Source organism: Raphanus sativus, chromosome 2 (assembly GCF_000801105.2).
Source record: "Raphanus sativus cultivar WK10039 chromosome 2, ASM80110v3, whole genome shotgun sequence".
Taxonomy (NCBI): Eukaryota; Viridiplantae; Streptophyta; class Magnoliopsida; order Brassicales; family Brassicaceae; genus Raphanus; species Raphanus sativus.
The window spans coordinates 4,160,939-4,231,635 of NC_079512.1; the positions used below are offsets into that span (position 1 = coordinate 4,160,939).

General features: G+C 36.4%; 9 protein-coding genes across 11 annotated transcripts; 7 read left to right on the forward strand and 2 right to left on the reverse strand.

Moving 5' to 3' along the window:
• Positions 1-4,859: 4,859 nt before the first annotated feature.
• LOC130498571 (uncharacterized) lies at positions 4,860-6,312 on the forward strand. 3 transcript variants are annotated; one of them, XM_056992045.1, is made up of 3 exons: positions 5,265-5,770; positions 5,924-6,097; positions 6,182-6,312. In XM_056992045.1, the coding sequence occupies exons 1-3, from the start codon at positions 5,765-5,767 to the stop codon at positions 6,287-6,289; spliced, it is 288 nt and encodes a 95-aa protein (XP_056848025.1). In that variant the 5' UTR covers positions 5,265-5,764; the 3' UTR covers positions 6,290-6,312. The 3 variants fall into 3 exon arrangements, 2 of the variants coding, with proteins under 2 accessions (XP_056848025.1, XP_056848020.1); XM_056992040.1 differs by having other exon boundaries at positions 5,265-5,759; XR_008937462.1 differs by lacking the exon at positions 5,265-5,770 and adding an exon at positions 4,860-4,991 and having other exon boundaries at positions 5,924-6,312.
• Positions 6,313-15,810: 9,498 nt separating this feature from the next.
• Positions 15,811-16,986, forward strand: LOC108831665 (receptor-like protein 11). Its single transcript, XM_018605187.2, has one exon. It carries the CDS (start codon positions 15,811-15,813, stop codon positions 16,984-16,986), a length of 1,176 nt encoding a protein of 391 aa, XP_018460689.2.
• Positions 16,987-19,043: 2,057 nt separating this feature from the next.
• LOC108842263 (receptor-like protein 12) lies at positions 19,044-21,778 on the forward strand. Its single transcript, XM_018615126.2, is given in 2 exon segments — positions 19,044-20,956; positions 20,958-21,778. Coding segments are annotated over 2 exon segments (2,436 nt in total). The 5' UTR covers positions 19,044-19,099; the 3' UTR covers positions 21,537-21,778.
• A 141-nt stretch (positions 21,779-21,919) lies between these two features.
• Positions 21,920-27,024, reverse strand: LOC108842261 (SCY1-like protein 2 B). Its single transcript, XM_018615124.2, has 14 exons — positions 26,345-27,024; positions 25,823-25,927; positions 25,629-25,736; positions 25,346-25,528; positions 25,127-25,253; positions 24,979-25,040; positions 24,797-24,883; positions 24,621-24,707; positions 24,250-24,363; positions 23,676-23,804; positions 23,452-23,514; positions 23,203-23,364; positions 23,003-23,121; positions 21,920-22,923 (listed from the first exon to the last, which is right to left on the reverse strand). The coding sequence occupies exons 1-14, from the start codon at positions 26,834-26,836 to the stop codon at positions 22,083-22,085; spliced, it is 2,679 nt and encodes an 892-aa protein (XP_018470626.2). The 5' UTR covers positions 26,837-27,024; the 3' UTR covers positions 21,920-22,082.
• A 2,427-nt stretch (positions 27,025-29,451) lies between these two features.
• Positions 29,452-30,207, forward strand: LOC108837001 (uncharacterized). The gene has a single exon (XM_018610085.2). The coding sequence runs from the start codon at positions 29,572-29,574 to the stop codon at positions 30,091-30,093; it is 522 nt and encodes a 173-aa protein (XP_018465587.1). The 5' UTR covers positions 29,452-29,571; the 3' UTR covers positions 30,094-30,207.
• Positions 30,208-46,920: 16,713 nt separating this feature from the next.
• Positions 46,921-47,845, forward strand: LOC108841232 (ethylene-responsive transcription factor ERF021-like). The gene has a single exon (XM_018614012.2). It carries the CDS (start codon positions 46,960-46,962, stop codon positions 47,509-47,511), a length of 552 nt encoding a protein of 183 aa, XP_018469514.1. The 5' UTR covers positions 46,921-46,959; the 3' UTR covers positions 47,512-47,845.
• A 1,915-nt stretch (positions 47,846-49,760) lies between these two features.
• Positions 49,761-50,514, forward strand: LOC108841278 (ethylene-responsive transcription factor ERF020-like). The gene has a single exon (XM_018614048.2). It carries the CDS (start codon positions 49,968-49,970, stop codon positions 50,409-50,411), a length of 444 nt encoding a protein of 147 aa, XP_018469550.1. The 5' UTR covers positions 49,761-49,967; the 3' UTR covers positions 50,412-50,514.
• A 1,489-nt stretch (positions 50,515-52,003) lies between these two features.
• LOC108840314 (probable serine/threonine-protein kinase At1g09600) lies at positions 52,004-56,086 on the forward strand. The gene is made up of 8 exons (XM_056992182.1): positions 52,004-52,560; positions 52,705-52,989; positions 53,285-53,602; positions 53,993-54,149; positions 54,855-54,931; positions 55,018-55,118; positions 55,194-55,569; positions 55,641-56,086. The coding sequence occupies exons 1-8, from the start codon at positions 52,108-52,110 to the stop codon at positions 55,833-55,835; spliced, it is 1,962 nt and encodes a 653-aa protein (XP_056848162.1). The 5' UTR covers positions 52,004-52,107; the 3' UTR covers positions 55,836-56,086.
• Positions 56,087-58,069: 1,983 nt separating this feature from the next.
• Positions 58,070-61,167, reverse strand: LOC108840568 (agamous-like MADS-box protein AGL12). The gene is made up of 7 exons (XM_018613406.2): positions 60,831-61,167; positions 60,628-60,733; positions 59,112-59,173; positions 58,893-58,992; positions 58,727-58,768; positions 58,554-58,595; positions 58,070-58,436 (listed from the first exon to the last, which is right to left on the reverse strand). The coding sequence occupies exons 1-7, from the start codon at positions 61,010-61,012 to the stop codon at positions 58,335-58,337; spliced, it is 636 nt and encodes a 211-aa protein (XP_018468908.1). The 5' UTR covers positions 61,013-61,167; the 3' UTR covers positions 58,070-58,334.
• Between the last annotated feature and the right edge of the window lie 9,530 nt (positions 61,168-70,697).

Consider the following 70,697-nt stretch of genomic DNA (forward strand, 5'->3'; position numbering starts at 1 on the left):
GTGTCATGACGAAGAACACCATTGTCTAAAAACGCCATTACTTTAGTCGACATTTCACTCTCACGTTTTGTAAGTATCATAAGTGGTCTCCCGAATAACACCCACACGATAAACGCACACCCACACAATAACACCCAGTCATTTAGTTTCTCTTCAAGCTTAGAGAATTAGATATTACTGATCCAAAGGTGGTCTCTTCTGTTCCTTGAAGACAAAGGTTCTCACGTCCGACGTATAATATTATGGGATAGAAGAACACACACATAAGAACCCGCGCCTTACATACATTCATACGTTCGAGCTCACCAACAACATGTATTTCAGATCTTGGTACTTGCGAGCTCAGCAACAAAACGCAAGAGACTGACAATCATCCTTCTCCATCGACGTAATGGCTCTCATGCCTCTGCATTGCTCCATTCGTAATGGCTCTGACGCCTCGTCCTTGCTCCATTCATTAACCTTCTTCCTTGTGCAATTCGTAATGTGTCTCATGCCTCGACCTCACCAACAAAACGTCTTTCAGAGCTTCATACTTTAGAGAACACCATTAGTGCAACGTAAGAGACTTACAATGCTCTTTCTCCACCGCTGTAATGGCTTTGATGCTCTGCATTGCTCCATTCGTAATGGTTGACATGCCTCTCCCTTGCTCCATTTGTTAAATTTCTCCTCATCCATCCGTAATGGCTCTCATGCTCTGAAACACTCCATCCGTTAACATATGCCATGCTCCATTTGTTAATATTACCCTCCGTTAACCTCACGTGAGTCACGACTCACATTGTTTTGTTCGTGTAATCAAAGTTTCTTTCTGTCCCGATAAACACATAATGTCAATGCAAATTAGGAAAGTAGTGCTCGTTTTTTTGTGAGAAACTCTACTTGCTTGACACGTCATCCCTTTCTTCTCAAACTCTCCTCAACCTTCCATATATAAATTTTACAATGTGAATGCATTTAATGCAAAATGCTTCTCTTTTAATAATAAGGAAATTACTAGCTGTGTTTCACTTGTACTACAGCATATTTAATGTTTTTTGTAGTAAACCTATTTAATGTTTGTTGTATATCTTATCATGAAATGTAATACGGGTACTTTCTCCTCAAATCTTGAACTTGTAGCTTTGTGAAAAGTCTTCCTTCTATTATATACATAAATTACTAGATGTGTTTCACTTGTACTACAGCATATTTTCTCTTCTTCTTTTCACACTTTCCCAACACTCTTCCTTCTCCCACAGGTCAATTATGCCATCCCTGCCCGTCACGTTACGATGTTGAATAGTGAGGCATGTCATTTGCGAACAATTAAATTATCAATTTTAAATCTGATTAAAACAAAAAACTAACTTTTCGGTAAATTGTTAACAAGCTATTTTAATCTTAAATTTTCATCGACCATATCATTATTTGGATTGTGTTTTATAATTTTACTGTCAAAAATTTGTAAATATTTATATAATCTTATTTGTAACTATTTTTGTAACTATTTATATAATCGTATTTGGATTATGTTTTATAATTTTACTGTCAAAAAACTTGTTACATATCATTAATTGAGTATTTAACTATAAAATAATTATGAAAAAGTTTATAATTACTTACGTTCAATTTTTGTAACTATTTATACAATATTATTTGGATTATGTTTTATAATTTTATCTCAAACGTTTTTTAGTAAGATGTTACTTCAACTGGTAAGATCCAAAATATTACTAATGATATATGTTAACTAATTATTTTAGAATATATATTTAAAATTTTTTAAATTTTATTTTGAATAAAACAATGAAATAATTAATATTTGTTCAATATTTATATTTATAAAATATTATTGTTACTAAATAATTTACTCTAAAGTTAATGTCCATATTTTTTTAAAAGAATATTGATTTATATTTTTACCAAAAATTCATCAACTTTAAAAACTAATTTAGGCGTACTGTTATTAATATATATCTGTTGACTAACGATAATAACTAATATGATACGGTAAATGAAAGATTATTATTAAAATGATTTATCAACAAAAATTTAGTGTTTTTTTCTGTTTACAAAAAATTGATGTTTTATTTTAGCCAAAGTTAAAAATTGATAATTTAAATGACATTTTCATTTGTCATTTGCAATTCTTGAAGAGTTTACCATCATAATTTTTTGGGTCAAATTAATGTGATAAGATTTGGGCTGTTGTATGTCACGAGGTTAACCGACTAATCCCACGAAACCCACGACACTCTACGTATTCGTGCGATTTAACGTTAGTCCGGATGGCCACACAGAGTTTCTAAACCGGGTCGATATTGAGATCGTAACTCCCTCAAAACCACTAACCCACCACCATGTGGTTTGGGTTTAGTATGTTAGCGTGATATTATTACACAAGAATTTATAACAATATATACTTTGAACCTTTTTATTATGCTTCAAGTCAAAAAAATTTCTGAATCCGCCAATAATTCAAACACATCTGAAGATCGAAACTAATGTCAACTACTCATCGAAATAAGTTTTAGGAGTAAAGTCGGACTTTGGTATTTGTAGTCTATATACTGTATTTGATAACTCTTTGGTTAAGTTTGTTTAAAATGAGCTGGGTTATCTTGTTGTTAACTATACGATTCATCAATACTTTTATAAACCAGTTGAAGTAAACCAAAATAATGTGTAACTAGATCTGAATCCGCACAATTGTGCGGGTATTTGTTTCATATAATTAATATATATTTTTAAGATACTTATATATTTTAAATGTGTATATCTTTTAAATACAATAATTTTATATTTTTCATACTGCAAATTAAGTAATTATTTCAAATCATCACATATATATTATTTTTAGAATATATTTGTCATATTGAATTTTGCATTTGATAATAAAACCATTTTTTTAAAAAAAATTACACATGAAATAAATCATGATTTATATTTTAATATATAAAATAATAAATAAAATATTAATTTGTTAAGAGATCTGGTTTTATAAGAGGAAAAAAATTACACATGAAATAAATCATGATTTATATTTTAATATATAAAATAATAAATAAAATATTAATGTGTTAAGAGATCTGGTTTTATAAGAGGAATCTATTTAAAAAAAAGTCACACATAAATCAAGATTGTTCTGTTTTAATCTATACTATTATTTATGAAGTGATTTTGCTTAGTTGTCATATTCTCCATGATTTTAGCTAATTTTGCTTATTTGTCATATTTTTATTAAGTTTAAGCTAAATTATCATTGATGTATTATTTGTTTTGAGCTGAGTCACTAAATCATATTATTTATGAAGTGATTTTGCTTACTTGTCATGTTCTCCATGATTTTAGCTAATTTTGCTTATTTATCATATTTTTATTAAATTTAAGCTAAATTATCATTGATGCATTATTTGTTTTGAGCTGAGTCACTAAATCATTAATTTAAAATAATAGCATTGATGAATATTCTATATAAATAAAAACGAATTTATTTTATTAATATTAAATTTATATGTTATATTAGCTTTTCTTATTTGTCATATTTTTATTAGGTTTTAGACTTTTAGATAGGTTATTAATTTATTCTTAGTTTCTAACTATTCACTAGTTTATTTTAATGATATAAAGTTTACATGTTATATGCTATATTAAATAATTGATTACAAAATAATATTTTAGAATTATCAAAAAAAAAAATTCTTCTATATATATTCTTTTTTTGTGTCTATCTGAAAACAATATTTTTATTATAAAATTTTTAAAAAAATTAAGATACAAAACAATTTATTATTAAATATTAGTCAACCAAAAAATATAAATATATTTTCTAAACTATCTCTAAGATATGAGTGTTTTAAAAAAACTTAACACAATAATAAGTATATATTTTGATTAAAAGTATTTGACATATATAAATATTTTGATATTTGATTTAACCATTTAAAAACATAAATAATAATTTATTATGTTGATTTTAGATTAATAAGACATAAACTAATAAGTATTTATAAGAAATTTATGCCCGCATGTGCGGACAAAACACCTAGTACATAAATAAAATAAAATTACCGATGCATAGATTTGTATATCGAGCTTTGACTATAAAATCATGTAAATTTAAATTAGCAAAGGAGCATGTGATCCAATCGTGGTAATGAGGCCTTAACATGCTATAGATTGGAGTAATGGGCCTTCAGTCGCGTCTCTCACTAAACAATTTACGTAAGATGCGACGAGTGCCGACGGTCACCATCACTGTCTCAGTGTCTTGTGCCGGAGTTGTTCCCTACTTCTGGATAATTAATAGCTGATTTAGATTTTTTTATTTGTCCAACCGTTTTCCACATATGGACAGAGATACTTGTGGTAAATAAAGTGAATATTTTTTGGGCTTATTGCAAAAGTGACTCAAAACTTGAATTCAAACAGAAAACTAACCTTTTCTTTTGACTCATTTTTTTTTGAGTTTTTAACCCCACATCTGCATTTTATCTACGAAAATGCCATTAACCCATTTTTTTTCTTTTCGAAAATGACTTCTTTACTGTCTCAACCTCTTTTTCTTCAAGTATTTACAATATTGCCACTACCATGAATAGTGGGAACAACCTTGTACGAACTGTTTGGAGCTTTTAATGCTTTTTAATGCACGTAAATCTCTTTACACTCTCTCTGTTTCAATTGTTATTAACTAAAAACAACATTTCTTTCACTTTCTCTCCATATTCATCCAAACAACTGAAGCTTTTGATGCAAAATGCAAAGTCGAAAAGTTTGTGATTCTTTTGTTTTTTTTTTTCATTTTCTTTTGTTGGATTTCTTTTGAACGCCTACATAACATTAGTGCAAAATATTTGTGAGCTCAGCCGCCAGATACATCTTCAGACTCCAATATCTTCGTCCCTTAAACATTATTTACTGTAATCTTCAAGAAGAGATTCTTTCTTCGATAGGAAATCTTTCTCGTCTTACACTAGTTGATCCTTTTCAGAATAATTTGACAGGTAAAATTCCTACATCACGAGAAGTTCTAAAGCGGCTAACACTCTTATAGGAGAAATTCCAACTTTAATAGGCAATCTAAATCATCAAAAATATCTTTGCCTTGAGCTTAACAAGCTCACATGAAAAAATCCTTCTTCAATACGAAACCTTTCTAGTTTCTTAAAGCATCTCCAACGTGAAATTTTAAAAAGAAATTAATATTAAAAGGTAGTTGAAAACCTGATCAAAAATATGCTGAGAGCAGCATTAACGGGAGTGTTTAAGTGGGGAGCTTAGGCTGTCTCTCTTTCTGGAAAAACAAATCCGACCAAGTTCCAGTCATGGAGAAACAAATCGATTTCACCCACTCATACCTTTTTTCTCTTTCAATACTGAATTAACCTCGGCGTCGCCGCGAGAGACAGCCAGAGAGAGATAACGACGAGCGCATGTGAGATTCAAATCGGCGACGAGCTTACACGTAGAGTCCAAAGAGCCAACGCCTCCTAAGTCATCGACGCATGAAAGCGACGGTTCATCGCCCGGCGACGGAGAAGGTGTCGGCGGATTGTAGACTCCATCGATTAATTTCGAATTTGTGGAAACGATGTTGGGGAGGATGATGATGAAGGAGAAACAGAGATGTGATGCTCTGTGTCGAGGAGGGAGATAGAAGAAGGTAGCTTTGCTTTGTGTAGATAGAGAGAGCGAAGAGGTTGAAGGAAGGAAGCGAGAGGCGCGCTTTGTTTGATAAAATGGTGGAGAGATTTTTAGAAAGCTTTCACATGGTAACATGCAAGTTTAGTGCTTTTGCTTCTAACTGTTATCAGTTAGAATTTCATTATGTGTCTGTGAGAAACTAAAAGGATATATAGACTGTAATACACACTTTAGTTGTATAAGAATGATTTTGTTTGGGAGCTGAACTTATTGATTGTGTGGTGTTGGTTAGGTGAATAACAGGGAAAATGTTGGTGGTGATCAGTTGCGTGTTAGAGAGAAGCCTCTGGAGAAGCAGAGGTTGTTCCAGAGCATCCAGAGGCACACTTACTTGAAGGGACCAATGGACAAGGTCACCTCCGTTGCCATTCCTCTTGCCTTGGCTGCATCTTCTCTCTACTTGATTGTAAGTTTACATCTGTTTCATTTCCTTGTTTGTTGTTTCTAGTTCTCTCCATTGCCCTCTTTGTATAAATTTTGTTGTAAATAGGGCTGTAAAGATCGAAGTCTTTGTGGTATAACAACAAAAAAACACTATTGTTCTGAGTCGGGTCTCAAATTGCAGGCCAGTTGCTCCTTGTGTATTGCGTATCTATAAACATCGACATGCTTGCGTCCATTCTTCATGAACAATATACATGTTTGAGCAATGTTTTTTTTATAAGAATCTCTAAATAAGAACTCCCATTGGAGCACAAAATCAAAGTATTTCTTAACTAAGGTTCTTGACACACATTTATTACTAAAAAAAATGATTAAGCACCCATTACCATTAGGGGTGCTAGGGATAATGATGCTCAGACAAAGATAGTTTTAGAACCTCTGCTCATTACTATTTGCTTGTGTGTCTATTTTCTATTGGTGCTATTTTTTAAAAAAAAAAAAAAATTTTAATTATTTAATGAAACAATTATGATTTAGCATTGGGATACTCAATTTAAGAACTCAAACATTAAGGCTGCTCTTATATCTCCAACTTTGACTTAATCATTTGGTAGATGAAGTTCCATATTCCAGTGGAAATCTTAACGAACTAAAGAGTCATTTCACTTGGTCAAAACTAAAGTGTAAATATTCCTATTTCATTCACCAAGCTTAATCATATTAACCGCTACTTTAATAGCTTCACATCCACGCTTCACAATTTGGTGCATTTTGATGTTACTGGTTACTCATTTCATCGGTCTTTCCATAAATTTTTGTTTATGATTTCCTCCTTACAAGTGGTTAGTTTGGAAAACAGCAAAATTCACAGGACCTAGATGGCAGATCTCATCAATTATTCTATTTATTACCGAAACTCGATGGAAAGGAGTAATATGAGTTTTGAGCGGATTGCCACCACTTCAGACCCATTGACTTTTCTGGAAACAGATTTTATGGGAAAAACCCTGAGTCTGTTAGCCTCTTGAAGGAACTGCATCTTCTCAACTTGTCAGGTAACACCTTCACAAACGACATCCCACGATCCTTGGCAAAACTGACAAGTAGACGTTGGACTCCTCACGTAATAAGCTATCTGGTCAAATCCCTCAAGATTTTGGTGAATTCTCCTCTCTATCATAAAAAAACCCTGAGTCTGTTAGCCTCTTGAAGGAACTGCATCTTCTCAACTTGTCAGGTAACACCTTCACAAACGACATCCCACGATCCTTGGCAAAACTGACAAGTAGACGTTGGACTCCTCACGTAATAAGCTATCTGGTCAAATCCCTCAAGATTTTGGTGAATTCTCCTCTCTATCATAAAAAAACTTCTCCAATAATCTTCTCCGAGGTCCAGTGCCACGAGGCATACAGTTTCAGAGGCAAGCATTGTTGGAATCTCATCTATGATTAATCTTGCTAATGACAGAAAAAAAAAGTGGGAAACAAGAAGAGCAACAAGTTAGTGAAAGCTGTTGTTTGGTATATAAAAGTCTTTGAGTTTGTTTGTTTGTTGTATTAGTACTCCTAAGCCTAGGTCAAAAAAGTGTGGGTGAAGAGTGGAGAAAACAGAGATTGCTAATCATGTTTTCTTGTATAAATATGTGTGTGCAATGTTGTGTAAAAAACATGGAAAATTACCTATAGATCCTGTTCAAAAGATGTCAAAAAAAAAGAAGATCCTGTTCAAATTGAAGATCCACTTGAACATCCTAAAATACAGCCCCGGCTAAAAAAAAATCCTTGATACTTTTTTTTTTGAAACACATTTCTATTAGTTAAGCGGGTGAAAATTAGGTGGGAGCTATAACAGCCTCACCAACCATTTCCTGTTCTGCTACATTTAAGGCAGCTTTTGCTAAGCTATCAGCAATGGAGTTCCTCTCCCGAGGTATCCAAGCAAAAGAAACATAATCGAAAACTGATACAAAAGCAGAAACATCAGCAATAATACTATAGAGCTCTTTGGAAGGAGTCCCCAAGTTGATGGCCTTCACGAGCTGAGCAGAGGCAGATTCGAAGGCTGCCATCTTCAAGTTTTCACCGCTACACAGTCGCACAGCTTCCCGCAGAGCGAGGCCTTCAGCAGCTAGAGGAGATTGGACACGTTTCGCCGTCGCCGTAAAGGTCTGAGTCCCTTCCATTTCCATGATAACCCAGCCGAATCCAGCCTTCTTCGAAACAGGGGACCAAGCAGCGTCCGAACGGATCACCACAGTTCCCGGGGGATAAGGCGTGTCTTGGAGGGGAGATCCATATCTTGTGGTGCTCTCCTTCTTGACTTCGAGACTCCATTCGCGCGCTAGTGCTATAGCAGAGGACAGAGTTTCTTCCGGTGACGCACAGTGACCCTCAAACACAAATTTGTTACGTGCTTTCCAAATTGCCCAAAGAACCCACGGGAAGAGGGGGCTTGACACGATACCTGATGGTGGGAGACACTTTAGAGCACATAAGGATTCCCAGCTAGCCATTAAATCTACTATTCCGCTCACATCCAACTCAGTCACGAAGGGGGCTAGATTCCAGACCCGTTGAGCAAACTGGCATTGAAAGAGGAGATGAATAATAGATTCGGAGCAGCCGCATCGCTTGCAGCGTGGGTCCGCTGGAACATGTCTTTCCACGAGTCTTTCTCCAACAGGGATGGCTCCTTTAAGTAACTTCCAAGAGAATAGCTTGACCTTTGGTGCACAAGATAGCTTCCATACACTAGATTTCCATTTAAATTGCTGTTCGCTCTGCAAGTTCATTCTGTCTTCATCACTTGTAACTGCAGAAAAATAGCCAGACTTGGTGGAGTACTCTCCCGTTCTAGTTCCCAGCCAAAGAAGCTTATCCGGAGCTCCGGTTTGACTTGGGGAGATGGCAAGAATCTTCTCTTCATAAGCGGGGAGGGAGTGCCTGATTTTTGGAATATCCCATTCCTTAGTATCAGCTAAAATGAAGTCGGACACCCTAAGCTCCAATTGCGCCTCGCTTGGAGGTCCCATCGAAAGTAGTTGGGTATCCAAACTTAACCAGGGGTCTGTCCATATATTGACTGAGGTTCCATCTCCAATTACCCATCCAAGATTTTTAATCAGAAGATCCCTTCCAAGGAGTATACTCCGCCATCCGTGGGAGCAGGAGGTCGTCACAGAGACATTGAGTAGGTCATCATCTAGGCAGTACTTCCCGAAAAGTACCTTACCAAGCAAACAGGTTGGATTTTGAAGGAGTCTCCAGCCTATTTTCGCTAGCAAAGCCACATTAAAGTCTTGAAAATCACGCAAGCCTAGTCCACCAGTGTCTTTTGGCTTGGCCATGCTCTCCCACGAGACCCACGCCATCTTCCTTGTCTCTTCATTAGCATCCCACCAGTATCTTGTCACTGCCGATTGTATCTTTTTACAGAGCGTGACAGGCAAGCTAAAGCAAGACATGGGATAAGTTGGGATGGCCGAGAGGACGCTTTGTAGGAGCACCAATTTTCCGGCTGCTGAGAGGTATTTAGTTGACCTTCCCCTTGCTTTCTGTTTTATCCGGTCAACGATAGATGAGAAGAGATCTTTTTTCTTCCGGCCGAAGTGCTCGGGAAGCCCCAAGTACTTTCCCGCACCACCTTCCTTTTCGATTTGTAACTCAGACTTGATCATGGTCTTTAACGATGGTGGAGCTTTCCGGGAGAAAGTAATTGCAGATTTTTCTTTGCTTATTGACTGTCCCGATGCTTGCTCATACTGGTTCAGAATGGTTCTGAGAGATGCACAATTCTCCTTGTTTGCTTGGAGGAAGAACATTGTATCGTCCGCAAAGAAGAGATGAGTAATCCGAGGGCATCCTCGTGCTACTTGCAGGCCTTGGAGGAGGCCTTCTTCCTGCGCTCTGTTGCATAATCCCGAGAGGACCTCGCTACACATGATGAATATGTAGGGAGAAAGAGGGTCTCCTTGACGGATACCTCTACTCGGTACTGCCTTCCCTCTAGGCAAGCCGTTAATGAGGAAGGAGTATGAAACAGAAGTGATACATTGCATTATGCATCGAACCAGATCCCGGTGGAATCCCAACCGGGTCAAGACGAGGGAGATGAACTCCCATTCAAGGCGGTCATATGCCTTGCTCATGTCGGTTTTAACCGCCATCGCACACCGCTGTTCCACTTTGGACGTCTTGAGATAGTGCAAAACTTCGTGCGTGATGAGGACATTGTCCCCAATCGCCCGGCCCGGAACGAACGCCGACTGATTCTCCGAGATCAGTTTCTCCATCAATGGTTGGAAGCGTCTAGTGAGAATCTTGGAATAGATTTTGTAATAGACGTTACAAAGTGCTATCGGCCTGTAGTCGGAGACTTTCTGTGGCTGTGTAATTTTCGGGATAAGCCGGATGTGGGTATCATTGATCCCATCCGGTAATGGAGCTCCGCCGAAGAAATCTTGCACTTCTCTCACGATGTCATCACCAATATCGCCCCAATGAGTGTGAAAAAACCCCGCGGAGAACCCATCAGGCCCCGGGGCCTTATCTGCGTGGATAGAGAAAGCTGCTTCCCTTATCTCGGTTGCTGACGGTATAGCTGTAAGGCTCTGGTTCTCCTCGTCAGACACAATGGGGTGGAGCGCTCTCCGAACAGTTTCTGCTCTGTCGCCAGGAAGTGAAGTGAACAAGGACTGGAAATAGTTTCCAATGACCGCTACGATCTCTTCTTCTTTATGCACCATTTGTCCATCTTTGTTCTCTATCACCGAAAAGCTATTTGCCCGTTTCCGCGATTTCGTTATAGCGTGGAAGTAGCCTGTATTTCGGTCTCCCAGCTTGAGCCACAGCAACCTACTTCTCTGTTTCCAGTAATCTTCCTCCGCAAGGTAAGCCGCATTAAGAGCCTCCGATATGTTCTGGATCAGAGTTGTATCATTTAGCGGGCTTGAGAGAGCCTTGTCGAGTTCCCATTTCCTTTGCTCAATTGCTTGTTGGCTGTTGCGTTGTTTGGTCTTATTCCACGCAGATATGGCGGATCTTGCTGAGCTGAGTTTTGCGCTAACGGAATCCTCCGGAGCTGCCAGCCATGACTCAGAGATGATATGTTTTGCTTCATCATTTTTACACAGCCTTCTATCATACCGAAATACACCTCGTCGCCTTCGTCTACCCTGATCAAAGAAAGAGATAAGAGGTTTGTGATCGGAACTTTCAAAGCCCAGATATTCGCACCGAGCAGTCGGGAAGCATTCAGCCCAGTGTGTATTAGCAACCGCTCTGTCCAATCGGCATCGCACAAGATGGTTCCCTCTTTTTCCTCTCCAAGATAGGAAATCTCCCGAGTGCTGTAGGTCAAAGAGGTCGCCTTCCGAGAAGAAAGTACGGAGAGCAGAGAAGGAGCCTTCTGCTCTGTCGGGACCTCCATCTTTCTCTTCTTCGCTGATGAGATCGTTGAAATCTCCGGTAACAAACCATGGTTCCTCTCGGGCTGCTGCTTTTGCTAGAAGATTTTCCCCTAAAAGGTTTCTTTGGTTATGATCAGTACTAGCATGCACAAAGGAAGAGAAAAAGCTTTTTCCTTCAAAGGACACAATCGTGTCTATTACATGAGCATTCGCTTCTAAAATTTCAACATTGACTTCCTGTTTCCAGAAAAGTCCAAGTCCTCCGGCTCCGTGGCCTGTGGGCGAAACCAAGTAGTGGCTGTCGTATCGTGATCTCAGATGTTCAAGCTTCTTGAGCACAACATCATCGGGATTTTTGGATTCCATTATGAAGATGATATCAGGATCATATTTCTTTGATATCTCTCCTAGTCGTCGAACTGTCCGGGGATTCCCTAACCCCTGACAGTTCCAACTTGCGATTGCTAAGGAGCGGGGAGGGATGGAGTCCGAAAATCCATCCTTCTTCGAGTAGTACGTGGGATCATGTTAATAATCGGTGCATTATCCGACGTCGTGCTATCGGGACCTTGGCGTTGTGAATCTCTGTTGGTCTCCCCTTTCTTTGGTCTTCCAGTCTTTGAAGTTTTGTTTGTTTCAGTTCGCAAGGCGGAATCCTTTCTTCGCACTGGAGACGGCTTTGATCGCGAGACTTTTCTCCTGGTTGGAGCAGCAGACAAAGGGCCTTTAGCTCTCTCTTGAGTCGTTTTTCTCCCCGGCGGGCGTCCTGGTTTGCGTTTCCCTATCCCCAGCTTGTTTGAGTCCTCTGCACGTGCTGGATCAAAGGCCGGGCCCAAGCGTTGGGGAGCTGGGAGACGTTCTGAGCTCTGCACTATTGGTGAAGTCTCCTGGTCCTCAACCATCATGTTATTACTTTGAGGAGGGCCTAGTCTTAGAGAGGCATGGATTCGGTTCCGGTTCTCAGATGATTGATCATTCCCAATTTCCCCTGCAATTTCAGGTTGGGGAGAGGGGCCTAGTCGTAGTGCTAGTGCACGACGTTCTGGAGTGTTATGTTGAGGTTCAGATTGGTGGCTCTCCCTACTGGTTCTGGAGGTTCGACGAGCGATGCGGATCGCTGTTTCTTCCAGCTGGCCTCGTTCCTCTGCTTGTTTCGCTCTTTCCAGTCGTACTTCCCTTTCAAAAGGGTCCACACATTTTGTATATTGCAGCAAGGCTTCTCTCGCTTCTCCTCTAGCCTCCTCCATAACCTCCTTGGAGATTTCGTCAGGGTTCGTGTTTGTGTCCCGGGGAATCCCCCTAGCTGAACCCCCGTGAGGGTGATTGGAGGAGGAAGAATTAACTTCTTTTGCGGCCTCTATTACAGTATTACCCTTTGGGATTTCCCGATAGTAACCTTTGCTTGGAGGACCAGGGAGATAGTGAGTTTTAGAGTTCCCTCGGTGGTGACGTGGAGGATGATCATGGTAGCTTCTTGATCGTTCATCAGCTTGGTAGTGCCTTCGCTGCTGTGATCTTTCCTCCCATACTTTGGAATGAGATTTGTGCTCTCTCTGTTCCTGAGAAATTCTCCTCTCTCTTGTTGTTTTTTGACCACACTCCTCTCTGTTGTTTGCTGCAGAGAACTGGAAAGGAATCGAGTCACGATGGTCATTGTGAGGTGAGGAAGCAGAGATTCCTCTAGCTAGATTAGCATTTTGTTCTGTCTGGCTCTTGGATTTATCACGGCCTTCGTCCCAGTTGGTTTGTGTGGCTCTCTTTTCTGCTCTAGCCACCAGACATTCCTTAAGTTCATGGTCAAGCCTAAGACACTTAGTACAGTGCTTATCAAGTCGTTCGTAGACCAAGGTAGTGGTAACCTCATCGCCATTTGGAAACTCAACAACCGAAGTTTTAATCAGGGGGAGCAAGCCATCGATATGCACTCTCATTCTAGCAGTTAAGGAGGTAATTTCAGCCTTCTCGTATAGCCCAATGTCCTTACCAATCACTTTGATAATATCCTCTGTCCAAAGATGTACAGGAAGCCCTTGAACTTTGATCCAAAAAGGAATTAGCGATGGAAAAGATGGGGAGATGGTAGGCTCCCAACGTTGGAGAATGATCACCAACGCGCGTAGTGGTAGGGTCTTTGTTCCAGTACCGCCAGTAGATCTGATTCTCGCTCAAACTGGAACTGAAAGAGCCCATTGCCCAAGTATGAGCCCACCGGCTTGAACTCTGACTTCCAATGTTCTGTAAAGAAAGGTATTAGGGACCAAACTTTTTGAACAGATTTGTTAGTTACTCTCCCAATAAGCGTTAGAGAGTGTTTGCGCATTAGCTCTGCATTGTCAGGTTGTGGCGCTTTGACGCGAGCTAAGCGAGGTGGCTGTTGGGAATCTAGGTCAATGCCTTTCCCTTTCTCAGCAGATGAAATCCTTCTGTGCGCCATGAGACACTGCTAGCGAGAGGAGTTGAGTTCGTGGTTAACGTTTCTATTGACTGGTTCTGAGTTTTACACACACACCAGGGATTCCCCTAGTTCCAATCAGATATCCAGCGATTTGTGAGTTGGTACAGCTAGTTACTTCAGTTGGAAAGAGGCTGTTTCTGCGGTTTGAGAGTCTGAGAACAGAATACCGTATATCAGTAGTTAGGATTCCCCAAATACCAGTTGTGGGCTTTAACTTCTAAGAAACTACAGAGATTCCTCTGTGAGATTCTTAAGGGTGGAGAAAGCTTTGCAGGGTAAAGGAGGAGGGAGATCCCATATAATTTTTGTTCGCCGGTTGAGGTAGCTCCAGCGGTTGTCGTCAGACCTGTCGACCGGAGTCGCAGGCGGAGCCCGGTGAAAAATCACCAAGAACTTCCTTTGGTCTGTTGGATAATTCCCAAAAGGGGAACAATTTGAAATGGCAGAAAGGTATCAGGAGTTCTGCACCAATCAGAAGAAAGAGACCGAAGGGCAAAAGGCAGGTGGAACAGTGGGACCGCGAGGTAGAGACCTAACTCGAAGAAAGTGCCTGGGAGCTTTTTAGAGAGAGAAAGTTCTTCATAAGCCTTCACAAAAAAAAAAATCCTTGAGACTAATGTAAGAAATGTAGACAAACAAAGAGTTCTCTCTTCTCTCTACAAAAACAAACAAACATGAGAGAGTAAATAGAGAGAGTAAGCTTGTGTACAATGAAACACAAGTGAAAAACAGAGTGTTGTATGAAACAAAAACAGAGTAATAGTGAGAGAAGCTCACCAAGTGTGAACAATAGAAACAAAGAGGAAGCTGGCAGAGACTGAAGGCCACACCAAAATGTCAACAAGCATGTTCTTCATTCCTGGACAGCCCTGGACTCTTTGACCTCGAAGAAATCTGTCGAGAAAGCAATGTCCCCATTCCCCAATCCTGCAGCACTGCAAACCGAGGAATTGCCAGAGACGGATGAACAAATATTTAACTGGGTTGCAGTTGCAATAGCCTTTGGAACTGGTGTATTTTGTGGACTGTTAGTTGGACATATCTTCACTTCACATTATCGTTCACATGGAAGTTGGTCGAAAGAAACTCAGAATCACCACGAGTGATCATTATCTTATCTCTTGCAGTTGCTCTATGAATATGTGAAGCGTAGTTCTTGTTTGTATTTGTTCTATGAATTTGCGAGGTGTCTTCTCCAAAATCCTCGTTTGTGTTTTGTTTGTACTGTTCTATTTTATGTTTTGTAATTATCGTTTTGTAATGGTATTTTAATATATATTGTCATTTGCAATAATCCTCACAAGAGTGTGCTATAAAATACAGATCCTCTGATTCTTTGAGGAGTTTACGATATACAAATAGTTGTAAATGGGAATGGTCGCTCCTGGTTTTATATGAGTACAAACTGGTTATTGAAATATCTGAAAGAAAATAAAGTTGATCATTTTGGTAAATATTTTTTTAGTGTCATATATGCGGTAGAGAGGTGTTCTAACAAAGTCAATCATATTTTTGTTTATTTTGCTTTGTTGGTAAAAGTTATCCATATGACATAGCCAAGTAGCCAACGATACTATATAACGAAAAAGAAGAACTTTAGATAAAGCGTTGAGAGATATTATTATCGAATGAAAATGAACGTAAATAAAACGTTGAGAGATAAGTGGTCCAATTCATTGGCGAGAGGAAGCGGAATCATCAACCTAACTCTACGCGTTGACGCAAAAGACTTTCTCAGTCACAGCCCAATTTCATTGGCGAGAGGAAGGGATTTCTACTTTTTCTTCTTCTTCTTCTTAAAGAGAGCGAATGAACCAAACAACATAACGATCCAATACTTACGACATATACTCAAAACACAAAGATAGAGATGATCCAAAACCATTGTTATTGCTTTTCTGGTATTATTATTACTATCTACTGCTGCCTCCTAATCCACGCTCTTGCTTCTCCTGCACTCCACTTTTGCCGCCACGACCAGAGGAAGGCTCTTTTAGAATTCATAGACGAGTTTCCGACTAATGAGTTTAACGCAAGTCTGTGGAATAAGAGCAGTGATTGCTGTTTTTGGGAGGGTGTCAAATGCGATTATGATAGATATGGCCAGGTGATATCGAGTGATACATATGGCCAGGTGATGTCACTCGACCTTTCTGAGGTGTTTCTCAACGGTCCTTTGAAAACTAATAGTAGCCTTTTTAGACTCCATTATCTTAGTTACCCAAAGCTTAGCCTGTGTGATCTCCAAGGAGAGATTCCTTCTTCACTAGGAAACCTTTCTCGTCTCACATTTGTTAACCTTTCTGGTAATAATTTGATCGGTGAGATTCCAGCATCTATAGGCTATCTAAACAATCTGAGTGAGCTTTCCTTTGAGGATAACAATCTTACAGGAGAGATTCCTTCTTGGATAGGAAATCTGTCTAGTCTTACAAACATTAACCTCGGATCAAACGAGTTATGTGGGACATTGTATCATCATCACAAGCCCATTGTGTTTCAGAGTTTAATAGCCTTGGATTTATCTGGAAACAGAATTTATGGCAACATCCCTGTATCCATTGGCTTCTTGAAGAAATTGTCTCTCCTCAACTTGTCACACAACGCATTCACAGACGTTATACCACGGAGCTTGGCAGATTTAACAAACCTCGAGACGTTGGATCTCTCGAGTAATATGCTGTCAGGTGAAATCCCTCAATATCTTACTAGCCTCTCTTCTATTTCATACATGAACTTCTCCCATAACCGTCTCACGGGTCCAGTACCACGAGGCACACAGTTTCAAAGTCAGAATTGTTCGTCATTCATGGACAACCCTGGACTCTACGACCTCCAAGAAATCTGTGGAGAACTACATGTCCCGGAGCCTACATCACAACAACACGAGGAAAAAATATTCAACTGGGTTGCAGCTGCAATAGCATATGGACCTGGTGTATTCTTCGGATTTGTGGTCGGATATGTTTTCACTTCAGACAAACAAGAATGGTTCACAGAAAGGTTTGGTCGACGAAAACTCAGAGTGACCAGAATTGCCCGTTAAGGCCATTTCTTACAGTCTTTCTAATAAGCATTTCTAAAGATATCTTGTCCTACGTATTGTTCGTATTTGTACTGATCTAAGTTCCAATTTCTTGCAGTCTTTCTAATAAGCATTTCTAAAGCATATCTTGTCACACGTATTGTTCGTATTTGTACTGATCCAAGTTCCAAGTGTGTTTTTTTTTTCCAAAAGATTCGTTTGTGTTTTTTTTTTGTAATTTCTGTGTTTTGTAATAAAAGTATTTGATGGTATTCAATATATGTATCTTGGCTTGAAAATATAATACGTGAACGTGGTGCTACTCATCAAGTCTTAAACTTGCGGTGGCCTAATGAGAAGTAGTCCTTCTCTTATATACACAACTCTATGTTCCTCTCGTGCGTCATCACTTGTATCACTCATAACTTCTCTTCTTCGTTTCACATCCCCAACACCCTTGCTTCTCCCACACGTCAGTCATACTATCTATTTAGAATAGGCGGCTGCAACGGATCGTATAAACACCGTTCCCATTTACGGTGTCGCCAAGCGACCGTGGGTCTTTTTGTTATTTGCAATATTCTCACAAGTGTGCTATAAACACACAGATCGTTAGATTCTTGGAGTAGTTTACGATCTAACTATATAAACAATGGACACACATGAGTATTGTTTAGGTTCGCAGGTCCATATGTAAATGGGAACGGTCGCTTGGCGACACCGTCAACTTAGCAAGTATTGAAACCCACTCAAAGACCCAACTCTTTCACACAATATATGCTCTCATAACCCATGAAATTAGGGTTTCTTAGCAAGTTTAGTCTTAAAGAGCCTTGTGTAAGCAATTTTTGGGTGTTGCCTCAAAGCAACTCTCTTCTTATCATTTATAAAATCAAAGAATTTTAATTTTTATTGGTGACCATCTTAGTTCTTCCTTTTCTTTATCCTGTTTATGAATAAAGCTCTATGAAAATAGCATAACCGTCGTAATAAATAAAGAATAATATTAAAAGAGAATATTTGAGAATATTATGTTTTTTTATTTATTAATAAAAATCAATTTTTTTAGAAAAAAGAAAAAAAAATTTAAAATAAAAAAAATATTTTAGTAAAAAAATCTCTAAAAAAAATCTTTTAATAAAAATATACTTTTATCTTTAAAAAAAAATCTGTAAAAAAAGGAAATTCGTTTTTTGGGCTAAAAATTAATTGAGATTTTTAATTTTTATTTTTTAACTTTTTAGTAAAAATTATATTTTAATATTCAAAATTAGTTTTTTAATTGTAATTTCGAATTGCCATTTAAAAAAAATTAAAACCAACAGCAGCCTTTTCAAAAACATTAGCTTAATATGACATAAAATAAGAAAAATTAGACTAAGATTGACATAGTTGTTGTTTTTTTGGTTTGATTCTTATGGTAAATTAAAAACTAAATGAATGCGAACTGTTTGTAATATCTCTGCCACCGACAGCACATCTAAATGAAATGTATAGATTTTGTTCTTCTGCTCAAAAGCAGACTACTAAGAGCATGTCCAAAAATTCTATTATTTTAAGGTTTGGCAAAATTTCATAAATAAAATTTGAAATATGTTAACACAAAACCTTATATAAAACTTTAAAACTTTTATATTTTACATAATAGTCTTTATGTTTAATAAAACTTAGCTAAAATCATAAATATTTTACAATAACTATAATATATCCAACAAAATTATTATAAAAATAAAAATATTATATTCTCGTAATTTTTTTTATTATATATGTAAATTTATATTAATTTTATTATACTATAATATTGTATGTTGTATAATATATTAAAAGTATATTTTATAATAAAACAATTTACGATAATATAATATTTGTGTGTGTAGTTAACATGCATGTTTTGTTGGTAGGTTATTAATGCGACCAAGTTCGTGTTGCACAATGAATAACTCAATAATAATGTAGAAAATTTCATGGCAAGTGGCATAATTCATTTATGATGGGGGGATGGGAACGTGAACCAACAGAATTAAATAACAAAACTTGCCAAGTCAAGCAAGACCAAACAGTTTCTTCTACAAAAAGAGATCGAGTGAAGCATACAACATAACACTTTACTTACAGTTACAACACAAACATAAACATGATGACTGGAAGCCATTGTTATTGCTTTTTTGGTATCATTTCCATCTTTTTCGCCCTCATAATCCACACTCTTTCTTCTACTACACCACCCCACTTTTGCCTCCACCACCAGAGAGAGGCTCTTTTGGAATTCAGAGATGAGTTTCCCATTGATGAGTTTGATCCTAATCCGTGGAATAAGAGCAGCCCTGATTGCTGTTTATGGAAGGGTGTCACGTGCGATGATAGGTCCGGTCAGGTGATATCACTCAACCTTGCTGATACCTCTCTAAACGGCTCTTTCAAAACCAACAGCAGCCTTTTCAGACTCCAATATCTTCGTCACCTAAAACTTAGTTACTGTGACATTCAAGGGGAGATCCCTTCTTCACTAGGAAACCTTTCTCGTCTCACACTTATTGACCTTTCTCATAATTTTCTGGTAGGTGAGATTCCAGCTTCAATAGGCAATCTAAAGCGGCTAAGACATGTTGAACTTGGGGCTAACACTCTCATAGGAGCAATCCCAAGTTCATTAGGCAAACTGAACCAGCTTAGATACCTTAGCCTTGCGGCAAACGAGCTCACAGGAGATATTCCTTCTTCACTAGGAAACCTTTCTAGCCTCTTAGAACTTAGGCTCTCGATTAATCATTTGGTAGGTCAAGTTCCGGCTTCCATTGGAAACCTTAACGAGCTACAAGCCATATCACTTAGCCAAAACAATTTAAATGGTACTATTCCTATTTCATTCTCCAATTTAACTAAGCTTTATCATATTAGTCTCCGCTCTAATAACTTCACATCCACGCTCCCATCTGACATGAGTGTATTCCATAATTTGGAGCATTTTGATGTTGCTGCAAACTCATTTCTAGGGTCTTTTCCTAAATCCTTGTTTACAATTCCATCATTACAAGTTGTTTATTTGGATGATAACCAATTCATAGGACCCATAGAGTTTGTGAATACATCTTCTTCTTCTTCTTCTTCTTCATCATCTCCTAAGCTAGAAATTCTATCTCTTGCTAGTAACAAATTCATAGGCTTAGTCCCAGAATCCATATCTAAATTTCTCAACCTCGGAGAGATAAATCTTTCCGGAAACAATTTCAATGGACCAATCCCTAGATCTATATCAAAGTTAGCCAATCTCCAAACTCTTAATCTCGCCAACAACAACTTAAAAGGCCAAGTACCAGCTTACTTATTGAGAGTGACAACGGTGACACTTTCTAACAACTTCTTCAGCAGCTATGAAAACCCTTCAGAAGAAACACTTATTGAAGCGTTGGATCTGAATTCAAACTCATTCCAAGAACCATTCCCTCGCTGGATTTGCAATACCAAAGGGCTGAGGTTCTTAGATTTGTCCAACAATCTCTTCAACGGCTCCATTCCTCCATGCTTGGAGGATTCCATTGCTTCTTTTAGTGACCTGATTCTCCGCAACAACAGTTTCAGTGGACCTCTTCCAGATATATTTGCCAGTGCTACAGAGTTAAGATCACTAGACGTCAGCCGCAACCACCTCGAGGGAAGTCTTCCAAAGTCTTTGGTCAACTGCAAAGCTTTGCAACTTGTGAACATGGAAAGCAACAGAATCAAGGACGTGTTTCCATCATGGTTGGGATCACTGCCGTCACTGCATGTTCTCATCCTCAGATCAAATGAGTTTCATGGGACGTTGCATGTGTTCATTGGGTTTCGGAGTTTAAGAATCATCGATATTTCACGTAATGACTTCACCGGAACCCTCCCACCTCACTGTTTCTCCAGCTGGCGTGGAATGACCGTATTGAGGGAAGAAGATGACCCGTACATGGCAGATATCATCAACGAGTCTGTGTTTTATCGTAACTCGATGGTGATTGGTGGTTAAAGGAGTGGAGCTGAGCTTTGAGCGGATCCAACAAGACTTCAGAGCCATTGATATCTCTGGAAACAGAATTCATGGCAAGATCCCTGAATCTTTGTCTTTCTTGAAAGAGCTGCATCTTCTCAACTTGTCAGGTAATGTCTTCACAAGCCATATCCCACGGTCCTTGGCGAATCTGACAAAGCTGGAGACACTAGACTTATCGCGTAATAAGCTGTCTGGTCAAATCCCTCAAGATCTTGGTCAACTCTCTTCTTTGTCATACATGAACTTCTCCAGTAACCTTCTCAAAGGTCTAGTGCCACGGGGCACACAGTTTCAAAGTCAAAACTGTTCTTCCTTCTCGGACAACGATAGACTCTTCGGCCTGGAAGAAATCTGTGGAAAAATCCAAGTTTCGAATCCTACATCACAGCAACCTGAGCAACTGTCAGAGCCGGAGGAAGAACTGTTCAGCTGGACAGCAGCTGCAATAGCCTACGGGCCTGGTGTGTTTTGTGGATTGGTGATCGGACATATCTTCACTTCATACTATCATAAAATTTGGTCCAAGAAAAACACCATAAGTGGTCGTTAATCTCATCTGTTGCAGTTGCTCTAAGCATTTGTAATTTGTCTTGGCTGATAGTACATATAAATCCTGGCTGCACAGCGCAATAAAATGTCTTCTTTTCTTAAATACAAAACTTACTATATCCAGTTCTGTTTAACTGGTGCGCAACTGCGTACAAACTAATTTTTCTTCTTTTCACACTTCCCCCAACACTTCCTTTCACACACGTCAATCAGACTGACATTTACCCATAAGTCCATAACGATTTAAATTCTTATAAGAGAAGGAGATTCATTCCGTATACACCACTCATTTGTATATTTAACTGTCGCCAGAATAGAAAACCCGTATACATGAACATATGTAAAAGCAGTATGACCAATGAAGCAACGGTGCGAGCGAGAAAATAAACAGAACAAAACTTATACAGTTAGAGAGAGACGCAAAAACAACCTGAAGTTGTAGTACAGTTTATACGTGGAATAACTAATCTCGAAAGATGTTTACATAACATCTCCATGTGTATGTGCTTCTCTTCACTATAAACGACCAAACCTATAGAGTCTTTGGTCATAGTAGATCCAGTAAAGATGGTTGTGAACCATTGGACTTTGCGGTAGAGGAGCCGGTTCCACCTCGACCTCTTCCCCTTCCTCTTCCCATCGCTGTCGAAGGTGGTGGTGCGAGTTTCATCGCAGGCTGTCCGGTTCTGGTTGAACTGAATATGGAGCTGATGTCTGCTGGCTTTTGGTTATTATAAGAACCACTGTTGAAAGATGACACTCCTTGGCTCTGTTTAGGTAACCCGTAAGAGTTAATTGGATCCTGATTACTTGCAGAACTCCCTTGCTGAGGTGGTTTCAGGGAAGAAGACAATGAGGCACTGCTGAATGCCCAATTACCACTGCCAGCTGTCTGAAAGGAAGTGACATTGTTGAGACCGGTAGAAGCAACAGAAACATTGTTGTTGGGACGTGGAGGCCAGTTAGCAAAAGGATCTAACTCATCAAAACCCGGAGTAGATGATGCTCCTGTGTTTAGCTGTATCTCATCAGCTATTGATGGAGCAGTGAGGGTTGACGATTGTCTTGGAGGCCACTCAATGTCCACTGGAGGACATGTGGTTGCCTTGTTTGGCAATGTAGACATGGTCGACGGCTGTGACTGGTTTGAGGATTTGTTAAACTGGTTGTTTGTGACGTGTTGAGAAGACGCGGAGTTTGGCAGAGCAGAATCTTTGCTCGGAGAAGCCCAATCTTCATCCCAAGCTGGACTGCTCTTGGCTGCAGAAGCAACTTTCTCTGGTGTTTGGGCTGATGATTGAAACTGGACTCCATGGAAAACAGAATGGGGCTTCACCTCTGGGGTTCCAGAATCATTCACTGTAACTCCTCTTTTCTCCTCTATTTTCCTGTTTCAAGAAACACAAGTAAGACAACAACACTATGCAGTGGTAAGGACGTGAACACTATTGCTGACGTCCTGCATACCTGAGAATATCCTTGACAAAGAGCATATATTTGGCAAACTGCTGGACGTTAAGTTGTTGGGCAGTGAGAAGCGGCATCATCAGCGTAAGCACATGTTCTGCTGTGAATTCAACTCCATACTAGAGAACAATAACAGAGAAAGAGTGATGCTACCGCAGATATAGAAGAGGGAAGTCAAGAGGTTCAACTTTGTTCCCTACCTGTTTCAGAATTGCGTTTGCGACAGCAAGGGTACACATGAGGGTAGGTGCAGAACGATCAACAGCAGTACACCGATGAATTGTTTGGAGAATTTCAAGAACAGCTGGTTTATCAAGCGTTTGAACCAGCTCTGCTAAGCAAAGCAAAGCATTTACTCTGACCTGTGCAATAAGTACACTCCAATCAATTTTTTTTTTTAATGTTATAAGAAAACCGGGATGAGATAATCAAACTAGTCAACAACATACCGCAGCAACTGTAGTTTTGAGAGCCAAGCCATGAACGCGAGGCAAAATAGCTTGCCTCACAACCTGCAAAACAAGAGAGAATTAGAAAGATATAATAACTAAAAGACTAAACATGTGTGACACGACACTATTTATGTGCAAAAGCCACAGACTGAAATTGAATTTACCCTTCTGGACAGAAATATTCTTCTAAATAAACATAAGAAGAAAGCATTGAGCATCACCTGACCATCGAGTTGCTTAGCGACAGATGTTGATCTTTTAAGAACTTCCTCCTGTATGCGGACATCGTTATCATTGTAGGCTCGGAGAAGCAAAGGGAGAACATGCGATACAAGATGCTCGCTATCACTCTGAAAAATTACACAAATTATAAGCCAATCAAGGATATCAGTATGCAATAGAAAGAGAAAAAAAAGGAAATAGTGATTTCAATGCATATTTACAACTGGTATTCAGAAACATAGAGAAGCTAATCTAACATCAATATGGAAGCTTTGAACCAGATTACAATACATAAAAGACAATTCAAAAATAGATGTATAAGAAGATGAGTCTAACTAGAGAAACTGATGACCTGTATCTGTATGTATCAGTTTATGACAGAACAAAAGATGATATGTGGATTTTCTGCGCAGTCATTTACTGTCATAGGGAACCATACTTTAAATAGAAATCCCCTAAGCTGATTATAGCTTCCTACTGTACCCAATTAGACGAACTTAAGCAGAAATAAACCTGTGTAGAGTAAGAAAAAAAAGCATAATGCAGTGACGCATGCACATTGATCAGCATTACCTTGTTAATAATAAGCTCTGCATGCTTTACAAGCAACAGTAATGTATCTCCAGAAGCAGTGCTCAGAATAGGAACAAGAGCGGGCAGTGTTATCAACTCGAAGTCATTCCTATCCTGCAAATGTAATTATCAGGTTGGTACATTCAATCATTCAGTCAAACACCACTGCTGACAGATATACAATGAAAAACCATAGCTAATGAAACTTCGAACTTTTGTACAAAATTAGAGGTTGTGAAATAAATTATCTAACAAGAACCTTTGCTCGGATACAAGTACAGTAAGTGATAAGGAAAACTTGTTTAATCTAGAAACCACTGAGATCAACATTAAGGAAACAAATGGGACTATGATTATCGAATTAAAATTACCTGAGACTGTGCTATAGTTAGAACCATCGGCAAGATGATTGGTTGCAAAACCAAATTCCGAAGTTCAGCACAAAGAGGTGGAAGCACCTGCAATGCATGATAAACTCTGCTTCGCTTAGTTGCTGCATCAAATATATTTCTATAAAGTCAGCAAAGTAAGTCAGTGAAGTGACTACCTTATACCGCAATACACGGGAATCAAAATCCTTCCACATATCTGATAATGCTTTTAAGAACTCGGACTTCTGCATGTTGTCTCTTTCCTGATATAAAAGAAAAAAGTGTTTCAAAACAAGGTTAACAGATGTGAAGATACATAAAGCCTATTGAAGCAAAGATGGAAAGTGTATACACGTACAAGCATATGATCAAGGAAACGAAGAGCACGTAACCTAGCATCACTTCGGAAAAAACTAGATCCTGCAGAGAGTGAGACAGTTCAAGGCAAATATGTAAGTAAGAAGCTGAAGAAATCAGGAAACCTCATCAAGATTATGTCCTCTTACCTGTGAAATCTATTGCTGTTGGTCTAAAGGTCTCGTTCATTGATAGCATTCTTTGCAAATCAGATACCAAGTCCGAAGGTATAGATGAGAAAGATTCATTTGTTATATAGTTCAACGTGTTCAGGTACTGCAAGAAATTTCAAGAAACATTTACTGCTCTACTGGATGACTAAAACAACTACTAAGATACAAAGCACGAGACAATAGGTCAAAATTTACCATTTTGACATTGTTATTGCAATCTAACAAAGGTTTCCGAGCAACCAAATGATAGGCAAGGCATCCAAAACTGAAAATGTCTGAAGAAGCTCCAGCTGAAGGACTTTTGCTGCGTACAAGTTCAGGTGCAGTGTAATTTAACGATGGTTGGACCGGTAGTATTGAATCCTCGACATCATACTCCTGCACGGTCCACAAGAAAAGAAAAACAATCATATCTCGCTTGTTACATTTGAATAAAGGAAAGCAGTTTAGTAATAATATTTAAAAGTTAAAAACTCACAGAATAGTGGAATGATTGCATGTTATCTAAATTCCCAGCTTGTGCTGTAGAAATAGCAAAGCCGAACCCAGCAAGCTTCCAGGAACCAGATGAAGTAATAAGAACATTCTGCAAAATAAGTTACACAATCCAACATGTTAACTAAATACACACAACTTATAAGAAGACAAACAAGTAAAAACTGAAAACTTGACCTCGGGAGATATAGCTCGGTGGATGAGATGGGCGTTACTGTGGAGAAAGTTTAGTGTCTCGGAAATCTGGAGAAGACCATGCTTCACCTCTAACAAGCTCATCTCCTGACAACAATTGTAGCAAAATAATAAACAAATCACTGAGCTGAAACAAAGAAAACAACATGATAACAAATAGAACTGTTGATTCTAGAAATGACTTAAATCTCGTAACACCAGCAAAAAGCCACATTCGTTTGTATATAAGGTAGTTGAATATCCAGTTTTGAAGCGTATAAATATGAAATAAAAAAAAGAAATTTTTATTCACAATGATTTTTTTTTTTTTGATATACGCTTCCTGATTCGGTTTGGAGAGACCACACTTAGTACTACAGGAGTGGATTAGCTCCTGGTCCGATTTTAAAATATCTTCTAACTAATGCCAGAGGATTGACTGGACCAATACCATAAGGTAATCAAACCACGCCCCAAAAATTAACAAGAAAATATATATGCTAAGAGAGTACAAAAAAAGCTCACCATGGACTTGAGATCATTGGGCACATCAACCACATTCTCCACATTCCCAAGCACATTAGCCACAGAAGCAAACAACGGCTCAGTAACCAAAGCCAACGCGTTCTTATTCTCATCGATCCCCTGCACCACGTGCACCACACCCGGATGCCTCAACCTCACCATCTTCCCCGCATCCCCTCGTATCAAATCAAGAAACGCCTCCTCCGCCGCCTTGGACATCCCCGCTCGGGCGCGAGCCTCCGACAAAGCGCGCTTGTCGAGCATCCAGACGCAGACCGTAGGGTACTGCTGCGATCGCGTGGCGTCACGCGCCTTGGCGGAGTAGAGCTTCCAGGCGAGTCCCGGGCCCGCGGAGCCGATCTGGTGGAGGAGCTCGTAGTCTTGGAGAGGTTTGGGGCCTGTGACTTCTTGGACTGTGGTGTGGACGGTTTTCTCGATCACGGCGGCGGTTCTGGCGAGGGCTTCGGTGAATGTTTTCATGTTGATAGACATGTTGTCGGTGATCCGATGAGAGATGTACGGAGAAAGCAGGTTGTAGATTCTGAATCTAATCGGGATCCGAGGAGGAAGACGATGAATGAAGGATAGAAGAAGAAGAAGTCTTGATCGAAGATCAGATCGTCTCCTTCCTTCCTTGTCTTTTTTTTCCCTTAATTGGAGAACAACAACAATAGTCTTTTTTTTTTCTTTTCATATCAGAAGATAATATATTAAAAAGAGCCCAAGCCCATAGAAATTACAAAGTCTGCTATAAGTCGAATCCAATACAAACAACTCAAATGGGCTTACAGTCCAAACTTTAGAAATCCTAGCGATTACTGGACAAATAACGGTAGCCGCCGCACCGATCGGGAAATGAAGCAAACCGGACACGTGTTATCATCCTTTACACCGAGAAACACGCGCCGCGCGGACCATCACGTCTCCACTGTAACTCGCTACCTCCGGAGAACCCACACTCGGTTCACCGGACCACACCAGAACTCAAAACCTTCAAACATCTTCAATCGCGAAACACTTTCGCTATCATGAGTGACTATTATCGGATAGATCCAATCACCGTGGCGAGATCTTATCCGTCATCAATCACCGCATCAACCCATGAGAAAGGTGCATGCCTTTTCCGCCTGATAACATCATCCTCTTCCGACGAGAACTCGAACTCAGACCAACCAACCGAAAATTAGCAAAAACATAAATAAAAACAAAGACGATGAAATAAATCCTAAGAGACTAGGAGCTAAAAGCCGACGATGCGAGGCTGCGGAAACCCTCACCCCCCGGAGACTAGATCCGGCGACAACAGAACTGGGTAAGTTTCTCCGACCCGGTGACAAAAACCGGCGGCGACGGAGCTATGAAGATCTCCATCTCCCGAAATGGAATCACAACTACAAACATCTCCACAGCGCCGACAATCCTGCGACCGCGTCTTCACTCCAAGAACAAGAACACCACGGGTGATGGGTAACCAGAGGTCAGACAAAGTGGAAACCGGAAGCGACGTAGAAGAGACAAACCTTGGTAACTTTAACACAAAGAAAAAACAGACTCCGGCGGCGGTACGGACGCTCACGCGCCGACCGACCGCCAGAATTTCGATCTATTTTCTCTCACTTGTTTTCTCTCTCTCTCTCTCTCTCTCTCTCTCTCTCTCTCTCTCTCAAGTTATGATAGTCTTTTTTTACTATTATTTTCTCTCTCATTTTCTTAATAATTTTATTTAATTGGCTAAACCAGTACTTGTCTTTTTTTAAGATTTTCTTTTTTTTCTAAAGATTTTCTTTTAAAAGATTTTTTTACTAAAGATTTTTTTTTTTAAGATTTTTTGAAAATTAAAAATCTCAATTATTTTTTTAGCCCAAAAAAACAAATTTCCTTTTTTAAAAAAGATTTTTTTACTAAAAGATTTTTTAATTCTTTTTTTTTAATTATTTTTATTAATAAATAAAAAAACATAATACTCTCAAATATTCTCTTCTAGTATTATCCTTGTCCGTAGAACATGTATTCCAAAATATGTAGAATATAGTAAACATGTTAGAAATTGATTTCTACTATTTTTAGATTTATAGTAATATGTAGATTCTGATTTCTACAGGTTTTAGATTTATAGTAATGCGTAGATTTCTACAGATTTTAGAATTATAGGTTTAGCGTAGAATGTGTTTTCCAAATATTTTTAGATTACTATTATTTACGTAGAACACATATTTTAAACATAGTAGACTCAATGAAAAAAGTAGATTACATTTTCTACTATGTAGAATGTTAATTCTACATTTTTTAGAACAAAATATAAAATTATAATTTAAATACATTTTGAACTGAAAAATATATCAATAAGCTGATATAGATATTTCATCAGTATTTATAATTTTTTCGATTTTTTTTGTTTGTAAAACTATATATTTAATTTATTTTAGAAAACACTAAAAGGTATTAGAAAGAAAAAATGGTACAAAAACAAATTAGACTAATAGAACATAGTTGTTGTTTTTTGGCCAAAAAAAACAATTTTCCTTTAAAAACATTTTCTAATCTCAGGAAGTATAGCTCCGTAGCCCCTAGTAGTCATTACAGAGCAACAAATCTTTGCTATTCGAGAGACTCTTTCCCTCAAAAGCTTTCACGAAGTTTTTTTTCTTTTCTTTTTTTTTTAGGAAGAGATCTTTATGCATCTAAAATATAACACACCAATGGCCTGTTTCCCAAGGTTTGCAGCACCAGCACTGAAAAGTGAAAGCATTGAGTTCAAAAGCGACCAGATTCTTAAACTCCATCCATGGCCTCAAAACAGAGTCCAAGCCTCATAAGCAGGCAGCACAATCACGCCCTACCATACTCCGTACATAGATATAATAAGTGCATTAACCACACAAATCGAACAATGTAGACCCAGTTCAAAGCAAGTCCATGTGCCTACTTGACAGGCTCATGCCGGCATCAATTCAACACGCATGCAAACTCGTTAGCGCAGCTACATAGTGTAGTTTCCTTTTAAATTATCAGAATTAAAAAATATATATTTTTATTTTACCGTTATAGATTTTTTCCTTTTAAATTGTTTGATACTACTAAACTTTTAATATAAAGCGATAGCGAGTAGTACCAAAACCCTACAAAACCCTAAAGCCGTAGCGGCGACATCAAAGCTTCACCGATCGCAAACTCTTTTATATAGGTCAATCTCAAAGTTCTCTTTCTTCTCCAAAATTTCGAACATCATGGAAGGCAAGGGAGCTAGCCGAGACCTACTTGAATTAGAACACAAGAATCCTTCTTCTCTTTCCTCCTCTGCTATTGATTCAGCGCTTTTGATCCGTAAGGAGAAGAAAAAGAAGAAGAGGGAGGAGGCTCCTCCATCGAAGCCAACAATAGCTCCAGTTCCCAAAAGCGAGTTTCTAGACAAAGCCAAAGGCTTCTTGGGGGTCATGGCGGAAGCTAACAAAAAGCTGGAGCAAGAAACAGAGGAAGGAAACTCTGAGGCTTTTGATATCGAAGCGCTTACTGGGAACGAATCTCAAGTCATTGAGATGGATTTGATGCTTGGTGTCGCTGATCTCAACACACCTGAAGCTGTTAAAGCTGCAGAAGCAGCTGTTGCTGGTAATTGTGTGGTTAATGTAAGTGGAGGAGATTCAAGCAGCGATGAGAGTGATGGTGACGACGAAGATGATGATGTTAAGATGAGCTCTTTGGATGAAGAAGGTGGCAGAAAACAAACCAAGATCGTTGAGCTCTCTTAGATTTTATGTTTTCTCAAGTTCAGTACTTAATACTATGATTTTTTGTCGTTTGTTCTCATATAAAAAAAATACTACATTTAACCAAAAAAAAGAAAAGAATACTTGTCCTAATAATAATTAGGACAAACTCTCAGGAGTGTGTATCTTAACTCTCTTCGTCAACAAGTTCTCACATATATATAAATACCTTTTAGCTTTGCTAATCATAAACCCTTTAGGTTTCACGCATTTGAGAGTAATGGCCGTACATAAGAATCCTTTAGTAAACGACATACAGATGAGTCCAGATGCTATATTCTTCGGGCGGATGTTCTCAGCTGATGATTTTTCATCATCAAGTCCATGAATGATACAAGCCTAAGCTATCAAAGGCTGTATAACTCTTAGTACAAGAGAGAATCGATTTAGCACAAGGGATGATCTGGCTGGACTGATCTAATCAACCAAAAGGATCTGGACAGGAAAGGCTGGATGGATTGAAGAGCACCACAAAGGTTGCGGATGGCCTTTGATACAACTCACAAGCTACGGTCTCAGTGATTCCACACAAAGACAGAGACTAACACGTTCACTAAGCAATGGAATCCACCTAACTACTTAGAGAAACATAAGAACAAAGCAAAAGCTTTAAAGAGAAAATTCTCGGTTTATTATAAAAATGATCAAAGGTGAAAAACAATGATGAATGGTCTTGAGCTTATATAGGCTCGACCTTGACTCAAGTACAACGTTCTAATACTCTAGAAAGGAAAGAAATACACGAAAATAAAGTAGAGAAATAATAAGTTTGGTTCCTTGAAGAAAACTAGCCGTTAGGCTGATTTCTTGCATTTGAAGAGATGTGATCTTGTATCTGGATATCTTGGTGAAGTATCCACGAAATAATAGTCTCTGGCTGCTGAATAATCTCATAAGGGTCTTGGTTTCTTCTGGTTCAAAGGAATAGAGCCGTTGGTCCTTGCTCATCAAGTGGTGGGAACTTTCCTTGAATGCATTTGGTGTGTCCAGATATGGGAAGTTGTTGTCCATGAAGATTCGCCTGTTCCTCTGCATGCTGGCACATGGAATGAAGATGTAAGCAGCTTCTGTTTGGTCAGTAATCTCTCCTGGTCTCCAAGTCTTGATTTGATACTGATTGAACCGGTTAGCTTCCAATTGAAGCAAGTGCAGAACTGGTTTAGCCGGTTTTGATGAATGGATCATAACTTCATAATTACGTGGGCTTTTCTCCTCATTCTTGGCTTGTTGAAAAGCTAAGAGATCCATCTTGAATTCCCTAGCTGAATTTGGCTCGGGTCGCTTCTTGGTTAATTTGAAATTCTCTTCTAAATGCCGGTACTCGCAAACGGATGGACTGGAAAACCTCCAACTTGGAAAATTCATAACTTTCTGCTCCGTGAATATTTTCTTTAAATTCCAATTGGGCTTGACTCGTTCTTGAGTGTAGAATCCATGAAAATTGTCCTCGTGATAAAAACCCTCCTGGTTTGAAAGATATGGCATTTTGAATGCACCTATGTCGCTGCTGGCTCCAATGTAGCTTGTATGGTTGGTCTCATGAGTTGGTGATTCGGCTACTGACTTGAGGTCCTCATCATTCCCTCCCTCTTCAAAAGGTTTTGTCCTCAAAACCAATTTATCTGCACCAAGATAGAGCAAATCAGGTTTCATCCTTTTTTGAGATTCTAGGGTCTTACCTTGGTATTGTATTGGTTTGAACTTTGATGGCACGTCTGGTGGTTCTTCTTTGGAAAAATAGGATAGGATCACTCCTCTGGTCCAGTCTGGTGTGATCTTGGCTTTGGGTAGATCTCCTCTGGAATTTTCAGCATTGGTTCCTGTCATAGACTCAACATCTTTGGCTAAAGACAAGTGTGTTATAGAAGTCATGGAATAATCAGCATATAAATCGTTTTGAAAAATTCCATTTTCAGTAGATGCTAAAATCTCTTGCTTCCTCTCTAACTGTGATCTAAGAAAGGAAGTATAATCTACATACTTATCTAAACTGCCTGGTTTTTCCTCATATTTATCAGTACCTAATAAATCAGTGTTCACATTATCCAAGTTTTCAGTAAGCAAACAAGGGATATGATCACTTACCTGAAGTGGATCTGGTTCAAGGATGATTTCCTTTTGTTCTAATCTCTCAGGCATGTTCTCTTGGCCTTCACTGAGACCTGCATCAACATTCTGGAAAGAGTGCAAGTGCATCATACCAGTTTTTGGATAAGTAGGATTATTCACAGTAAGTTCAAAAATCACCTCATCATTAGTTGGGACTTGAAAACTTCCAAGTCTTGGACTTGCTTGCGCAGCAAGGTTGGGTTCTTGTTCCTTGATTTCCATGTTAGTACCTGAAATATTTTCAACCTCTTGGGCACTAGACAAGTGTGTTAAGACAGTCATGGAATTACTAGAAACAGAATTATATTTAGCTTTCATCAAGTTGAGAAGTTCTTCAAACTTTTTATCTATCATATCAAAAGAATCATCCAAGCTAGTAAAGGAATCACTTACCTCCAAGTTAGTTTCTTTTGCTAACTTCACAGCTCGTTTTGTGGGACAATCTTTTGCAAGATGACCATGGCCTTGACACCTATAACAAATAACTTCAGCTGGTTCTAAAGATTTAAAGTATTCACCTTGGTTTTGTTTGACTTGAGGTGTATGCACTGGTTTTGAGCTTTGCCTTTTGTTTGCCGGCTGAAAGACTTGGGGTTGTACCACTCTGTTTGTAGACACCTTCTGATTGTGCTGTGCTCTTTCCACAAACTGCCTATACATGAGCCTCTTCAACTCTGCCCAAGTAAAAGGTGGATCATTGTAATAGATCCGATCAGTATCTACTTGGTTCCACCATTTGTATGCTTCTCCAACTAAGGTATCTCTTGCATAAGATGGTTGTAACTTCTCTGGAATTCTCCAAGCTATAAACCATTGCTCCATGTCGTCCTCCCACCTTAGGTATGCACTTGGTCCTTCCTTATGACCTGAAAATTGTATAGTTGTTGTACCCAAGCGGCTCTGATAAAAGTGATCACCATTGTGGCTCCATGGTTTGCTTTGAGCAAGTCTTGACCGAGTCCCATGGTAAGGTATTGCTGGTGTAGTCGTTGTGATTTTCACTCGCCTTGGATAAGCTTGAACATAGAATCCCCCCTCAGAACTATCTCCATAGGTGACATGGGATTTGGGACCATAGCAAGTTGAATAATGGTCCATTGGTTCTCGTTCCACCTCCTGGTACTCTTGTTCATCATTTAGAGTATACTCTGGAACAGAGTTCACGCACCAAGAACTATCAGTATGAACATCTCCATCACTCCAACAATCTGGACCAGCTTCTTCTTCCCAATCTACTCCTGAAGTGTTGTATTCTTCAGCTTCTTCTTCACTCTCCATGGTTGCAATGCTTTAGAACAATGCCTCACAAGAAGAAAAGAAAATATTCAGAATCAAGTGATCAAAGAAGAAAACGTGACAACTAAAAATAAAAGAAAGAAGAAAAAAGAAGTCTACAAAACTATGGAAGTTTTCTGATTTTTTTTTCTTTTTTTTAACTGTAAAAGAAATAATAAAACTACTTCAAACTTCTTTTTTTTATAATGGTTGAAATAAAACAAAAAGGAAAAGAAAAGTTGCAAGCAAAAATTTTAGGAAAGAATTAAAACAGGGCAACCAAGTTTGGGAAATTTGTTTTGAAAACTCTTCCAAAAAGGAAAACTCGGATTGCAAGCTTGATAACACTTTTTCTTTTGATTTTTTTTTTTAATGAGAAAGATCTAAACACAAACTAATCTCGACAGGAATAAGAACAAGATGAACAAAACTTTTTTTTTTTGAAAGAAATGAACAACTAAGTGCAACAAGAAACAAAACTATTTCTTTTATGGGTTTTATGATTTTATGAAAACAGAAAAATATAAACTAGATGCAACAGAAACAAATGTAACTTTTTATGGTTTTTTTTTTATGATTATGCAAATAAAAACTAAATGAAACAAGAAGAACAAACGATAAATATATTTTTTTGACTTTTTGATTTATAAAAGCAAAACTAGTGAAACTAAAAATGAATGCAAATGAAAAGAGACAAGGATAGATATAACCTGATGCTGAAGGAACTTCAGCTCTGATACCAGAAATGATACAAGCCTAAGCTATCAAAGGCTGTATAACTCTTAGTACAAGAGAGAATCGATCTAGCACAAGGGGTGATCCGGCTGGACTGATCTAATCAACCAAAAGGATCTGGACAGGAAAGGCTGGATGGATTGAAGAGCACCACAAAGGTTGCGGATGGCCTTTGATACAACTCACAAGCCACGGTCTCAGTGATTCCACACAAATACAGAGACTAACACGTTCACTAAGCAATGGAATCCACCTAACTACTTATAGAAACATAAGAACAAAGCAAAAGCTTTAAAGAGAAAATTCTCGGTTTATTATAAAAATGATCAAAGGTGAAAAACAATGATGAATGGTCTTGAGCTTATATAGGCTCGACCTTGACTCAACTACAACGTTCTAATACTCTAGAAAGGAAAGAAATACACGAAAATAAAGTAGAGAAATAATAAGTTTGGCTCCTTGAAGAAAACTAGCCGTTAGGCTGATTTCTTGCATTTGAAGAGATGTGATCTTGTATCTGGATATCTTGGTGAAGTATCCACGAAATAATAGTCTCTGGCTGCTCAATAATCTCATAAGGGTCTTGGTTTCTTCTGGTTCAAAGGAATAGAGCCGTTGGTCCTTGCTCATCAAGTGGTGGAAACTTTCCTTGAATGCATTTGGTGTGTCCGGATATGGAAAGTTGTTGTCCATGAAGATTCGCCTGTTCCTCTACATGCTGGCACATGGAATGAAGATGTAAGCAGATTCTGGTTGGTCAGTAATCTCTCCTGGTCTCCAAGTCTTGATTTGATACTGATTGAACCGGTTAGCTTCCAATTGAAGCAAGTGCAGAACTGGTTTAGCCGGTTTTGATGAATGGATCATAACTTCATAATTACGTGGGCTTTTCTCCTCATTCTTGGCTTGTTGGAAAGCTAAGAGATCCATCTTGAATTCCCTATCTGGATTTGGCTCGGGTCGCTTCTTGGTTAATTTAAAATTCTCTTCTAAATGCCGGTACTCGCAAACGGATGGATTGGAAAACCTCCAACTTGGAAAATTCATAACTTCCTGCTCCGTGAAGCTTTTCTTTAAATTCCAATTGGGCTTGACTCCTTCTTGAGTGTATAATCCATGAAAATTGTCCTCGTGATAAAAACCCTCCTGGTTTGAAAGATATGGCATTTGGAATGCACCTATGTCGCTGCTGGCTCCAATGTAGCTTGTATGGTTGGTCTCATGAGTTGGTGATTCGGCTACTGACTTGAGGTCCTCATCAATGAAGTTTCTTGAGTTCGTTAAACCTGTAATCACTAGCAGGGGAAACTTTCTTATATCCAAAGAGAAACACCCGCAAAGTGGTGGGCTAGTGGTAGGACGTCTCTTGGCTAAGGGTGCAACTCCCACGTCATGGGTTCGATTCTCTTCCTTTGATGTTAACAACATTTTGTTGGGAAGTCTGTCAATTGGGCTTTGGCCCAATTGGTTTACCTGGTAGACAGAAATGCAGGCGGCCTGTCTACCCCTGGCATTAGTCGGAATGCATTCCAAACTCGGGACAGGCAGTGTGGTAGCCCAACTTGGATCTCATGGATCTCATGGCCCGTTCGACCCGAGTCCGCTCGGAGCTCATGGTGTCCGTTGAACCGTTGAACCGCGGGAGTTAATCCACAATGTAGCACTTCGGTGCATTCCTACCGGGGCCGACCAGATCAGCCGATAGGGTTTATCAAAAAAAATATCTAAAGAGAAACAGGATTCAGAAACAGAAACAGGAATAATACCCTTTGCTATTGTGTTTATGTAGATTAGATTAAAGAAGATATATAATTTTGCAAAGCGCTCCTAGGGTGGAGCAGCTCAATCCCCTCAGTTTTATGTTTAGGTCAGAGCTCGTGAATAATTAACGCTTATGCCTGATCTATTAGAGTATTACAGAACAGAAGATCAATACCACCGACTTAGGAAACACATTCAGTGCGTCTATAGAGGTCAGATCGCCAATTTTGTTAGCTCCTGAAAAAAAAATGCAATGGGGTGAGACAAATGGCCAAGTTTCCTAAAAGGGGACATATTACTTGAAGTGATTACCTAGAAGAAGACAAAGTAAACAATGCAAAATTTGGAAACGTACGTGTGGCTGCTTTTCTTTGGTGATTCATTATCATCCACTGAGTTAAAGATGCGTGACAGCTTATTCTTGTTCAAGTAAAGATGCTGTAAAAGTAACTCTCTCTTTGTATCGATCTGATCTCGCTCGTTTGTGCACAGGTTCGCGACTTCCGTAACACAAGCAAGCTAGATACGAACGATTGAGCAAACAGAGTAAAGAGACGCGGAAGCTTTTAGAGTTCCCTGTCAAACGACGAGGTACATCTCCTTCAGGATCGGGACCTGGTAATCTACTATCTCAGTGTTTACAAAGATTCTCTTTGATACAACAATGGCGATCCCCTTCTCTCTCTACTGTATTTTCAGGATAAGAAGAAAGAGACGATGCTGTTAGACTGTTATATCCGGTGTGATCCTCTTCTCCGCGACCACACCAACAACACGTGCGCTTCATGGGCTTCTCATTTAATCACGCGCCCATGGCCCACGAAGAGAACTTCTACCACCTTAGATTACTCAGCTGATGGGCCTCTTTGACGGTTGGCCCAGTACGCTCAGCTTATCTTGTATCACTTCTCACAATCTCCACCTTGATGCGACGATGAAGCTGCCGCCGTAATCCCGGCTCCGGAACTCCGATGACCTCTGTTGCTTCTTCACCGAGGTCATCTCACCTGTTCCCTATCCCGACCCTGGTATCTCCGGTTCGTTTGTCCTCACTTTGAACCACTCCTTCTTCAACTCTGCATCTCCTGACTCTCGAGATCAACCCCCCTTCATCAGTCGTCTTCTCAGTTCCAAAGACGACCTCTCTCCTTCTCTGACTAGGCTTCAGTGATGCTCAGCTTCGCCAAGCAACCTCCAAACTTTTCTCCAGGTAACTGATGTTAGGACTTTTCAAGGGTCCCTATCAAATGATGTAGTATAAAAGATTGTCGAATCAATCCTAAGTGATTCTAATGCAAAGAGAATGCAAGTCTATGCTTAATCTAAGTGCAACCAATTGAGTGAAGTGAAGTGAACTAAAACTAGACGAGAAATGCAATAAAAGAGTGAACTTTCTTTCTCAATATGAAGCAAGTGGACTCATGGGGCTAGGCATTTGATCTTGGGTGATGTAGATCTAATCTAAAGGTGACAAGCTATCAATCAAGCACTTTCCTTATGCCTAGACACAATACTAAACAAGCTCTATCCCTAGATGAATGTTCATTTGCTAAAACAACTCAAGCATCAAATCCCTTTGGTTGAATGTTACTAAAGCAATCATGGAGAACAAGTCTAATAGCAATCTTAACACCTTTAACAACAAATCTCTTTGGCAAAGTGCATTAAAAGCATTGAAGAGTTGGTTCAGACATTTCATCATACACCTTTCGGGCAGGAAATGTCTAAGGATCTATTTTAGTATGATCAAGACCAAAATAGCATTGAGAACCCTCAACAAGCAAGGAAAGAAGTAGATTTAACACTAAACACCCTAGATCTTCACTAATCACCCTTAATCACCCTAGCCCATGAATCCTAGATAGATCTACTCACTAATAGACATGATTAACCCAAAAACCAAAGATGATTCAAGGTTAAACATGCTAGTGAACAAGATAATCCAACAAACACAAGGAAAATAAGATGAAAAAGGATCAAAGATCCAAGCTTTCTTCAAGGTTTACAAATGTGTTTTTGAGAAAAAGAGTTCATTCCCCAATTTGGGATTACAAGAGTATTTATATGGTCTTTAGAAACCTAATGGTACCAATAGAAAAGTCTAAAAAACCCCTTAAAAATCATAAAAACGACCAAGTGATAACACACAGCGGGGTCTCCGTACCCGGGTCACAACCCCGCTCCAGCCGTTTTTCCTCCATTTCTGTGTAAACCCGAGCGGGGGTCGTAACCCCGCTCCGTCACCCCGCTCTGGATACACAGCGGGGTCGTAACACCGCTCCGTCACCCCGCTCCAGGCGTACTGTGTTCGAGTATTGATATGCCTCCAGTAGATTGATCATAACTCCACCAATACAGCTCCAAATGACTTGAGACCACTTCCATTAGAAAGCTATCTCAATTTCCAATGTTCTCCCAGAAGATGGGCTTCAAAAGATATCTTTAAGGTCTCCATCCATGTTCATCTTTCAACCTTTTACACCACAAATGCCTCCAAACACTTCCAAAAACTCCATAGCACACTCCAACACCTAATAAAGACTCATGTATGCAAAATGTAACCTAAAGATGACTAAATCCTCATATATATGATCAAAATGTACAAGAATGAATGGTTAAAACAATGTAAATATGCAAGATATCAGTAACGTCTTCGTCAACATATCTGCAGGATTCACCAAAGTGTTTATCTTTATCACCCTCACTACTCCATCTGCTATGACATCCCCGATGAAGTTGTACTTTGTAGCTATATGCTTCGTCTTAGCTCTGTAAACAAATTTCTTAGCTAGATAGATTGCACTTTGTGAATCGCAATGAACTTCGAACTCCCCACTGTTTAGCTTTAGCTCCTCACAGATGCCTCTTAACCATATTCCTTCTCTGACTGCATCTGATAACGCCATGTACTCTGCTTCTGTTGTTGACAGAGCAACCACCTTCTGAAGTGACGAACTCCAGCTCAGAGTGTTTCCTCCAATCGTGTAGACGTAGCCAGTGATTGATCTGCTTCGGTCAAGGTCTGAAGCATAATCTGAATCACAGTAACCTCTGATCTTGAAGTCTTCTCCACGCGTGAAAGTTAAGTTTACTTTCAACGCCCCTTTTATATACCTCATGATCCATTTAACCGCTAACCAGTGGCTTCTTGCAGGTTTACTCATGTACCTACACACCAATCCTACTGCATAGGCTAGGTCTGGTCTCGAGCCCACCATGGCATACATCAAGCTTCCTACTGCGCTTGAATAAGGTATATCTTCCATCTCTTTTGCTTCCTCTAGCTCCAACTCTTTCGGTATAGCGTGTAGTTTGAACTGAGACCCAAGCGGTGTACTTACCGCTTTACAATCATCCGTGCCAAATGTCTTCAGGACCTTAGCAAGGTAGTCGCTCTGGGATAGAACTAGCGTTCCTTTAGCTCGGTTTCTTAAGATATCCATGCCTAGGATCCTTCGAGCTGCTCCTAGGTCCTTCATTTCAAATTCTGAGCTTAACTGATCCTTTAGCCTCTGAATCGTTTCCATCTGCTTAGACGCAATTAGCATATCGTCAATGTATAGTAGAAGATAAACCATATCTTCTACTCTCGATCCCTTTAGGTATACACACGGGTCGTATTCACTCCTCAAGTATCCTTGCTTGATCATGAATGTGTGGAACCTGTAGTTCCATTCCCTAGGTGACTGCTTTAGGCCGTATAAAGATTTTCTAAGCAGGCACACCTTATCTTCTTCTCCCTTCTTTACGTACCCCTCCGGTTGCTCCATGTGCACCCTTTCCTTCAGAACTCCGTGTAGAAATGCCGTCTTCACGTCTAGTTGCTCCAACTCCAAGTCGTATTGAACCACAGCAGACAGAAGAAGCCTTATCGAAACGTGTTTCACCACTGGTGCAAACACTTCGTTGTAGTCGATCCCTTCCTTTTGAGCATATCCTTTAGCTACCAACCTTGACTTGTGTCTCGGTTCCTCGACTCCTGGGATGCCTGGTTTGTACTTGTACAACCACTTACACCCAATCACTTTGTGATTCTTTGGCCTCTCTGTGTAATCCCATGTATGATTCTTTTCTAACGAGTGCATCTCATCATCTGATGCATCGTTCCATTTCTTCCAATTCTTGCTCTGAGTTGCCTCCTTGTAGCTCTTAGGTTCATCTTCCTCTAGATTTTCTGCACTTGCTAGAGCATATGCCAGAAAATCTGCATCCTCAAACTTTGATGGAGGCCGAATCGTCCTGCGCTCTCTGTCCCTTGCCAGTACATAAGTGTTCAAGTCGACGTTCTCTGAACTCTCCCCTTCTGTCTCTGATCCTGATGCTGCCTCTGGTTCATCCTCAGTCTGACCCTCTGACTGATTCTCTGCTTCTTGGTTTCCAGTCTTCAATGTCGATTTCTCTCCAACTGCTCCACCTGTAGCTGAAGTCTCCCCTACGTAGAACTCTTCCAGGTTACTCTTGAATGTCACCTTCTTCGTTGCCTTAGGTACTGAAACTGGTTCAGTCATCGTAGCTTGAGTTGTTTCCTTCTTTTCAATGTCTTTGAACATTTGTTCTTCGTTAAAGACAACGTCTTTGCTGATCACCACCCGCTCTTCATCTAGTAACCACACTCTGTAGCCCTTAGTTCCTTGACCATAGCCAACGAAGATTCCTTTGGCTGCTCTCGAGCTTGTCTTCTCCTTCACTTGATGGACGTACGCTACACATCCAAAACTCCTTAGATGACTGTAGTTCGGTTTGGAACCACTCCATCGCTCCTCAGGTATCTCAAACCCAATAGATGAGTTTGGAGATCTGTTGATTATGTAGACTGCAGTTGATGCCGCCTCAGCCCAGAAGCTTGCCTCTAACCCTGTCTCCACCAACATCGCTCTGACCTTGTCCATTATTGTGCAGTTCATCCGCTCTGAGATGTTGTTTTGCTGCGGAGTGTAGGAGCATGTTTTATGCCTCTTGATCCCTGACTCTTTGCACAAGTTGTCCATCTTCTTGTTGCAAAACTCCAATCCGTTGTCGGATCGTAGACACTTCTCTCTTTTCCCTGTCTGATTTTCCACCATGCGTTTCCATTCTGCAAAACAAGAAAACACCTCATCTTTAGTTTTCAGAAAGTATATCCAAACCCTTTTAGAGTAATCATCAGTGAAAGTTAGGAAGTATTGAGCCCCTGATAAGCTCATGACTGTGTTTGGTGATCCCCAAAGATCAGTGTGAATGTATTCAAGCACTCCTTTGGTCGTGTGAACCCCCTTAGAGAATTTTTGCTTGTGAGATTTCCCCATGGCACATGCTTCACAGAATCCTAGAGCCTTCACTTCTTCTCTGCTTAGGTATCCTTTCCTTGCTAGTGTCTCCATGGACCTTATGTTCATGCGAGCTAGACGCTTGTGCCATTTCTTTGTGTGATCAACTGTGTCTTTTGCTACGTTTGCTTATGCCTTCCTTACTGAGCCTTGTAGGTAGTACAGCCCGTTTGTGTACTTTCCAGTCAAGACTCTTTTCCCTCCTCTGTAGAACTCTACTCCGTAGTCCTTTCCAGTGTAAACACAGCCAGACTGTTCTAGCTGCCCGTAAGATATCAGGTTCCTTCCCATCTCTGGGATGTATCTTACGTTGCTTAGAGACACAGTTGTTCCATCACTGTTGTCTATCGTGATTGTCCCCGTGCCACGAACTGTGCAGTAAGTGTTGTTCCCCATCATGACTTTATTCCCATCAAACTCTTTGAAGTTCGTTAATAGCTCTCTTTGTGGAGTGATATGAAAGGTGCATCCTGAATCCAGCACCCATTCCTCCTCCGATACAACCAGGCTTGCAGTTAGGACGAGTGGACCTGGTAGCTTAGCTGCTACATTCGCTGAGCTACTTGCCTTGTCGTTGAACGATCCTTTTCTTCTATCTGGACAATCTCTTTTCCAGTGTGAGTCACTACCACAGATCCAACAAGTTTTATCTTGCCTTCCTGTTGACTTTCCTCGTGACTTTGATCGTTGCTTTCCTTTGTACTTGTTTGACCACGGCTTGCTTCCTCCCGTGTCACTCCTAGTTGATGATCTTCCTCTTGATTCTGTGTACAGTCCCTCTGATGGTTTACTTTTGCTGTTCAATCCCTTCTGAGCTAGCTCCACCTCTTTGGAGTAAGTAGCAGTCATGACCTCATTCACAGTGAGCATATCTCTCCCTGTCCCGTACTGAAGCGTGTGAACTAGAGGCTCATACGCTGGTGGGAGTCCTGAGAGAAGTTGTATCGCTTGGTCTTCATCTGTGATTTCGATCTTGATGCTAGCTAGATCAGCAACTAGCTTTAGGAACGAGTCAAAGTTCTCCTCCATTGCCTTATCTTCATCCATCTTAAAGCACGAGAACTTCTTCTTAAGATAGATTCGGTTTGGCAATGATTTGGTTTGATAGTATCGCTCCAGTGCCTTCCACATCCCCAGTGCTGAAGTCTCGTTCATGATCTTCCTCAAGATCACGTCGCTGAGACTGATACTGAACAGGCTTCTCACACGAAGATCTTTCTCTGCCTTCTTTACATCTTTCTTGGTGTCTTCGCTATCATCCGACTTGCCTCCGTCGGAAGTTAAATCTTCTCTATCCTGTAGCACTGATAGTAGTCCCTGAATCTCCAGTTGCGCCATCATCTTGAACTTCCATAATCCGAAATCTCCTTTCCCATCGAACTTTTCGATCTGAAACTTCCCTGGTGTTGGATCCATCTTGATGCGGATCGAGATTTGCTTGTTAGTGTTACCTGCAGATAACACAGGCAAAGCTCAACAGCCACTCAAGAAGTTACGGAACAATCCTATACACCACAGTATCAGTTAGGAGAATTAGATCTAGAAAACTCCCTTTCGATCTATTGATCTGTAGATCGTCGTCCTGCGCGTATCTCTATATATAGAATGAGCCTGTTCTATCTTCGTCTTTCTCAATCCAACCGTGCTCTGATACCACTTGTAAAAGTAACTCTCTCTTTGTATCGATCTGATCTCACTCGTTTGTGCGCAGGTTCGCGACTTCCGTAACACAAGCAAGCTAGATACGAACGATTGAGCAAACAGAGTAAAGAGACGCGGAAGCTTTTAGAGTTCCCTGTCAAACGACGAGGTACATCTCCTTCAGGATCGGGACCTGGTAATCTACTATATCAGTGTTTACCAAGATTCTCTTTGATACAACAATGGCGATCCCCTTCTCTCTCTACTGTAATTTTCAGGATAAGAAGAAAGAGACGATGCCGTTAGACTGTTATATCCGGTATGATCCTCTGCTCCGTGACCACACCAACAACACGTGCGCTTCATGGACTTCTCATTTAATCACGTGCCCATGACCCATGAAGAGAACTTCTACCGCCTTGGATTACTCAGCTGATGGGACTCTTTGACGGTTGGCCCAGTACGCTCAGCTCATCGCGTATCACTTCTCACAGATGCTCCAAGCTGAGTAGACAACATTTTAGATGATCAATTTTGACAAGGATAAACAGGACAATTGTATGTTAACTGACCATGGAAGTTGAGTGGACTTGAGCAATCAAGGAGTGTTCGGACAGCGGACGCTAGCTTTCTCACGGGCATGATGGTGGGCTTGAGACAAAGATTGGGTTGACACTTATTGGGCTTAATGTATCCTTAATAACAACAAATCCATTAGTCATGGGCAAGTTCTCAATGTTGGGGGAAGCAGCCCATATGATAAAGGAGTCAAACGATTCTCACGCCGACATTATGGTCAAAGGAGCTCAGATCACAAGTCATAACTTCTGGCCTTCTTTCGGACAAAAGGAGTGTACTTATGTTTTTGGATTAAACTAATAATTTTGACCAAAAAAAAAGAAGGATTAAACTAATAATTAGGACTAATTACGTACACCCGAAAATAGGAATCCAGCTGCAACTCACCAGCATTTGTATTAATAAGACACCAAAATAGGAATCCAGCTGCAATTCACCACCACTTCTTTCACATTCACGCACACACTCATCTCTCTTTCCCTCCATGTTCATCACCAATAGGAGAAGGCCCAATTAACATCTTGTATTGTTGAGAATGAACCACACTTTTATCTTAATTTAGTTCAACTTAATTAGCACCTTGATAATATCTCTTAACACTAGTTATTTGAATATTAATGTATATGCTTAATGAATCACGCATTGGTTTATGCACACATCATTGTAGCTTTTACTAGGGAATGTTTTTTGGGTTGTTTTGTAAACGCGTAAGACCCATGTGTTAGTGCTTACACTGAAGAAACCCAAATTACAAAATACTACTCCCTCTGTTTTATAATAAGTGTCACTCTGAACTCATTTTCTTGTTATACAAAGAGTGTCACTTTGCAATTCCAATGTAAATTATACTAACTTTCAGCTGAAAATTAATTGCAAACTGTATTGATTTTATAAATAATTTTATTTATCTAAAATACTATTGGTCAAAGAGGTATAATTAATTACAACTTACATATATTTCAACACTTTCTTAATCTGTGTGAAAAATGTCACAACGACACTCTTTAAGAAACGGAGGGAGTAGTAACAAACAACAAGAGGCAAAAAGAAGAGATTTGTATTCTTTTTTTTTCGTCTCATTCTTACTCTTACGTACGTTGAGTTAGAAGTACGAATGATTTTGTATATTACATGCTTGTCATGTCAGAAAATATGACAAATGAAGGCGGTGGTCTAAAAGAAACTTTTTTGTTTTCTTCTGGTTGTAACTTTCTAAAACTCACAGACACACATGTACCTTTACAAAGTTGGAAGTAAATTTTTTTCTTTTTGATAAAGATCAAAGTCACACATGTCTCAACAGCATTAGTTCTAACCTTTTTATATACAGATTTATCTGTTTCTGTCTCCGTTCATATTAACTTTTTATCTGCTGTCTTTCCCGACAAAGAAAACAAAAACATTTCTCCTTTTTCAAGCCAAGACCATTCTCTCCAACGCTCTTGTAAAGCAAATAGATATTTCACTTTATTATATACTTCCTCTATTCATAATAAATATCATTCTAACTTTTTTACACAAAAAATCACTTTACAATTCCAATATAAATTATATTTTCTTTTATTTGAAAATTAATTGTAAACTACATTTATTTTATAAATAATTTTATTTATCTCAAATGCTATTGGTTAGAAATGTATAATTAATAATAATTTATATATATCTCTGTTACTTTTTAATATGTGTGAAAAATATTAAAATAACACTTATTAGAAACGGAAGAATAAGATTTGTGATTTTTTTATTGTATACATTTGTGATTAAACATTAACCCTTATTCCCTCCGTTCCTAAAACTAAGATTTTCTAGAGTTTTCACGTTTATTAGGACTATAATAATATTTGCCAATTTTAGTTTATTATTTATGTTTTATACAATTTCCCATAACTATCTACCAATAAAATTTAATCAATTCAAATATTCACAATTAATGAACCTTAAAAGTATAGAAAAATATCTTAAAAATATAGAAAATCTATCTTTGTAGAACAAAAATAAAATCCAGAAAATCCTACTTTGAGGAACGGAGGGAGTATTAAACAAGGAAACAGAAGTCCTAAACTTTTGCAAACCATAAAGTAAACACCAATTCGTTACAAAAAACATAAAGTGTCAAGTTAGATGTTAAATGGTTAGAACGACGTAAATTTGATTTTTGATCATAGATGGTTAGGCAATAACTCTTATGTTTTTCCAGTCTGAACTTTTTTTAAACAACGATAGAACTTTCAATAGATAAAAGTGGTTTCAGTACAAGATAGGAGAGCTAACCGACATGGCAGCTTTAGCTAGTGAATCCGCAGCCATATTGTTCTCTCGTCAAATAAAATAAAATGCGGACATAAGTAATAAACAATTAGTCTCAACAATATTCAGTTTTGGGAACTTATATTTTCATAAAACTCTACGAGATAATGTTCTATATATACAATTAATCTCGACAATATTCTAGTTTATGATTCAATTCGCACCAAAACGGCCAGACGAATTAGGTCATGCAGACATGCCGGTTTAAGATCGTTGGAGCCTTTTTTATGGGTTGAATCAATTTCAATTCGGTTGGACAGCTTGTATTCCGGCTTGATACCATATTAAGTCATATGAGTTTCCAACTTAAAATCAATTAGCAATAAGTGAATCGACCCAAATCTCTTATATTGATCCAAAACTTGTCCCATCAAAATTTCCTGATATGGGGACTGCTATTCTTATAGACCGAACTGATACACATGGTTCTCGTTATGAAATCTATTGGATACAAACACTATTTCTGAATCAAATCTAAACCGATTAATTTTGAGTCGGTTTTAGTTTGGGTATTAGGATCTAGTTTTAGGCCGATTTTGTAATTATTTATTACCACACAAAAATACTAATGTTTATTTTTGTAAATGACTTGGAAGAGTTTGATCCAATTATCTTTGACATGTGTCTGAGGTATCCACTTTTTCCACCAACCGTTAGCATCAAAAAGTTATAGAATAGATCATCAGAGGGTCCACATGTGATACAAGAAAACCGCGTCTACTATAGCAAAATCCAAATTCATCCACTCTCTGTTTCTCTCTGCTCATCTCTACTAGTCCCATTTCTTCACTACACTTCTTTAAAATTTTTAAACAAAATCCAGATTCTGCCTCCTTCCTTTAGATACTCCTTATTTTAATCACATAATACTATTTTAGTGAATCTACAGTTCTCCATTGAGATATAACACTTGTTAAACCCACAAACAACCTGTGAAGTTTCCTGGAAGCTACACTTTTAAACCTTTGAGATATTATTAAACGTGTAAATGCTTTTATGTGCTGTTTAAGATACTAATCCACACTTATAAATAACTGCTGGCAATTGTTAACATTCCAACATCAGAATCCAAGCAGACAAAATACAAAACTAGCAACCATTTTGTGAAAAACCTTACTTATCTGTGTGTTTGTTCATGTCTGGTTATAGTAATTCCACTAACAATGAGCGAAGTGATGGACAAGCTGGTATACCCTCTGCCTACAGAGGAGTCCGGAAGAGAAAATGGGGAAAATGGGTGTCTGAAATCCGTGAACCAGGGACCAAGAACCGTATCTGGCTAGGAAGTTTCGAGACCCCTGAAATGGCTGCAACCGCCTATGACGTGGCAGCATTCCATTTCAGGGGACGAGAGGCTCGTCTCAACTTCCCTGAGCTCGTCAGCAGCCTGCCACGTCCTGTAGACTCTAGCTCAGACAGCATTCGCATGGCAGCTCATGAAGCAGCACTCTGCCTCAGAACCGAACCAGTAGAGTCAGCTATGCAAGTGGACACAACAAGCTCATTAAATGAAGGTCCAACGATGGTCAGACTCTCCCCCGGAGAAATCCAAGCGATCAACGAGTCAACTCTTGGATCTCCTACCATGCTGATGCATTCAACATATGATTCAATGGGGTTTGCCAATGATGTGGGGATGAATGTTTGGGATACATACCAGATGGACTACTCTCTTTGGGACCTTTAATCCCAATCTCATGAAGAGTTTCTACATCTTAACAATACTAGGTCAATACCAGGTTAAGTCATAATGGCCTAAAATGCTTAATTATTAGGGTTAGTTTCCAGAGTCTAGCACAAGGGTTGCTGATTCTGACGTTATAGCAAGGAATAAACCTCATCTGAGTTTTGGAGGGAAGGGGCACACTTGTATTCTTCTAAAGGAACAGAAGAGCTTGATGGGTCCCAGGCATGATCTCTCCACCAATATTTTGAAATTTATTTGTGACTAGTATAGATACACATAGCTTCTATTTCATAAGCTGTGATAGAGATTGTGAGGTTTGACTTATTTTTTATTATTTTCCCCAATTGTTTGTTAACCTATATGCTTATGTAATTCGATATGAATTGTCTTTCAGTAACTTTGATTTAATTTGGTATTATGTTGTAGGTCTTCTATTTTCTGAAACCAAAGCTGACTCTACTGGTTCATAACCAAACTCAAAATATTATTAAGTGAAACTGAAATGAGTTCATATCCAAAATGAATCTTGGATAGAGACTACAAGAAAACAATTTGTTTCTTAAGGTTGATTTTATCGGAAATATGTTGTAATAAGCAATTTCCGACGAATTTTCAATGAAAATAGTCGTCGATTTTATTAAGTTTTCAGACGAAATTCTAGCGAACAGATTTTCGACGAAATTCTATCGGACAAATATTTTGACGAAATTCAGAGGAATACTATCGGTCAAAAAATTATTTTTAAATATTAAATATTTTAATTTATCTTTTGTCTATAGATTTGTATGAGTTAAAAATATTATTTTTATATTCCTTTCTGTAATTTTTAATTAATCCACACTTTTTTTTTCTGTTTGATTCTCAAAAAAATATGTTATAAAAAATCTCACTGAAGTATATTTATATATTTAAGAGAATAACTAACCTAAATGTAAAATAAAAAATATCGATATATTAATATAATTAGAGAAACAAGGAGATGTGATCTAATATATTCAAATGGTAAATAAACCGATTAAATGTTACATATACAAAATCACATGTCTAATCCAAAAAATAATAATATTAATATAAAACTTAAATATAATTATTTAAATTGAAAGTAAAAAACAGTTATTATAATATATATTTTAAAATATATTTATATTTGTGTATGAGCACGGAAAAATCACCTAGTATTAACAATATAACAATTAATAGTTTATAAATGTTGTCATGGAGTTTATATAAAAATTCGTAAAATTTCAAGACATTATTTTTATCCACATGTTGTTCATGCAATAATCATAATTATTTTTTCCTGATTTTAAACATCTCAATATATTTTTGCCAAAAAAATATCTCAATATATATACTCAATATGATGGACCTGCTTAGCATAATATTGGGGAAAATGTTTTGTATGTGGCATGAACGCGAACTCGACTACGAAAAAGAAGAAAGGGTCTTTGTAGATAGTGAAGATAGGATTTGATTGCATTCAAAATGGGTTGCTCCAAAGAGCGAGATTCCGTGCGTGAGGAATCTTTGCAGTTCGTGTTTAATTTGTGTACGAATAAGTAAGATCAACCACAAAAACCCGTCCATATCTATATCCTTTTGTTCGTTCAGTGTGCAGAACGTGACACAGACGAAAAAAAAACCCAACTCTCTGTGTTTTAGTCAAACTCAGAAGGATTATGAAAGAAAGGCTCACCATATAAAAGACTATATGATGAACGTCATCCGTGATGAATGGTAACACAACCCCAAAATAAAAAGAAATAGAGGCAAGTCTCATGTGTTTTCACCACGTGCTGTCGTGATATACATGTAGGTCATCAGCCGTAATATCAGTCTTTCGTTACGTGCATGTTACACCTAGTACTGTTTGCTGCGAATATATTTGGTTTTGATATGATCATGTAAAATGGTAAAATCAATTCATGATTCTGACAAGCAGAAAGTGTAATTCAAAGAGATAATTCATTCACACATCGATCTAAGCGCTAAATATATTTATGATGAATTTCGCGCCAATTTTTGTCACAGTTTTATTAAGGTTTTCTTCCCTTTATTATTACTTTTAATATATTAAACTATAGTTGATCTCGCAGTTTTAGACCGGCTACTAGAATCAATCAATCACGCATTATCTCGAATGATCCATCTTTATCCACTTCTTATGTTGAAATTTCAAATGTTTATCAAACTAGCTATATTAATTGATATAAACTTAAAAATGTTGAGAAACGCCCATAGCATCGGACCATAGTTGGAAAGAAAACATCAACTGTGTCAGCCACATGTCAATATCACATATGATTCATTCAAAAAAAAAAAATCACATATCTCCCTGGTCGTACCTTTGGCTATTATTAGTTTCCCCTCTAACCAATAATAATAATATGATATAACTTTCTTCCCCTCCAACGTATATAAATTCAACACTTTCTCTTGACATCATCAACTCAAAAATGGATTCGAGAGACGCTGGAGAAACTCATCAGGCCAAGTACAAAGGTATCCGTCGACGGAAATGGGGAAAATGGGTGTCGGAGATTAGGGTTCCGGGAACTCGTGAACGCCTCTGGTTAGGCTCTTTCTCCACCGCTGAAGGCGCCGCCGTAGCCCACGACGTCGCTTTTTTCTGCTTGCACCGACCATCTTCCCTGGACGAAGAAGTTTTTAACTTCCCTCACTTGCTCCAACCTTCCCTCGCATCTTACACGTCTCCTAAGTCCATCCAAAAAGCTGCCTCTGACGCCGGTATGGCCATCGACGCTGGATTCGCCGCTAACAAAGACGGTGTGTATGGTGGCGGCGAATATAGATCGTCAACGGCGAACATGGCGGAATACAGCGAAAGGGAAACGTTGAGCATCTCCGTGTATGATTATCTAGATGACGATCGTATTTAAGCACCTTATGTTAGCAATTAATGTCGGATGTGAATAGAATTTTTTTTTTTACTTCCAAATTATTTCGCAACGTGAATTTTGATAATCGCATGTTTTTTTTTTTCATGATGTAGTTTTCATCAATAAAGACGAATTCTTTTATGCATGAACACGGTTGATTCATAATGCCCGTTATTAGTTTATTTGGTAATGTGCAAATTTGAATTCAGGTTTCTCTGTATTGAATGGGAGATCCAAGATATTAAAGCCAACAGGCTCCATACTCATGGAGTCGAGATTAGATGATAAAACTTTAGGTTGTGAACCCATTATTAATAACCCGGGTTTATTAATTCTTTCATGTCAACCGGGCTTCGTAGCCTGGTGGTAATGGAACCTCGGCTGAGGTGCCCGCCACCCAGCTTCGAAACCCGGCCACAGCGATTTAACATCCTTACTGCTGGGGCGCTGGACCCCTTCGGGAGATATTTGGGAAAGTGGCTGCCCAGACACCAGAGATATCAAAAATTCTTTCATGTCATTTGTTTACTAAAAAAATTAGAACAGTAAATGGTAAACATAAGAGAGAATAAATAGGATAAGATGAATAAGATTATAGATCTGATATCATTAAGCATGATAATTATGTCATATGTGATCCAACACTTTCATTTTATTCATATTTATATTCTAGTATCTATCATATTTTTTTTTTGTAAATAGTATCTATCATATCTTATTTAGTATATATAAATAATTTTGGTTCTAGAATTTTTTTTCTTATAACTAAGTTGTTTGAAAATGAAGATATAAATGTATTATTCTTGGAAATATTTAAACATGGGTTAATAAATAAATATTTAAGTCCTCCACTATAGTAAATCATAACATGCCTTAAATCATTAAAATTCAAAAATTTCCAATTTTTATATTGAATGTGGCAACTTAGATATTGTTAGTGAATCGAGATTCTCGTAATCATTTTTACTATTTTTTTTATATATATATATATATATATATATATGCAATTTATTACGAAACCCATACTAAATAAAAAAAATAATAGTCTGATCAGATTTGAAACTCATGTCCTACCTTTGACCACATAAAATTATAGCTCCAAATATTTGAAAAGTTTTAAACTAAGATTCTGAAATGTCTGGTATGAAATATCTAAATTGCAAGATCTAATATTAATAATGATGTCATTCTAGTACTTGAAAGGCTGAAATCCAAAACACTTGTATACGCAAATCCAAAGTTTAGAACAAATCACGACAAAAGATTATGATTGTTTTCTGTTTGCCTTGTCTAAGTAATAAGGCAGACGGCAGCCATACAGCGATATTTCATAGGACTTGCTCATGTTATATTCTGGTTGACACTTGACACCGGAGAACAAGGCGACGAAAAATGTGATTTGACACGGCAGGAATAGTTGTCGGGCTTTGCAAATGAAAATGGGCCCATTGGACAAAATTAATGAGATTCAGGGACAACATGACGTGTCAGGCTATTGAGTTGACAAAAATGACATACAGTAGAGTGGAATGCACGTTCCACTTTTCTGTCACAACAAAACGTGAGAGAGACAACAGGAAAAAGAGTTTTGGTCGCCGACGATTAGAGAAGTAGACAAAGAAAAATCGGCAAAACTAACTTTGTTTTTTGTTTCCTTAACTTCGGATCATCAGTTTGAATGATTGTTTGTTTGTAAATGGGTTGCATTTGCGCCACCGCGCGTTCTCAGAACGCCGCCGTCGCCAACAATGAGTTACTGGATTCAAGCAATTCCATCATGCATCTTACCCCTCACATTCCGTCTTCCACGTCCTCTTTATCCAAAAAGGAAGGATCTTTCAGACGTCGGACCTCTGCAGCTTCCATCACCGTCGTGCCTTATGATTATCCAGTGGTGCGTCGTCCCTCCACTTCATCTGATCGGAGAAGCATCAAGAAGGAGATCACTGTTGGAGATCCGACTAGGAACCCCACTAGAAGAGTCACGGCTATGCCCGTAGTGCAGCCTATGCAGCAGCCAGGACGTTTGACCGGAAACAAGACGGACACCACTAGCGGAGAATGGCCTTCTTGGTTGGCTTCTGTTGCTGGAGAAGCTATCAAAGGATGGGTTCCTCGCTGTGCAGATTCTTATGAGAAGTTAGACAAAGTAAGTTTATCAGAGTTATCATAAAAAAAAAAAAAAGTTTATCATTTTTCCTGGTTCCTTGTAATGCAAGAAATGATATTTTTGGCTATTTGAATCTCTTCTTGTGACCTAAAACAGCAGTTTATGTTGTGTATATTGTTATAGATCGGACAGGGGACTTACAGCAGCGTGTATAAAGCCAGAGACCTTGAAACGGGAAAGATTGTGGCCATGAAGAAAGTCCGGTTTGTGAATATGGACCCAGAGAGTGTCCGGTTTATGGCTAGGGAGATTCTCATTCTTCGTAAGCTTGATCACCCTAATGTTATGAAGCTTGAAGGTCTAGTCACCTCTAGACTCTCAAGTAGTCTCTACCTTGTTTTTGAGTACATGGAACACGATCTAGCAGGTCTAGCCGCAACTCCTGGAATCAAATTCTCAGAATCTCAGGTATATCACATACTTTGTTTTGCTATAGACTTGAAAGTTTTGAACATTCAAGTAAGAAAAGAATACTAAGATTACTAGAGATCAATGGGTTATGAACCTTAATCTATAAAGAATGTGTAAGAATATAAATTCTCACATAGAGAGTTTCAATTGGACTTGGTTCAAAAAAAAGTTTTAATGGGACATTAGTAATATACAAAAGATTTGGGTCAATGCTCTTACCATCAATTAGTTCTAAATTGGAAATATATGAAACTTAACATAAAGTGTTACTTAAGTCTTACTTTGTTTTCAGATCAAGTGCTACATGCAACAGCTGTTTCGTGGTCTTGAACATTGCCACAGACGAGGTATCCTCCACCGTGATATCAAAGGATCTAATCTCTTGATAAATAATGAAGGTGTTTTGAAGATTGGTGACTTCGGACTGGCAAATTTTTACCGCGGTGATGGATATATGCAGCTGACAAGCCGCGTTGTAACCTTATGGTACAGAGCCCCTGAGCTGTTGCTTGGTGCCACTCAGTATGGACCAGCCATAGACCTGTGGAGTGCCGGCTGCATTCTCGCTGAGCTCTTTGCTGGAAAGCCTATTATGCCAGGACGCACAGAAGTATAATCCAACTCTCTAAAATATGCTTTAGCTCCTTAAAGAACGTTATTTTATTGACTAGGAGGTTTTGGACTCGTAAGCCCTAGTATGTAAAGCAGACCTCTCATAACTTTGAACCTTTGACCGCTTAGATCCCTTTAGGAACATAATTATTTTTTAAAGAATGTTAAATTTATTGGAACAGATTTTTTTTGTTCTTTTTCTTTTACAATGAATGTGACTTTGGTACTTAGAGTTTAGATTTAGCTAAAATGTTGCTCTATTGGAAAACTATTTTAAGCTTATCTAGGAACATATTTTTAGCACTGACTATAATCCAGAACACTCTCTATTCAGATTTATTCAGAGCGTCTATATTAATTGTAGATACTTATCTTCATTGCTTCTCAGGTGGAGCAGATGCACAAGATCTTTAAGCTATGTGGTTCACCCTCAGAAGATTACTGGAGAAGAGCAACTCTGCCACTTGCAACAATCTTTAAACCGAGTCACCCTTACAAACCTGTTCTTTCTGAAACCTTTAGTCATTTACCTGCATCAGCTATGAGCCTCATCACTGGACTGAGGCATTCTAAGGGAGAGGTTTACTGATCACTGGACTGAGATTCTTGAGGTAATATCTCATGCAGGAAGAGACCGAACAGAAGTGTTTATCATTCGATATGCATTTCAAACGTTAGCACACAGTATTTGGAGAGAACGAAATGCTCGAAAGCATGGGGAGAAGCCTATTGATGAGAAGACATTTTCAAAGTTGGTAGACAAGATGATCCGTCTAAAGCTCCTACTTGTAAAGGGTACAGGCAAGAAATATTTGGAAGATGCTTTGATAAAATGGATGGCTACAAGGCTATGAACCGGTGGGATATCTTGAAGAGATTTTTTGGAAGTGATTTTGCAATAACAGTGTGCAGGGGAAGTAATTCTTTGTTTTATCTCTGTCCCCTAGCTATGAGTTTCTTACTCTTTTTCCCCCATTAGAGTTTTGTCCCAATAGGGTTTTCTCTAATGAGGGTTTTAATGAGGAGAACCTCATAGCATTTCCAAATTGACTTGTTTCACATGGTCAGTTTGAGGGGGGTTTGGAGAGTGAAGTGGGTGTTGAAAGGGATTAGCTTCTTGAGTAGAGCTTGTTTTAGATTTAAAGTCTTTTTGGGGTTTGCTTTGTTTTTTTTCAAACTTGCTGCACTAGTTGTAAAAAAGGTTTTGATTGAATAAATTTTACATTCATTCAAAAAAAAAAAAAAAAAAGCTATGAGCCTCATCAATAAGCTACTGGCTATAGAACCTGAGAAACGTGGATCATCTGTTTCTTCCTTGAGGAGCCAAGTAATCTATTGATCCTTAACCAAACGAGCATGTTTCTTTAACAAGTTATTATATTCATTCTAGTGATCAGTTTTTATTCTCTTCAGTTCTTCACAACAGAGCCACTTCCTGCTAATCCATCAAGCTTGCCTAGATACCCACCAAGCAAGGAACTTGACGCTAAGCTTCGCAACGAAGAAGCAAGAAAGTAATGCATCTTTTGATCCACTGTTCCTTCCCTCTTTAGGGTTTAGGGTTTTACTCATGAATCTTTTTGTGGCAGACTAAAGGTAGAGGATAACAAGAGAAGAGGGGGAGAGACAGTGACAAGAGGAAGAACAAAAGATGCTAAAAGTACTCAGACACCTGAGTTTATGGCCGCAGGGAAGTCTAAGGTCACATGCATCAGCCATAAGTTTAAAACAGATGAGGAAGGTGGCACCGGGTTTAGGATAGAACCACCAAGAAGAGGGATCCAGCAGAATGGTTACGGTCATGCTTCTTCAATGGTTCATCCAAGTGTTGCAAATACAGAATGGAACAGAGGTGGTGGGAGCATCAAAAGGCAGACCAATGCAGAGCTGAAGTCTAGGATATCTCAAACAGGAGCTTCGTCTGGTGATTCTTGTAGGAGAGTTTCAAATAGAGATTACTCAACCGTACGTCTCTTTCTTTCTTGTTTAACCCACTTTAGTTATGTTGTGTACCTTAACCTTTTCGTGTGTGCCAGGGAAACGGACCAAGAAAAAACAGAATCCATTACTCAGGACCATTGTTGCCTCCTGGTGGAAATCTTGAAGAAATGCTCAAAGAGCACGAGAGGCAGATCCAACAAGCTGTCCGCAAAGCCCGTGTCGAAAAGTCTGCATCTAATAAAACAAGGCAACAGCAGCAGCAGCGTTACACAGGAAGAGATGCTCGGTAGCTAAAAAGAGAGAGAGAGAAAACAAGAAGAAAGTTTAAACAACGTAGCACATGTTCTGAGGTTTCCATCAAGCCATAGAAAACTCATTAGCGTTTTTGTTTTGCTCCTTCTGTGCGTGATGCGAGGGATTGATGCAATGTATAGTCCAAATTGTGTTTCTTATGCCAACGAGATTGACCACACTATAATGTCAAACTTCATTTTGTACATTCAAAAAAGGTCTCATACTGAGTGGAGAGTTAAGCAAACATGTATTTGTAAGCAAACAAAAACTACTCCAAATATTATTCAAATCTCTTAGGATCTTATATTTATTTTTATTTTACAAAGTAAATCAATTTATAAAAAATAAAGTACCACAATTGTAATTCAATGCATAGTTAAACATAATGTCAAAATCAAATACAACTAGCATTTTTTTTGCCAAATCAGTCAAGTGTTCTAAAAACCGATCTATGTTGCTGGTTACGAGGCGGTGACATGAAATGGTTACACGCCTAAGTTTTATTGAAGATGTACGCATAGATGACAGTTGAGAGATCTGTTGGTGATTTTATTTTAGAGAATTATACTCGTTGATAAAGATAATGAATAGTAGTTGCTTATCATTGTAATTTTATATAAGAATTGTGGATGGTATATAGTAGTTGTAGGCTGCAGTCTTTTCTAGTAAATAAGTTCTAGGCGTGGTTCCAGATATATAAGACACAAACTCTATTAATAATTCTGTTTGTTATTTAATCTATACTTATACATACTCGCACATGCACACACTTGCATAAAAACATGTAGACTTGCCATGAATCTGTTTTTACAGAAGCGAGCAAAATGATTTGGCATCCATTGGTGTGACTCTTTGGTTAGTTTTTCTTGATTCGACAAGGCTTTAGTAACAAGCTGATTAACTTAACAACTCTCTGGCCGTTTTTTATTTAACCTCCATTCCTTTAGAAACTCTTTACAGGTTCTTATAAAAGCAATCAGATGTCAAATTGAGTTTCTCTACCACAAAATATTAATATTTTAATATGTTTGACTATGGAAAATCAAACCAATCCTCACATGACATCTGGAAATATGAGATTCTAAATGTTTCTCAAATCAGAACTTATATTTATGTCTCTCTGATATTTTTTTACCTTTTTTTTAGATATTAAGAGAGAACTCTTTGTTAGAGTTGCTTTAATTTAGATATGTAAAACAATTTTATTATATAACTAATTTTGATTTACTTTAGATAAGTTGATCAATCATAAATGAACACATGTTTAGGTAGTATTTTAACGGATTCAAAAAAGCTTTCAAAACAAATACAATATCTATTTCATTTTTTCTATTTTTTTTTATTTCTGATTGATTATGTTATTACAACGATGAGAATATTACATAGAGAATATTACATAGACGATAATTATTCTACTTTCTTCTATTTTTATTGTCTTAATACTATAAAACTTATTTGGAAATGGCTGTTGGATGTGCTCTAAGACAATGGGATGCTTATTGCATTCCGAGTATTCTAGCTCAATAAACCGACGGTAGATGCTGGGACGAAGTGAACCAAACTTGTTCTTCCGTTCTTCCAAGTCTAGCCACTACAAATTTCCTACCACCAAGATTAAAAAGTCTCTACATTACCAAAAACCAACAAAGTTATGATTACATTTTAGCTTCTCGCTTGATTTTTTTTTTTTTTGTATTTTGTATTAAAATGTGCTGATTGTTGTATTGTTGAACCAATATATCGCCGAACTGTTGGGCTTTGAATTGTTTAGACAGTTGTTGCTTCCCGTTCCACTGAAAAACAAGCTTCGAGCCACCAGACTTTAAATTGTCAAAATTCTCAATTAATTTTTCAAAGTCAGACAAGACACATTATGTCGAAGAAGCGAGCAGAAAAAGCAACAAATAAGGCTCTTCTAACTCAAATTGATGGTTGTATGTGTATGCTTTAGCATCTTGAATCTTGATCTAATAATTTGGAGGTTACTTTAAATGTTTGATTTATCAGATTGTGTGATGAAAGAAAATTAACGTGAGAGCCAGTAATTGGTAATTACATCGTATGATTAGTCACTATTGAAGTTTCTACATCTATACATTTGTTTCAGGTTTCATGCCAAAATCAGTTTTTGGAATCCAGTCAGATCAATTTCAATTTTGTGTTGAAATACTAGTTTCCTTCTTATCCATCTTCAGTGTTACAAGTTTAGTAGATAACAATGTAAATACACTGAAAAGAGGCTAGGTATCCCCATTAAACCCAAACCATAAAATCCATAAATTCCAAACATAGATAGAAAGAGTTTAAGTACACACCACACTTTTAGTTGCTCACACCAACAAATTAAAAACAAGAGGCAAAAATCACAAATAGATTTTCAACAGCCTAACAAAGTTCCACAGGCTTATTATAATTATGTGTGATTTAACAACACTAATTATACTCACCCAGATTTATTTGAATACGTAAGACATAGACTTCAAATATCCTATGGTCTAGAACTGAAATAATTCACTTGGCATAGTTAGCGGATAAGAATAGTTAGTATCCACAGTTGTGAAGTTAGCATCTAATATGCTATTGTTGTTCTCCTCTATCTGCATTATTTCACCAACACAACAACAAAGCAAATCATTAGGGCAAAGCAGTCAAAACATAATCGGAATAAGATATACATTTGGATATATATAGTTCTGCTATAGTAAAATTGTTACCTTCTCGAGAAGATACTTGTTGGCATTTTTGAGGACTCCTTCCTTCACACACCCAAAATTAACCGTTAACCGATGTTAAATTTAACGTTCTATGTTCGGTTCGTATAAACCAAAATCCTGATTCATACCAGTTGGTATAAAGCTGAATATACAGTGATGTTATATGTGCTTACCTTGTTCCTCAAGGACTGAATTTCTTGAAGCATAATCTCCATCTGCAATTTTACATATAAACTTTTTTTTATATTAACAGAAACATATAACGTTTATAGTCATCAGTATTTATATATTCAATCTTTGATTATACATCTATCTTTATGTGCTTTAATGCATGTATACCTTAGCCGAGCGGATCTGAGAAATCCAATACTCAAGATGCTTCTCAAGAAGAAGAAGTTCTTCAAGATTCATCGTCCCATCTCCTCCTCCAAACATATACCTGAATCCATTATATTATACATACTCGTGTATAAATTTCGGGTGACCACAAAATAAATTTCTAATCCAATATAAGCAACTTAGTAAGGAAATAATGTGTAAACAGTTAATAATATATACCTTATTCCTTTCTGAAGCATCTCAATCTCTCTCTTAAGCACATTGACCTCATCTTTCGGTTCCTAGAGATAAATCAACGTTCGTTCAGTTTTTCTGTTATTTATAAGTAATTTTTTTTTTTTTTTTTGGTGAACATGTTAAAAATCCACGGCTTATTAAAAAAAGTGTATCAATCTTAGACAAGAACAGACTCCACAGTAGATAAAGAGCTGTTCGGTCAGAAGATTGAATTGAATTGATTTATAAGTAATTTATCAAACCGGTGTAGACAAATTGAAGATGTACCAAATAGTGTCATGTCCATACATATACACATACATGTTTGTTTTTACCAATATATACATGTATTTATTCAACAAACTAATACATATATGCATCAACAAATTAGGAAAAAATTAACACTAGTTCCGAGCGTGTCAATGACAACAGTTTAGGGCTATCGCTTTTATATATACAGGGCAACTTTTATAGAAAGGTTATGCTGATTTATAAACTAATAATAATTTGTTCTAAATAAAAATAAATTAGTGATAAAGATAAAGATACATACATACACATACACACACATATTTTTACCAAAATAAGACGCATGAATATATTTTAAGTGTGATATATATGGGTATTATTATCTCTAAAGCATCTTTTACTTTAACGCTAATTAATCTGACTTGTTTAATTTAGTTTACCAAAAAAAATTAAAACTTGTGCATGTTCTCAGTGATGAAGAACTATACTCCCTCTGTTTTAATTTACTTGGTGTTTTAATTTTTTTTTCTTTCCATAATAAATGATGTTTTCTTTATTTTATAAATATTTAATGTTATTTAACATTTATACCAAAACAAAATATTTAATGTTGTTTGAGATTTGTTACCAACTACAAAAATATAACATTTTTATTGAATTAGTTTTATTTAATGATGTTTTTTATTCAACCAAAATAAATTTTATAAAATTTGTACTTTCTTAGTCTAACACCAAGTATAATGAAACAAAGGGAGTAGAAAACATTTTACAATTAAAAAAAACTTCTTTTGTTTTTCATTTATACTTGTAGTGTAGAACGATCTGAGTATGTGAGCCTAGTTAGTTGTTCAGAAAAAGGTGCAATGAATGAATGTTGCTAAAAAAAAAAAAGAATGAATGTTAACTTCTTAACTATTAGTTTCAGGTAGAATCGGAATCAGGTGCCCTACCCAACTTAGAGACCATTTTATTTCAAATCAATCAACAACGTCCAATAAACTCACGCTTTGCATGTCAACACGTGTACCAGATAGCATAACAAAATAATATATTAATATGAGAATGGAGAACAAGAAAACTAATTAAATCAAAATAAAAGAAGTAATCAACAATTTCTAATGAGACATGGAGACTGTCTAGTTTTAATCAACCCCAAATGCCATAAAACCAAGCAGTTTCAACAATCAATCCCAAAAATCAAAGAAAAGAATTCAAGAAATAAATAAATAATAAACAAAGAATGAAAATTAAGGAGACGAGAGACGTATACAAGATTTGCGGGCTGAAGTTGTTCTTGAGCAGTAAAAATAGCAGAAGAAGAACCACGACCACCACCGGTACACTTCATGTACTTATCAATTATCCCGTCCATTGTTCTGATTTATAAAATCAGATTCGCATTACATAAGTTTCTATTTTAATTATATATAAACACAAAAACAAGTATGAATACTATGATATATATAATAATACCCTTTAGTTGCAAGCTCAAAGAGTTTTCCCTGAGGAGAGAAAATCACAACACCAATCTCTGCGTCGCAGAGCACAGAGAGCTCCTTGGCCTTCTTGAGAAGACCGGTTCTCCTCTTGCAGAAAGTTACTTGCCTGTGAACCGGGTTCTCGATCCTCTTCAGCTGAATCTTTCCACGAGCCATTTCGAAATGATGAATTAACGTTCAAATTTGTGTTTAAATTTGGATTTTGATTTGAGGTTAGAACGTGGATCAACCTCCCACTAGTTTGAACTAGCTTCGAGGTTCCCCACTTGCTGTTTGGTGTCTCTTTTTTCTTGGAAGAAACTGTAAAGTTATGACCAAACTCATGCCAGCTTCTTCTCTTTATATACAATCTCCATTATCAGATTCTCCCACACTAACTTTTCTGCTTCTTAAAGGACCTTTTTCTCCACACAAGCCTCCTTTTCTCTGATTTAAAATATATGTATGTGCTCATATATGTTATATGTTAAGTATGCATTCATACAAAGTATATAGCTTTACATGTGAGAGACCCATCTAAAGCATAGTTTGTTATATAATTTATGGGTTTGCATATTATACTGGCCTTTCTTTTCTAGCTTGTACAAATTTAATTTCTAGGTTACATTTGATTGACTAATCTAACATCAGATGTGACATGACATGCACTAACTGATACAAAACTTAACTCTGTTTGATACCAAAGTTAACTATATTTAACTTTCTAATAATCCAAATATTTTCTATTTTGAAAACGTTATTATCCAGTATGGTGAAAATGTCAAAATATAAAATTTCAACCTTGTGAGGTAAAAGAATGGGTTTCGATTGGTGACCAATAGATGAATGAAAAATAAACAAAATGAAAAATAAAATTTCATTTGTGGAATTGAAAAAAAAAAGATTTTTTCTTCACTTTGTTCCTCATCAGTATTACAGAGAAAAAAATTTCTTTATAAATTTTTCCTTTTTTTGTCAACCATTTCTTTCGTTTAAATATCTTAAAACACAAAATTTTCAAGAATCATACATCTAAAGCTAACCTTTGCCAAAGAAACAACATGAATATTATGAATACGAGGAATGAAACTAAAAGATAGAGGATTGATGAAGGGAGCAACAAGGCTTCTACCGTCATTGAGAACACCTGCGATGTCGTTCAAAACAGACCCTAAATGCAGGGTAGATATGAAGACTTGAGAGTCTGAGAATATATGAAAACTAAGGAGGTTTATTTCTTTAGCCTTTAGAAGAGCTAGCAAAGCTTCAAAACTTCAACCATGAGTGCAGAACCCACCAACGCTCGAGAAACTTCCTTTGCATCTTGACAGTTCCAGACAATTTCAGAAAGGAGAGACAATAAAGTCTCAAGGGCCATCAAGGCCAAGAGATCAGTATCAAAGATTGCTGAAAAGGAAGTGAGTGAGGTCATAGTTTCTGCATCTGAGAGAACCATCTTCAACACCATGTCACCTGTAACAACACCACTCAAAGCAGGTGAAAGTTTTGGAAAAAGAGAAAGCTCCATAGAGGAGAAATCAAGTCTATAATAGCCCAAAGAAACCAGATTTATTGGATAAAAACCAACGTTAAGGGTTTTCTTTCCAGCAAACCACAATGGGAAGGGAGACAAACTCAGACTTATGAATTCTAAACTCCATAAAGCTGAACCGTCATGCAACAATGTCAACACGATACTAGTCCGAAGAACTAACTTTGAAAACGAATCTTCATACAGAGGTAAACTGGATCTCATCTTAAGAGATAAAGAGATAGTCACTACAAGAAAACATATTCATTACAACTATCATATTCGTTGTTAATTCATCGTAAATTGTCCTTTACAACGAACTAACTTTGAAAACGAATTCAAAGTAAATCTTTGGTCGTACCACACATTTCAAAAATTTCGTAAATCTTAGGACGAACAGTATTCGTCGTAAAGTCAAAACAGCGCACATCGTCGTAAAATAATCCTCCTTATTTTACCAGGATCATCGTGAAATATTCGTAAAGTTTCGTTGTAAGTACACGTAAAGTTTTGAAGTAAATAAGTAGTTGATTAGATATAAAGTTTATGACTACTTTACACCGAGAACTTATTAAATAGTCGTAATTGTTTATGTCTATTTTACGTCGAAAGAGTTGTTTATTCCTCGTAAAATTTAGGTCGAAATAACAACCATTGTTTTAATTAATTTTAATTACTAATTCATCCCAAAAATATTATAAAATTAAATTTAAAATTATGAAATAACAAATTTAAACTATGAAACTAAAAACTGCATAAATAAAAAGTCATAATGTTATTATACATAAAAAGCTAGAGAAAATCAAGTGTTATAACATAAAAATTTTAAAACTAGGGAAAAAGTCTCGGACGTTGGTTCGCTCTAAACCTGCAGCTTCCTGGTCTTTCTGAGAGCCGCCCGATGAACCGGCGGAGGAAAAGCGGGAGGAATATAATGATAATATTTTGAAGTCTCATGCATATGTATAAACTTTTACAAAAGAACTAAATTGTAATAGTTGGTTACTATTTTATTTTAACGTCTTAATATGTTTTGAGTTTCCTATAACTTATATTTAAAAATAAATTATTATTATTATAAAATTATATATTTTTATTGCAGTTAAATTTATGATTTTAAATATAAATTGGATTAGTAGAGTCACTCATATTATGAGTATATTGAGACATATATTCTTTCAAAATCATACTGAAGTATAATTATTTTTATTATATTTAGGTTAAATAATATTAATTTTACTTATCATTTAAGTGTGCATGTATTTTTATAATATATATAAAATTATATATTGATTGTTAAGAAAATATTAGAATATAAGGGAACATCAATAGGAAATTACAACATAAGTACCTGATATACTTTTAGAAGCTCATAAACACATATCAATAATTATAATAAGTTAAATATTTTATAAATTTTAAATAATTTTATGTCTTAGATTCATTGAATTTTAAGCTGAAATTTATTTTAAATAATCTTAAAATGAGTATTCAGATTTGCTTTGATATTTTGATCGTGTTTATATTAAGTTCTACAAACATTAAAAACATAAAATTTAAAAGCAAATTTAATTTTGACAAAACAAATAATTTTAATAATGATAAAATATAATATATCTACCTTTTTAAAGTATAATGCTATGTTTTTAAAATATATTTTGTAATTATTTGATCAAAAGATGCTTATTGTTAAAATTTATTTTTAGTTTTTAATCTTTTAAAAATAAGCAGTAAAAAGTATAGTGATTGTATTTGAAAAATCATATTATGTAAGTAAAATATAATGGGCTATTTGCAAATATGACCTAAAAATCAAAGTCAAACACAAAACCAACTCATGATTTATTTGGAATTTTCATTTGTCCTATTCACTCCAAAATTTTGGATTATTCACGAAATGTCATTACTTAATTGAAATCATAACATATGAAAAATATTATAGTCATAATATAAGAAATCATATTTTTTGCTATAATTGAAAGGTATTATAGTCAACTAAATATATGAAAAATAAATTGAACATTTCAATACTAATAATAAATTATTTTTAGTCAATTGATATATCAATTTATGATACTTAATTATTTTATGTAATCATCTAAGAAAAAGATAGATATATAGAAATATTTCTATTACTTTGAAAATATTTTTTTGTATTGTTTAAAATTATGTTCTGAAAGAAATAATATTTCTTTTTTTTAATATCAAGATTATATGTGTGGAATTTTTTTATGAAATCAAATTGTATACAAGTATTAATTTTTCATCTAAGAAAATATTTTATTACTTCAAAAGTATTTTATGTTATTCAAAATATTTTTTAGATGTAATATTACTATTTTGTGAACTTTCATTTTTTAATGAAAGAATATTATATATACATATATTTTCGTTTTTAAATTCTTTTTTAACTTTACAAATTTTCCTTTTATTATATATGTTATTTATAAAATTTTAAAAATAAAACTACATAAAATATCAATAATAATATTTAAAATTAATAATTTTAATTTATTAATGGTATCAGTGTAATCAACCATCGTGAGAATAAACGTGAGCGCGACCCATAGGAAACTTATTTTTCAAATAATATTATAGAGATAGTGAATGTAATTAAAAAAAAGTTTAGACCAATCCATATTAATTAGTAGATGTTTATAGATTACATATGGCTGAGTCGCCAAAATGAGCCACCATTAAACACTCCACCACCAGAACCGCCACTTAATCCCCTGCTCCAGCCGAGCTTTTGAACATGGGAAAACCCCCTTGTTATCCTAGCGTGTATATTAACATTCCAATAAAATTAGTTTTGTGCTTAATTTAAGTGTTAAAACACAGTATTTTTTACCCAATCTACTACTCTCTCTATTTTAATATAAATAGGTATTGAAAATTTTGTACACAGATTAAGAAAATACAATTTATCTTAATTATAAAAAAAAAATTATTAAATAAAACTAATTTAACCAATAAAATAATATTTTATTTTGTAGTTGGTCATTAAATTCTATATAGAATAATGAAAATATCAATTGTTTTGAAATAATTTTTTTTTTCTGAACACCTATATCAAGGTGATACGGAAAAGATATATGTTTTTTGAGAAATTATAAAATATATAAACTTTTTTTTATCAACTGAGAAAATATGTACATACAGTTTTTATGTCAGAAAAAGTTTCTATTATGTTAAAGATATCCACTATATAGGTAACTGATATTTTCGTATATTTAATGACTTAAATAAGCTAAAAAGCAGTATCTATACATCTTTTTTTTTTAATTCTCAAGCTAGAATCCTATTGGTACATATATATGTATATTTATTTCTTTAAATATTAACTAGGTGGTTGCCTGCGATTTCGTGGATATAAACATAGTATGAAAACACCATTGTCTTCTATTGTCTTCTATGGTGGGGACATGTCAAGTGGCAAAGTGTTTGATATCACGTTTCCATTGTCTTCATGGACATATGTTTTAAAGGTGATGTTAATGGATGTAATCAACTATCTATATGGTTTGTACTTTGCAGTTCAAATTTGTTCAACGGTAACTTAATTGAAGCTAACTCGGAAAAGTTGACAAAAGCAATTAAAGAAGAAGACTTATCTACACTATGAGAATTATGTTCTTGTTTTCATTAAAGATATTAGAAAACCATCTGCTACTGCTGGAATGGGAACACCTAATTTATCTTACTTTGAAGCAAGAAAAGTTTGTTATTGCTAATGTGTCGTCATTGATGTTATCTTTGTTAGTTTCTGGTGCTCAAAGACCATTAGTTTCTCATTGTTATCTTGTCGTATTCTTTTCTACGATGTAATATGGGTAAATCATTATCAATAAAAACAAAGCGTTAAAAAACATAGTATGAAAACTATATGCTATATTGATATCACGTTTCCATTGTCTTCATGGAAATATGTTTTAAAGGTGATGTTAATGGATGTGATCGACTATCTATACGGTTTGTACTTTGCACTTCAAATTTGTTCAACGGTGTCTTAATTGAAACTAACTCGGAAAAAATTGACAAAGGCAATTGAAGAAGAAGACTTATCTACACTATGAGAATTATGTTCTTGTTTCCATTAAAGATATTAGAAATCCATCTACTACTGCTGGAATGGGAACACCTAATTTATCTTACTTCAAAGAGAACAGTTTGTTATTGTTATTGCTAATGTGTCGTCATTGATGTTATCCTTGTTAGTTTCTGGTGCTAAAAGACCATTAGTTTCTCATTGTTATATTGTTGTATTCTCTTCTACGATATAATATGGGTAAATCATTATCAATAAAAATAAAGCGTTAAAAAAACATAGTATGAAAACTATATGCTATATTAATAGTTTTGTAATTTTGAATAATAAACATAATTATTAAAAATGAATTGTAAAGTTTAAATACTTTAAAATCAAAAATCTTAATGTTATATAATTTTAGAAGAGATTTGAAATACAGTGATAATTCTGTAAATTTAATTTTCAATTTCCAAAATTCTTTTTGTGATATAATTTGTGGTTAATACAAATCTGAAAACTAATGAACAAAAAATACTTTCTACTATTCGCATTATATTGTCTACCACTTTATTTTATTTAGATGCAAATTAGTTATAAAGTTTCCATAATCTTCTTAAATCACAAATCACTTTCTCACACATCTTTGATTTAGGAGGTGTTAGTGGAAATTGAATTTATAATGATTATTAAAATTTTCAAGTTTAGTGTTATTGGTTTATGGATTGTCACATTCTCATTAAAATCTAGTGTTACTAATTTTATGATAATTCTATACAAAATCATTTGTTATTCAAAATTTTTAGATTTAATGGTTCCTCAAATCTATTAAACTAAATGTTATTGTGAGTTGTATTCTTAAACTTTTAACTCATAAATCAAGATTTTGATAGTTCTTCTTGTTTCCCTAGAATTCTTAAAATCCTTATATTACTTAATTTTCACAATATACAAAATTCTCTATAACTCTTTCCACATTTGAAAAATCTCATAACTTTTCAAATCAACAAAATCTATAGAAATCTATGTCCAATTAACACCCCCTTACTGTTCAACATAAATGTCACAATTGGTTAACCAAACAAATCCATCTTTAAATTTTCTTCTATCATCACACTATCTTATCAAACACTAATTCATTTGACCAAGATTTTCATTAAAAGTAATTTTAATTTAGATATTTTTAAAAGTCTTATTTTCATTTTTAATTACTTTAGTACATCATATTTTATTTAAATCTAATCAACTAACTATATATCAGAAAATAAGATCTATATTATAAAATAATATAATGTCATTATTTTAGACATATATACTTAATACTAATGTCAGATTCAATAGTTTTGCTATATCAAAATATCATGTTTCTATTTGTATAAATTTTGTCAGAACTTTGTTATCATACATTGTAAAATTTTATTATACCGTAAAAATGCATATCATCATTCTATAAATAATTTTAATTTACATTCAGTTTAAGCTATATTTTCCATTTTCCATCTTCAATTTTATTATTTTTTAGAACTTATCATTTATAGTGATTTTTATTTAATCAGTTTTTCTTCATGTTGTGAAATCACACAAAATTAATTAATTTAGTAATACGTAAAACACATGTATTTCAACAAACAAATAAAAAACTAGTACATAAACTAGTACACACATGTTTTATTATTCTTCACGCGTGTTTTTAAGTCTTCTTTCTTTTTTTATATTTAAAAAATAAGCATATGGCAATTTATTATAATCAAAATATACGAATTATATGAATAGAGTATTAATTCTTGTCCCATATTACTAAAATGTTTCTGTCTTAATTAAAAATTAATAAATTTTGTCGTTGATTAATATTATTTTCAACGACTTGCCATATATTTTTATGTTTTTAAATATACAAATACTTCAATCATTTTAGAAAATGGTAACTCAACTAACCATCAACATTTGTCAAAAATATGACTGGAAATTTTTTAAATTGTATATTTGAACGTTTTGCATTCATTGGACTCATGTTTAGAAATTATCTATATTAAGTATTAAAAATATTATTAAGTTTATGTTAATTAGTTTTCTGGAATCTATGATTTATTGTATTTGCTATTAATAAAATAGTCAATAGAAATATGTTTAAAATCGTTTATAAATTTATTTCTATAGTATCATATGTATTTATATGTATAATTCTAAAATTCTATAAGGAAATTTATGATATTTAATTGTTTCCGTAAAGAAATTATGTTAATTCATCTATATTGAATATGTTTAATTGTTTTTTGGTAATATATATTATATTATATAATTTAAGATTAGTTTGTTTTAAACAATTTATTTTAATAAATGAAAATTCAAATGCCAACAACCAATCAAATTAAGAGAATTAATTCTAAGTTTCACCTATGAATGACATACAAGCAAAATCCACTTAATTGATTTCTCAATTAATATATAAGATGATATTAGTTTATTGTGAGTAAAAATAAAGATAAAAGATTATTCTGAGTCACAAAAATTAGTAATATCATTACTTACTTATTTATCAACGAAAATCATTTAGATAGTATTTCATGATTCTCTGTTATAGTTTATACAGAAGTGAATATGAATCAATTTAAAGAAATATATTAAAATTTAAATAAAGATATTAAAATTATATTTAGTGGTTTGCAATAAATATGATATCAAGCCACCCATATTCAAGATAATGTAAATTATTAATATCACCAGTTAACTAATTAGAATCATTAAGATAAATTAAATTTAAACAATGTAACACTACAAAAAACGAGGTCTGTAGCATCATTTATTTTTAACTTTTATATCACTTATTGAATGACACAAATGTATTACCATCACTTAGATAATTGATTCTGCTAGTGGCGATGCAATATAAGGCATCGATTATAATAACTGATGGTTATACTTCCATCAATTACAATAAATGATACTATAATGCATCTCTTATCATAGCCGATATAAATATTTGTGACGCTTACCATAAATGATTTAATTATTTGCGTCACTTATTTTAATCGTTCCAAATACTTGCATCAGGTTTTTAGATGATGCATTTTTCTATCATTTGAAATACGTGATGTTAATATTAACGCTACTTCTTATAAACGATGGAAAACTTGTTATCAGTTATAACAATTGATACTAATATTGTAACGCTTTTGTTTAAGTGATTGGAAGAAATTGTTTCACTTATTTTAATTGATGTTAATATATCACTGTTGCATCATTTAATATATTTGTTACTAATACTTATGTATCACTTGTGTAAATGAAGTAATATATTTTCATCCAATAATTACAAATTAAACTGAATAAAATAATATAAATTTATTAATAATATAAATAAATTATTTTTCAGATAAATATCAAAATGCATACAAAAAAGTCTAATATTAAAACGTGAACCAAACTTAAAAACCATAGTAGCTAATAAAATAAATAATCGAACTAGTGCTCTAAACTTAATTATTGAAAGTGCCTCCCGCCGTACTCTAGTTCGCATGATCTCTGTTTTGGGTTGTCTGTAAAAAAGTATCAAATTAGATTTATTTCTTCTGAACTAAAAAGTAATGCTTAAATTAATGAAATAAATGTTTAACATAAAACTCGTGAAATACCTCAGGATTTTGTTGATGGACCAAATTTGATAAAATATCAGCAAAATTGGGTTGATTGGCCAAGTTTGACAAAACACCAGCTAAATTTGGCACCGCTCCATTAGTCTGCATATAAAAAGTAATATTTAGTAAATAATATAACACACCAATGACATATAAAACATTAATTAGTATAAAATAACCTGAACAGTTGTAGCACCAACTAATTGTTGGATCATTCCTGCTAAATTCTGGACTTGACTTTGCAATCCTGAAACTTGTGACTTTAGCTCAATAACTTCAGAATTTGACGTTTCCAAATTTGGAGTAGTGGACATCTTCAATAGCTTTGAAGGTGTAGGTCCACGTCCTAGGCACCGGACTCGGCCTGAACGCTCTGGTCCAAAGACTTTGGAATATTCATCGTCTAAACTTGCAGGGATATTTGATCTTTCAACCGGAATATTTTCACTCATCAAAAGTGTGAGTTCATCCTGAAATTTTTAAACAATATAAACATGTATAATTGAATAGTCTTATAAATAGTAGTTATAAAATTTTATATTTGAAGGAACTAACCGCACGACGTTTTGCTTCTTCACAAACAAAAGTTCCATCAGACTTCTTACGGCTTGCAATGAAAAATTCTGCTCTGCATGGTGTTCTTCCTGTTTGGTCTTTCTAAAAAAATAT

What these genes read in the sequence shown, in the direction of transcription:
- LOC130498571 (XM_056992040.1), top strand. Translation starts at nt 5,727, where the DNA reads ATGGTGGAGAGATTTTTAGAAAGCTTTCACATG. An exon ending in TTTTAGAAAGCTTTCACATG is followed by an intron (nt 5,760 to 5,923) that starts GTAACATGCAAG and finishes GGTGTTGGTTAG; the next exon opens with GTGAATAACAGGGAAAATGT. An exon ending in CATCTTCTCTCTACTTGATT is followed by an intron (nt 6,098 to 6,181) that starts GTAAGTTTACAT and finishes TGTTGTAAATAG; the next exon opens with GGCTGTAAAGATCGAAGTCT.
- LOC108831665 (XM_018605187.2), top strand. Translation starts at nt 15,811, where the DNA reads ATGATCCAAAACCATTGTTATTGCTTTTCTGGTATTATTATTACTATC.
- LOC108842261 (XM_018615124.2), bottom strand. Translation starts at nt 26,836, where the DNA reads ATGTCTATCAACATGAAAACATTCACCGAAGCCCTCGCCAGAACCGCC. An exon ending in CCCGTGTATTGCGGTATAAG is followed by an intron (nt 24,708 to 24,796) that starts GTAGTCACTTCA and finishes CATGCATTGCAG; the next exon opens with GTGCTTCCACCTCTTTGTGC. An exon ending in CAGAGCTTATTATTAACAAG is followed by an intron (nt 23,805 to 24,249) that starts GTAATGCTGATC and finishes GTAATTTTTCAG; the next exon opens with AGTGATAGCGAGCATCTTGT.
- LOC108837001 (XM_018610085.2), top strand. Translation starts at nt 29,572, where the DNA reads ATGGAAGGCAAGGGAGCTAGCCGAGACCTACTTGAATTAGAACACAAG.
- LOC108841232 (XM_018614012.2), top strand. Translation starts at nt 46,960, where the DNA reads ATGTCTGGTTATAGTAATTCCACTAACAATGAGCGAAGTGATGGACAA.
- LOC108841278 (XM_018614048.2), top strand. Translation starts at nt 49,968, where the DNA reads ATGGATTCGAGAGACGCTGGAGAAACTCATCAGGCCAAGTACAAAGGT.
- LOC108840314 (XM_056992182.1), top strand. Translation starts at nt 52,108, where the DNA reads ATGGGTTGCATTTGCGCCACCGCGCGTTCTCAGAACGCCGCCGTCGCC. An exon ending in TCAAATTCTCAGAATCTCAG is followed by an intron (nt 52,990 to 53,284) that starts GTATATCACATA and finishes CTTTGTTTTCAG; the next exon opens with ATCAAGTGCTACATGCAACA. An exon ending in CAAATAGAGATTACTCAACC is followed by an intron (nt 55,570 to 55,640) that starts GTACGTCTCTTT and finishes CGTGTGTGCCAG; the next exon opens with GGAAACGGACCAAGAAAAAA.
- LOC108840568 (XM_018613406.2), bottom strand. Translation starts at nt 61,012, where the DNA reads ATGGCTCGTGGAAAGATTCAGCTGAAGAGGATCGAGAACCCGGTTCAC. An exon ending in TTTGAGCTTGCAACTAAAGG is followed by an intron (nt 60,734 to 60,830) that starts GTATTATTATAT and finishes TTTATAAATCAG; the next exon opens with AACAATGGACGGGATAATTG. An exon ending in ATGCTTCAGAAAGGAATAAG is followed by an intron (nt 58,993 to 59,111) that starts GTATATATTATT and finishes TAATGGATTCAG; the next exon opens with GTATATGTTTGGAGGAGGAG.